This window comes from Apodemus sylvaticus, chromosome 19, assembly GCF_947179515.1.
Source record: "Apodemus sylvaticus chromosome 19, mApoSyl1.1, whole genome shotgun sequence".
Lineage (NCBI taxonomy): Eukaryota > Metazoa > Chordata > Mammalia > Rodentia > Muridae > Apodemus > Apodemus sylvaticus.
Genome location: NC_067490.1, coordinates 25,046,952 through 25,117,952, shown reverse-complemented (window position 1 = coordinate 25,117,952; position 71,001 = coordinate 25,046,952). Strand labels below are relative to the sequence as shown.

At 49.5% G+C, this 71,001-nt stretch overlaps 2 protein-coding genes and 1 long non-coding RNA gene across 5 annotated transcripts in view; 1 reads left to right on the top strand and 2 right to left on the bottom strand.

The window, feature by feature from the left end:
* Positions 1-2,888: 2,888 nt before the first annotated feature.
* LOC127669807 (uncharacterized) lies at positions 2,889-5,312 on the top strand. The gene is made up of 2 exons (XR_007974424.1): positions 2,889-3,283; positions 4,868-5,312. It is a non-coding gene; the product is annotated as an uncharacterized LOC127669807 (long non-coding RNA).
* A 5,770-nt stretch (positions 5,313-11,082) lies between these two features.
* Positions 11,083-52,131, bottom strand: Hkdc1 (hexokinase domain containing 1). Of its 2 annotated transcripts, XM_052164209.1 has the most exons (18): positions 51,757-52,131; positions 46,936-47,098; positions 40,829-40,977; positions 40,630-40,749; positions 38,957-39,052; positions 37,851-37,950; positions 36,364-36,547; positions 34,517-34,672; positions 33,199-33,432; positions 31,637-31,941; positions 29,035-29,174; positions 28,795-28,914; positions 24,286-24,381; positions 24,029-24,128; positions 22,373-22,556; positions 18,700-18,855; positions 12,598-12,831; positions 11,083-11,876 (listed from the first exon to the last, which is right to left on the bottom strand). In XM_052164209.1, the coding sequence occupies exons 1-18, from the start codon at positions 51,817-51,819 to the stop codon at positions 11,729-11,731; spliced, it is 2,748 nt and encodes a 915-aa protein (XP_052020169.1). In that variant the 5' UTR covers positions 51,820-52,131; the 3' UTR covers positions 11,083-11,728. The 2 variants fall into 2 exon arrangements, with proteins under 2 accessions (XP_052020169.1, XP_052020170.1); XM_052164210.1 differs by lacking the exons at positions 46,936-47,098; positions 51,757-52,131 and adding an exon at positions 41,405-41,502.
* Positions 52,132-58,044: 5,913 nt separating this feature from the next.
* Supv3l1 (Suv3 like RNA helicase) overlaps positions 58,045-71,001 on the bottom strand; it is a 21,019-nt gene continuing 8,062 nt past the window's right edge. For both annotated transcript variants that reach the window (XM_052163655.1, XM_052163656.1), the window contains 10 exons: positions 70,003-70,114; positions 67,980-68,057; positions 66,267-66,358; positions 64,383-64,563; positions 64,207-64,300; positions 63,096-63,315; positions 61,697-61,777; positions 61,113-61,289; positions 59,326-59,474; positions 58,045-58,479 (listed from right to left, as the gene is read on the bottom strand). In XM_052163655.1, the coding sequence (XP_052019615.1) occupies positions 58,086-58,479; positions 59,326-59,474; positions 61,113-61,289; positions 61,697-61,777; positions 63,096-63,315; positions 64,207-64,300; positions 64,383-64,563; positions 66,267-66,358; positions 67,980-68,057; positions 70,003-70,114 (1,578 nt within the window). In that variant the 3' untranslated portion in view covers positions 58,045-58,085. The remainder of the gene's footprint in view (positions 58,480-59,325; positions 59,475-61,112; positions 61,290-61,696; positions 61,778-63,095; positions 63,316-64,206; positions 64,301-64,382; positions 64,564-66,266; positions 66,359-67,979; positions 68,058-70,002; positions 70,115-71,001) is intronic.

The following is a 71,001-nucleotide window of genomic DNA, read 5'->3' as shown; positions in this document are numbered from 1 at the left end:
CAGGGATGTGTCAGGGATGTCCCTACACGGAGGCCCAGAGAGACCATTGTGGGATGCTCTGAAGGTGAAGCCCAAGGTTGGCTTGGAATCACCAGAATCAGGAGACCCAGCTAACAAAAGTTGCTAACAGAGTGAAACTAGCCCAAGGCAGAGAAGCGGGACAGTCAACAAAGCTGAAAGTGCTTTGACATCCAATATGGAGATGTAGAATTTGAAGTTTGCCCAGCTGGGTTTTTATTTTTTCCAGTCTTGCTTTGGTCCAGTATTTCCTTCCCACAAACCCTTCCCTCTCTTTTAGAATGGTCATGTATAGTCTGTGTCATTTTATGTTTGATGTGATCTGCTTTTTGATTTTGATTTTACTGGGGATTACAGTTAAGAGATCTCCATGAGTTGCTGCCTGGTACTTTCTGCTGGGGCAGACACTTGGCTGGTCTGCTCCAGTGAAGACACCATATCCTGATCCATCCTAGAGATCTCACTGCACTCAGAACAGTTGACCCAACAGTCTGAAGGCCTCCCAAGAGATCTACTACAGCCAGGGCAACAGATCAGTAGCTTCTCTGCCCCTGTGAAGAGCCCCCCACCCCCAGCAGAAGGCCCCATAGGTGATCTGCTACAGCCAGGGCTGCAGGCCTACCAGGAGACCTGAAGCAATCCAAGGTCAAAAGAGGCAGACTCCAGACAAGAACCAACACCAGACCAACAAACACCAGGGATATCCAGATGGTGAAAGGCAAGCACAAGACCATAAGCAACAGAAGTCAATATACATGGGCATCATCAGAACCCAGTTCTCCCTCCACAGCAAGCCCTGAATACAAAAACACACATGAAAGTCAGGAAGCTGACCTAAAATCCTATCTCATGAAGATAATAGAGTCCTTTAAGGAGGATATCAATAATTCGCTGAAAGAAATAAAGGAAAACACAGGTAAACAGGTGAAGGAATTAAAGTGATCCAAGACCTAAAAGTGGAAGTAGAAACAATAAAGAAAACACAGATGGAAGCAAACCTGGAAATGGAAAACCTAAGAAAGAGGTCAGGAATTACAGATGTAAGTATCACCAACAGAATACAAGAGACAAAAAAAGAGAATCTTACTTAGGTGTAGAAGATACCGTAGAAGAGATGGACACAACAGTCAAAGAAAATGTAAAATGCAAAAAGCTCCTGACCCAAAACATACAGGAAATCCAGGACACAATGAGAAGACCACACCTAAGGATAATAGGTATAGAAGAGAGTGAAGATTCCCAACTTAAAGGGCCAGTAAATATCTCCAACAAAATTATAGAAGAAAACATCCCTAACCTAAAGAAAGAGATGCCCATGAACATGCAAGAAACCTACAGAACTCCAAATAGACTGGACCAGAACAGAAATTCCTCCCATCACATAACAATCAAAACACCAAATGCACTAAACAAAGAAAGAATATTAATAGCAGTAAGGGAAAAAGGTCAAGTAACATATAAAGGCAGACCTATCAGAATTACACCAGACTTCTCACCAGAGACTATGAAAGCTAGAAGATCCTGGGCAGATGTCATACAGACCCTAAAAGAACACAGATGCCAGTCCAGGCTACTATATCCAGCAAAACTCTCAATTAACATAGACGGAGAAAACAAGACATTCCATGACAAAACCAAATTTACACATTATCTTTCCATAAAACCCCAGCTCTACAAAGGATAATAGGTGGAAAATACCAACACAAGGAGGGAAACTACACCCTAGAAAAAGCATGAAGGTAATGTTTCAACAAACCCAAAAGAAGATGGCTGCACAAACATAATTCCACCTCTAACAACAAAAATAACAGGAAGTAACAATCACTTTTCCTTAATATCTCTTAACATCAATGGATTCAATTCCCCAATAAAAAGATATAGACTAACAGACTGGATACGTAAACAGGACCCAACACTTTGCTGCACACAGGAAACCCATGTCAGTGACAAAGCCACTTCCTCAGAGTAAAAGATTGGAAAACAATTTTCCAAGTAAATGGTCCCAAGAAACAAGCCATTATTATATTGGATAAGATCCACTTTCAACCAAAAGTTGTAAAAAAAGATAATGAAGAACACTTCATACTAGTCAAAGGAAAACTCCACCTTTAATACAATTCTTCATGTCATGGTGACCCCCAACGATAAAGCCAAATTTGTGGCTACTTCTTAACTCTCATTTTGCCTCTATTAAGAATCTTAGCCAGGCCGTGGTGGCACACACCTTTAATCCCAGCACTTGGGAGGCAGAGGCAGGCGGATTTCTGAGTTCGAGGCCAGCCTGGTCTACAGAGTGAGTTCCAGGACAGCCAGGGCTACACTGAGAAACCCTGTCTTGAAAAACCAAAAAAAAAAAAAATTGTCATGTAAATACCTGCAGGATATCTGATATGTGACCCCTGCGAAGGGGTCTTCCATCACCCTTAAAAGGCCTCGAGGCCCAGAGGTTGAGAACCACACTGCCTTAAATGTTCCTGATTCAGCCACGGGCCAGAGGCAAACCTCAGAACTTACTGAAATGGTGTGCTCGGACTTCTCAAATCAAGATGGTGTCTGGAGAGTCCAGTAGGAACCCCCTCTTCCAAAACTGCAGTCATGGCTTCTTCCATACCCTTGCTGTTGCCAAACCTGCTCTCAAACCTGCTTCATCAAGCACCAGACAGAGCATCCCCCCCACCCCCACCTCACCCCCTAGGGCCTCAGACCACTCAAGCTATATCTGCTTTGTTTTCAACCATAACAAAGCAAAACCAGAGCCTCCCAACCTACCTCCAGTCATTGGATTCAAGTGCTTCACAGGGGAAGTAAAAGACTTCCTAATCTCATGCTTAAAAAAAATGCCAGCTATGCGCTCCCACAGGCGCCCAACCCCGGAGGCCGAGGGCCTCAGGGCTGTCTCACAGGCTCCCCAGCTGATCTACAATTCAATTCTCTTTTGTGCACAATCCCAGACACTGTCTAACAGTTCAGATCCAAGCTTTCAACCCCAAGGCTTTAGCCTCAGGCACTCCCTGAGCTCAGCTGGACATGCAGAGACCGAGGCAGACCGGAATCTAGGCCAGAGACCAACTGACTATGTTGCTTCATTTGCCTTGGACGGAGAAGGTGGATTTCTGATCTGACTTAGCATCGGTTGCCTTCTGGGTCCCAGCCACTGGATGGAAAGTCTGTGAGGGGTCAGAAGATGGTCCTCACAGAGCCATGAGGCCCTCACAGAACTTCATACAAAGCAGATTAAAGACAAAACACTCAAGGCAGCCATGATGTGAGTGGTGGGTGTTCTGGGTGTCAGGCTGGGTGGGTTGGCTCCAAGAAGATGCTGGGTCTGACTTGGGGTGTGGATGAATGATCTGTTGGTTTCCCCGAGACCTGTCCATGTGTTCACTGCTTTAAGCCCGAACCAGGCTCACCCCAGAGTGTCCACTATTCCTTTCTACAGTTAACTGTAACATAGATGAGTTGATTTTCATCAGTACGGAGGTACCTGGAAAATGGGACTATGTCTCTACTTATATAAGGGGTTCTATAAAATGTAAATATATATATCACATCCTAATGATTAGCCATGCTGTTGTTAAAAAAAAATAGAGATTTTTAAGACTTTAAAAATTCATTTACATCACAGTGTCAGGCCCCTCTTTTTCCCAGTACCCCCTCACACAGACCCTCTTCCCCTCTCCTCTGCGAAGGGGGAGCTCCCTCTGGGTATCCCCCACCCTCACCCCCACACATCAAGTCACTGAAGGACTAGGTGCATCCTCCCTCGCTGAGGCCAGACAAGGCAGCCCAGTTAGGGGAACAGATCCACAGGTAAGCAACAGAGTCAGGGACAGTGCTCATGCCAGTTGTTGGGAGACCCACATGAAAACCAAGCTTCATATCTGCAACATACATGCAGGTGGGGGGTGGGTATTGATAGTAAGGCTTATTGTCAAGACAAGAAGAACAATGTATAAAATGAAGTCCCCTCTCTGTATACCAATTGCACCCCACAAAATGGTCTTTACCGCAGGTAAAAAAAATCATGGTGGTAAATTGCAATTTTGCTTCTGGGCTAGGGGTGTCCTATGCTCAACAGACTGTGATGTCCTAGCATGCCGTTGTCCCCCTGGTGAATTAACATCTCTGTATGAGGGACCGAGACCATTGCTGTCTGCCCCGTTTCTGTTGAGAGAACCTTCGGGCTTCACGGCCAGCACAGGTGTCAATGGGTGGGTTCTGAGTACAGTGAGGCTCTGGTAGGCAAAGAGTTAGTAGGTTCACAGAGGCTAGCTCACGCACTCACAAGCCCCTCAGGGTGGAAAGCCTTGACAGTAATATGCCCTCCCATGGCTACTCATTCCAAACACACCGAAGGACAACTCCTATAAGCCTGCCCAGGAGTCCTGAGGCTTGTCCCAGTTGGCTTTGTATCGCTGTGATAGGCCCATGACCTAAAGTGACTTGGGGTGAGGAGGCAGGGGCTTGTCTGACTTACAAGGACACAGGTCCATCACAGCCCCATGGAGGGAAGTCGGCAGGAAGTTAAGGAAGGAACTGGAGAGAGCTCGGAAGGATACTGCATTCTGGCTCGCTCCTCAATATTCAACCAAAGACCACCAGCCCAGGGGTGGCACTGCCCACAATGAGCTGGGTCCTCACGCCCATCGTTAATCAAGACAAGGCCCTGCAGACCTGCCTGCCAGCCCATCTGATAGAAGCAATTCCTCAGTTGAAGTTCTTCCTCCCGTATGGCTCTAATTTGCGTCAGGTAGACAAGGTTATGAGGGTTGGCAGGAGGGCTTCCCTGAGGACTTGGGGTGCCCAGAACTATGCTTTCAAGGTGACTTCTTCTTTCTCATTCCACCAGGATGACTCAGACTAAAGTGGCCCTGACCCAGAACATTCCAGGATAGAGCAGTGGGTGACCCGTGGGTGAAAAGCTTACAGGACAAAAGTCACCAGACATCTGAGGAAGAAAGCTACCCGAAAAGAATGTCAACAAACTGGGAACCATGTGACCTCCAGCAGAAACCAGCACAGGCCAACTAAGGGTGTCAAAGAGGGACGGGCAGAGACACTTGACAGAGTGAGGAGGAAGGTATATATGCAAAGTAAGAGCGGAAGTCAGAGAAAGAACTAGAAATATCACATGTGAGATGCATAAAACAGATCACTGAGAAATAATAAAAACATGAGAAATCGCTCATTGAAAAAATAATAAGAACATGGACCCGTATTTTGGTGGGGTTTTCTTCTTTGTGGGGGGATAGGATATGAAAACACAGAATAATAAATTAGACTTCAAATTTTCATTTCTATTTAAATTTTTTTTTGAGATGGAGTCTCATGTAGTCCAGGCTGGTGTCAAATTCACTTTCTACCTGAGGCTGGCTTTGGACACCTGAGTCCCCCACCTCCATTTTCCAAGTCCTGACATTACAGATGCGGACCACTATACTTGGCTTTTTTTTTTTCTTTAAAAGATGCTGTTTATAGGACCCCTGTGCTCATTCACTCCCAGTTGAAATGAATAGGATCAAAATATACTGGATGACATTGTTAAAGAATTATTAATATTGTAAAAGATATGTTTAAACTATAGGAGGCCAAACACGTGATAGATAGATTACCACTGATTAGATTCAAGACAGGGAAGAAGCTGCTTAACTGGAAGAGTCCACCGCCCCCAGTGAGTGGACAAGATGGCCACATAAATGCACGAATTTGAAGTTAGACAGTGGGGCAGGCAAAGGCAGAAGAGTCAGCACCAGGATGGTAAGAACGCCAGGGAGCCAAGATGACAGAGGGTGAAGCTATTTGAATAAAACGGCATACTTTCCTCACAGCCTACAAAAATGAAGAGCCTCGGCCACTAGCAAGAAACGCAGGGGAAATATGTCTTACATTATGAGCTATCATAGACGAAGAGGAATTTCTAAATATCTCTAGGGATGAGAACCACAGTAGGGTCAATGTGACCTGAGCCTTTGTCGTCAATAGCAACCACAGATGTTTTTAAATTTTTATCTCTGTGTTTTGGGGTGGGTAGCGCATGTCCCCTCATGCATGTGGAGGTCAGAGGACAACTTTTGGGAGTCAGGTCTCTTCTTTCACCCCGTGGGTTCTAGGGATCAAGTTCAGGTGGCCAAGCTTAGCCACACATGCCTTAACCCACTGAGCCATCACACTGGCCCAGAAACTACAGATATTTTTACTGAGATTATTGTAAATGTCTCAAAATGAGGTTTGAACTCATGAGAGCTTCAAAATTATGATTGCTGTTCGATTCTGTTGGTGCTTGTTATAGAATGAATTAACAAGTATGACTATTACCACTTTCTCATTTGGGCAGATATAGTAGGGGTTTGAGACAGACGCTCACTATGCAGTCTAGGCTAGCCTTTACTATGTAGTCTAAGCTAGACTCTCAACATGGCCCAGGTGAATCTTGAACTTGTGACCTTTGCCTCAGCCTCCCAAGCATGACACTTACGGGCGTGCCTCGCCAGCCTCAGAGCTACTACCTAAAAGCCATTTTATAATACCTTCAGTAAGTCTGTGCATTTTATACACTTAACACTTTTCTCAGAAAAGATACATTTCAAGGCCTTACCCCAATGGCCCAGGGTGCACATGTGCACATGATCACACACTCAGAGGATCTAAAGTCAGCCTCCACCTGGTCCTTCTTTCCTATGTTGCCTTATGGATACAAACTTGCCTTTCTCTTTGCTGTGATACAAAGTTGCCTTTCTCTTCCCTGTGAATTCTAACAGGGCACAATGGCATCATATTTCCTTGGGTCCTCAGTGCCTAGAACACATCTCCGCACCAACTGAGTCATCACCTATAGATGGGCCTATTATGTGTAAAGCTTGGGTCCTACTGGGTGAGACAGATGATTGAAGTGAATCAGACAGAAGCGGTGAATTCGTTCATTAGCTAGGCTCTTTCACTCATCAGTTTCTTCAGAGAACCAGGGCTGCCCACTGTGCACTGCCGCAGCCAGCTCTGCGGACCACCAGGAGCACGGAGAAGGAGGACCTGGACCTCACTCCCAGAGAAGTCCTCTCTTGCCCGTGGACAGAAGCAAATTGTTTCTGAACGGGACAATGAATCAGTCTACTTGTTCTGGCAAAGCAGGTGAGAGAGAAACCTACTCACATTTCTACCCATCAGCTCGTTCTATAAAGGGCACCAAGAGAGAGGATATACAGGGCTCTAAAATGTAGAAAAGAATGTTCTTTTCTTTGATTGTTGTGGCTGAACCTCATTATGTAGCCCAGGCTAGCCTCAAACTCACAGAGAGATCTCCCTCCTTCTCCCTCCAATGCCAAGACTGCTTTCATTTTATGTGGAATGGGATTATATGCACTGAGGCTGGTTCTTAGCTCATTTATAGTCAAGGATGACCTTGAATACTCCTGAGGGCTGGAATTTGAGGACAAGTTTCGCCATTCTGAGTTTGTGCGGTGCTAGGGACCAAACCCTTGACTTTGTCATGCTAGACGGGTTCTCTACTAATGGAGCGACACCCTCAGCTTATCTTCTAAAGAAGACAGACTATGAGGTTCTCCCAAAGACAGTTTACCTTGATGTAGTTACTGGTCTAACCTATCAAGCCTTGAGGAGAGGGGGGCCCTCCATGGTCCCAGGTGTTTCAGGGACTCCTGTGGTCATGGAATGGATGGTTGCCCTCTCTGGAGTTCCTGTTCTGGTTCAAACTCTATGATGTCATCAGCTGGTTACGGTGGCTAAGGGGACCTAGATACTTTGGGACTCCTTTTCTTTATAAGAGATCGGAACTAGGCAAGAAGGCTGGATAACCTCCTCGAGCCTGCTCCCATGTGCTGAGAGACCATGGCGGTACAGCAGGCTACACCTGTGGGCCAGATCACCAATCCCAAAAGGATGCTGCAGACTCAGAGGGCAGTGGGATAGAGAGCTGAGGGTGTGGTACCCAGGAAGATCTGAGGAGAAGTTACAAGGACAGCTAGGTTCCCAGCTAATTAAGAGGAAACCTAGTGAGGTGGGGAGATGGTTCAGCAGTTAGAGCACTGGCTGCTCTTCTAGAGGACACAGATTAATTCCAAGCAACTACATGGTGGCTCACAGCTGTCTGTAACTCCTGTTTCAGGGGAATCCTACTCCATCACATCTGCAGGCAAAGCACCAATGTGCGTAAAATAAGAATAAATATATTAGAAAAAAAAACATTCAACCTAGTGAGATTTCTTCAGGGCCCAGTAAAGTTGGGAGATGAACCATCAGGAGGCAGACACTGGAGAACTGACACAGTTCCAGGGCAACCTTGACTATCTCAAAAAGACTACAGGAAGTGCCCATGAGAGAGCTCAGCCATTAGGAGTGCTTACCACCAATCTGAACCTGAGTTTAGTCCCAGGACCTACATGGTAGAAGAGAGAACCGAGAACTGATTTCAGAAAGATGCCCTCCAACCTGCGCGCACGCACGCACGCATGCACACACACACACACACACACACACACATACGCACGCATGCACGCACACACGCACGCACATGCACATACATACACACATATTTATATATACATGCATACACACAAATAAAAATTTGAAAACCAAAGGAAAGATAGCTCTGGCTAAGAGCAGTGGCTGTCCCTGCATAGAACACAGATTTCATTCCCAGTACCCACATGGCAGCTTGCAAACATCTTTAAGTCCAGATTCAGGGAATCTGATGCTCTCTTCTGGCCCTTTGGGTACCAGGCATGTACACAGTGCACAGACACACGTGTGCAAAACATTCATATACAGAATATAAAAATAACTTTCTTTAAGAAGGAAGGGAAATAGGGGGGAAAGGAAGAGACTTCCCCAAAGAAACATTATATCCAAATATAAAAAATAAATTTAACAGGTTGGGCAGTGGTGGTGCATCCCAGCACTTGGGAGGCTGAGGCAGGTGAATTTCTGAGTTCAAGGCCAGCCTGGTCTACAGAGTGAGTTCCAGGACAGCCAGGGCTATACAGAGAAACCCTGTCTCAAAAAAACCCAAAAGAACAATAAATAAATAAATAGATAGATAGATAGATAGATAGATAGATAGATAGATAGATAAACAAATCCTATAACCTTTCTCTAGAGAGTCATAGATTTGAAACCCAGAAAAGGTTGATAGCGCCATCTAGGGCCTGTCCACAGACCTACATGTTGACTGACCGGCTGTCCCTTCAGCTCCCTCCTCTGGTCTTAGTCCTGGCTATTTGCTTCACTCTCTCCTCTCTCTCTCTCCTCTCTCTCTAGGACCCGCCTCCCTGGTTCTGTCTGCCACCACAGACTGCCTCAGCACCACCCTCAGCACTGGGAGCCATCCTCTCAGGAGGGGGCGCCCAGCAACAACACGGGGTTGACACACTGTGTCAAGATCAACCTGGACTGTGCAATATTCCCCTCGCTTTGTTTCCCATGAGAATGAGCTGCCATTTTCTCACCCCACCCCCACCCCAGGAAAACTCCTTAGAAAGCTTTATTTTAAAAACCATATTCCTTGCCAGGCGGTGGTGGCGCACTCCAGCACTTGGGAGGCAGAGGCAGGCGGATTTCTGAGTTCAAGGCCAGCCTGGTCTACAGAGTGAGTTCTAGGACAGCCAGGGCTACACAGAGAAACACTGTCTTGAAAAAACCAAATCCAATTAAAAAAAAAATGTTCCTCCTCAGTCAGTATTTAAACAAGGTGACACAGTCCTGGGTTCCTTCTGACAAAAAAGGATACATCCAGACTGTTGGTGGTGGCACATGCCTTTAATCTTAGTGCTCCGGAGGCAGAGGCAGGAGGATCTCTGTGAGTATTAGGACAGCTTGGTCTACAGAATGAGTTTCAGGACAGCCAGGACTACACAGAAAACTTGTCTCAAAAAAAAAAAAAAAAAACAAAAAACAAAAAACAAAAAACAAAAAACAAAACAAACAAAAGACAAAATTAAAAAAAAAAAGAAACATCTGGCTTCCAATCTCCCAAACTGGACGAGGAGGCCACAGAGTCAGGGGAGGAGCCAGGCATTTCAGGGATGAGCTGGGAGCAAAGGGAGAGGGATGGCTCCTGGAGAAAGAGTGGGGACACATCGGCTCCAGATAGTTCCGGTAGGTAGGGTTGGGGAACACTGGGGGACGGGAGGGCCTGCTTCAGGGAGAAAGAGAGCGCAGAGGAGAAAGGACTCAGGCTGGCGGATAGGAAAGTGCTGTCTCCTGACATCAGGGCCGAGTCAGCCACAGATGAGGATTCCTGCCCGGTGTGCTTGGTGTGCCTGCAATTCTAACGGTGGGGAGAGGAGCCAGGAGGAGGCCTGGGCCTTGCTGGACAGTCAGCCTAGCCTAACCAGTGGGCCCCAGATCCCACTGAAGGACCCTAAGGACATAGATGGCATTTCTGAGGGCGACAGAGGGGTTGTCCTCTGGCCTCCATGCACATGTACAAAACACACATACAGACACACACACACACACACAAATACACACACACGCACATGAATATACACTTACATGCGTATGTACACAAATATACACATGTACACATGAACACATATCCACATGTGCACACACACACACCTACACTCACACCTATATATGAATATACATCTGCGTGTGCACACACACAAATACACACATGAACACACATATACATGTATGCACATACAAATACACACATGAACACACATCTACATGTACACACACACAAATACACACTTGAACGCACATATACATATGCACATACACAAATACACACATGAACACACATCTACATGTATGTATACATGCACTCACACCTGCACATGGCCACGTGTACATGTACACATACTCACACATACAACTTCCAGCTGACACCAGTTCAAGAGCAAGCACTGTCAGGTCACATGGTCACTGCTCAGTCTTGGGAAGCCCCTCACTTCAATCACGTGAAATTTGGATACTCGTTTCCGTAGATCTTCTGTGAGCAGGAAGTCTGGACTGGACTCTACAGATCCCTTATTCTCAGGACTTGACAGAACACGGAGATGGTAGCAAGCCTCTCGGGAGAAAGCTCAATACCTCACGCCAAGGTTCCTGGACACCCAAGTTTCTTTTATTCATGGACTGTATTCCTATACCTAACAGTCCTTGAAACAAATGCAGACAACAGTGACACCTATCGCGTTACATGAATGAAAAACTACCTTGAATGGTGTCCCACCCCACAGTACACACAAGGGGGATGACACCCCAGGTGCTCAGAGTGCCCTGAAGTGGGTGAGATTCCTCCTGGCTCCAGGGCAGTGCGTTCCGCCACATTTGGAGATGCAGGTGCCAAAGCCCTTGCTCCTCCGACCCCCACCCCGGTGCCTATGAAGCCAACAAGACAAGTGAGGCCGTGTTAACCGAGATTCCCTAGTTCACTAAGCCTGCCTCCCTCTCCAGGGTTCAGGCCCAGTTTCCCACCAGAGGTAGTGTAATGCCTGAAAGGGGCACCCCAGCAACCCTGAGTCCTGATGCTATAAGCTCACGGCCCAAGTGAAAGACTTGCCAAAAGGGATCTTTGGGGCCAGGTCCTTTGATTTTGAAAGTCAGCCCATCTTTGGCTAAAATGTGCCAAACAGAGGTGTTGCTGGTAGTCACTGCCAAGCCAGCACCAGGATGCTTGGAGGACGGAGAGAGGAAGGCCAGCCAGGAGGCCGTCCGGTTGTCCCTGGTCATCACCCGGCTGGGCCACCTAGTTGTCCTTCCGTGGCTGCTGCAACCTCTTGGCTACAGCTGTGATCAGAGCTGCGCCCTTCCCACTGCCGTCTTCTGACAACATGAACGTCACGTCGCACTGAGGGGCCAGCTCTTTCACTGTCTCCTGCAGTATCCGGGAGAAGCTGGGACAAAGAGGAAGATGGGACGTCAGCCCTTGTAGTGAGGTTGGTGGACTCTATCGTGGTGACCAAGTTTTCCTCCCCAGCCTAGGTGAAAACTCCACTCCCGTGAGTCAAGTGTGGTGCCAGCTGTAGGATTCTCTCAGGACCAAACTAAGGGTCCCACTGCTGATAGAAGAGAACTAATACTGTGCATCCACATATGTACATAGATACACATAAGTACAAAATCGATGTAAAGATACTTAAATGGCTATATTTGTAAAAACCAAACCCCAAAATGTGTGTCACCTAAGGGACAAAGAAAAGAAGCTGTAAGTCAGAGATCAGCACCACAGGAATTTTAAAATCTTATTCCTCATCTCTTGTCACCAAAATAAGATGAGAAACATTGAACAAAATAATAGCTTCTACTGGGAGGTGGTGGCACACAGCTTTAATCCCAGCACTGGGGAGGCAGAGGCAAGTGGATCTCTGTGAGTTCGAGTCTAGCCTGGTCTACAAAGTGAGCTCCGGGACAGCCAGGACTATATAGAGAAACTCTCTTAACCTTCCCTTCCAGCTGCCTTCCCCCACTTGCCGCCAAAACAAGTAACAGCTTTTGTTACTGAAGCTAATAAACTTAAGCCCGCTGTGAAGATGAGGAGTCTGTGTGGGTCCAGCCGGGGCCACCCACTTGCCTGCCCTTTTTGTCCTGGTTCCCACGCCCATCTTGGGGACTCACTGTGGGTGCAGCTTGTATAGTGTGCCGTCCACGCCCACGGTGACCTTGAAGTGCTGGAGGCCCTGGTCCTCTCTCCTCTTCTCTACGATGGCAGCCATGCCGGCGCCGCACATCTGGGCAGCCCTCCGGGACACAGCCCCGCACACCTCCTTCACCACGATGCTGTCTTCGCATGTGCTGTCCAGGCCCAGCTGCTGCAGGATCCTCCTGACCTGCAGGAGGGCCAGCCGGTCACTGTGGATGAGCCGGACAGAATATCAGCTGCTGCTTCCAGCCCCTGGACCGGAAGTCCTGTGATCCAGAGTCTTGTCACCTGGCTGTGCCTTAGCCTAATGGACTGTGGCAATGGCTGGGGCTGCAGAAAGTCAGAGACACAGGAAAAGTCCCCCACCCTAGGAAGTCCTATTGCCTTTAAAGAGCACGATGTAAAAGCACACTCTTGCCTGTCTCTCACTAAGAGCTAATATTAGGGTCGTCAATACCAGATGCCCATTTCCCCAGAGTCTGAGGTTCAAGGTACAAGGGATATCTAACCTCTTAAAGTCTCAACGGCAGCTTAGCACTCCCCTGTAGTACTCTTTCCACAGTCTGGAAGCCAATTTAACCTCCTGTTTCTATTTCTATGGTTTTGGGTTTTGTTTCTTGCTATGTAGCCTCTGGCTGGCCCGGCATCCACTCTGCAGTCAGTCTCAAAGTCATGATACTCTACCTGCTTCTACGTCCCCAGTGCTGGCATTAGATGTGTGTACTGTCAACACAGTAGAATATATGCTCTTTGAAGATAAAAGCACGTTCTCAGCAGCAAGCTGCACAGGGATATTCAATGATCAAGTGACTAAAGTAATACATGGTGGGGGGGGCGGACTGGAGAGATGGCTCAGAGGTTAGGAGCACTGACTGCTCTTCCAGAGGTCCTGAGTTCAAATCCCAGCAACCACATGGTGGCTCAGGGCCATCTATATGATGCCCTCTTCTGTCTGAAGACACTGGCAGTGTACTCCCATACATAAAATAAAATAGATCTTTAAACAACACCAAAGAAATATATGGCATATGATGAGACCTTGATCCAGGGACCCTTAATCCAGGGACACACAACTGGTCAAGGCACAGAGAGAATAGAGATCGCTGGGTGGTGATCCCTAATAGGGACATATGGGTCACATCCTCTCCTCCCAGGGTTTAGGTGTCATCTCAGAGAAGGAGGCAGAAAGAACCAGAGGTAGTGGGTGACTACTACACCGAAACTGGACATTGAGCTGGGGAGATGGTTCAGCGGTTAAGAACACTGACTGTTCTTCCAGAGGTCCTGAGTTCAATTCCCAGCAACCACATGGTGGCTCACAAGCTTCTGTAATGGGATCTGATGCCCTCTTCTGGTGTGTCTGAGGAGAGCAATGGTGTACTCAGATAAGTAAAAATAAATAGAACTTAAAAAGAAAACCAGACACGACAAGATAGCTGCACACATAACTCAGAGCGGCGGCGGTGACTGCGCGCATGCGCCACCCGAGAAAGGCTTAGCCCACAGCCTGGAGGGCAGAGGAGGCCACAGAGCTCCCTGGCTGAGGAGCTGCGGGCCGTTGATGGCTGCTGAAGGAGGAGCCCGCTTGAGAGAGCGCTCTTCAGGGATGGGGGCCCTGGGAGGCTGCCCGTGCTCCCGCACATGGCCATGACCATACAGGCAGGGTGAGACCCACCCCGTGGGTTTTCTTTAAAAGAATTCATGAAACTGGGGAGGGAATAGTGTGGGAGGGGGTGAGGTAGGAACTGGTGGGGAGGAATGGGGTGGGTTTGATCAAAATAAATTACATGTATATATGAAAAACTCAAAAAAAAATAGGTTTTTTTTTTAAAAAAGAATGGGAACCAGCCAGGTGGTGGTGGCGCACACCTTTGATCCCAGAACTTGGGAGGCAGAGGCAGGCAGATCTCTGAGTTCGAGACCAGCCTGGTCTAGAGAGTGAGTTCCAGGGCAGCCAGGGCTACACAGAGAGAAAAACAAAAACAAAACGATGAAAAAGAATGGGAACCTGCTAGAATCATGAACGTATACAGAGAAAGGGCACTGTGGGACAAGCTGGCATCAAGTCTACACCCCAGTTAAGGCACAGTGAGCCGGTAACAAGTGAAGACAACCTGCTCTGAGCGCTGAGCCTCAGGCCAAGGCCTGTGAAGTGGCATGCTTGATGAACCCTCAAAAGAACGGCTGACAAGCCACCCTGGAGGCGGGGTCACCGTGGGCCAGCCAGGGACAGAATGACCACGAATCTGCAGCCCCTGGAGGTGAAGCCATTTTATGTCATGGCTGCAGAGACCAGGGGGATAAAGCACTGAGTGCTGTTTGTCTTGGGCTGAATGCATTTGTATGGGTTCTCTCTCTCTCTCTCTCTCTCTCTCTCTCTCTCTCTCTCTCTCTCTCTCTCTCTCTCCTCTCAGATTTATTTATTTATTATATGTAAGTACACTGTAGTTGTCTTCAGACACACCAGAAGAGGGTGTCAGATCCCATTACAGATGGTTGTGAGCCACCATGTGGTTTCTGGGATTTGAACTCAGGACCTCTGGAAGAACAGTCAGTGCTCTTAACCTCTGAGTCATCTCCTCAGTCCGAGGGTTTTATTTTTTGTCTCAGTGAGTGTGTTTTAATGTTGGTCACTGCCTAGGAAGGCGGAAGGACAGACAGCTCCTGAGACACTGGTCAGATCATAGGAAGGACAGACAGCTCCTGAGACACTGGTCAGATCATAGGAAGGACAGACAGCTCCTGAGACACTGGTCAGATCATAGGAAGGACAGACAGCTCCTGAGACACTGGTCAGATCATAGGAAGGACAGACAGCTCCTGAGACACTGACTGGTTGGGTCACAGACACTTCTTATTTTCTTCCTTTCACTTACTTTTAAATTTTTATGTATCCTGTGATGCTAGGAATGGAACTCAGAGTGTCCTTCATGCCAGGCAAGCCCTCCACCAACAGAGAAAGTGAACTCTTGCCCCCCTCCCTTCTCCTCTCCCTCCCTCCAGGATCTTCCTTTGAAGCCTAGACTGGCCTCAAACTCTGAATCTCCTGCCTCAGCTGAGTGCTGAGATACAAGCAACCACCATGCTAGGCTTCTAGAAACGACTTGCTTGAGCTGAGGGGACACAGAACACAGACACAGGTGAGTCAGGCCGACTGAGGGAGAAGCTGTTCTCAGAGGATCCCACTGTTATACCTGCCCCTTAGCAGGCCAGACCACCGGTGACTCCTCCTCCTCCCCCCTCCTCTTCTTTTTAAAGGTTTATTATTTTCGTTTTATGTGTCTGAGTGTTTTGCTTGCACTGTGTGAGTGGCTATCACCCACAGAAGCCAGAAGAGGGCTGGCTGGGATTGGAGTTCCAGGCAGTTGTGAGCGGCCACAAGGATGCTGGGAACCGAACCCAGTTCCTCTGTAAGGTCAGCCACTGCTCTTAACCCCTGAGCCCTGTCTTTCTAGACCCCAATTTTACAGTGATATTACCGTCTACGGCCAGCTCTCCAGACAGGAAGAACCTACGGGAGCTCCTTTGTGAGTGCCCTGATTTCACTGGTAATGCGAGCACATTGATGTATTGGTTTTCTTGTGTTGTTTGTTTAATTGTAGCTTTGGAATAAAGTCTTGTTATACAGTCCTGGCCTGCCTAGCTCTCCCTGTGTAGCCCAAAGGAATCCCCCTGTTTCTGCCTCTCCAGGGCTTAGATGAGAGGTGTGTACCACTATACCTGGCTTGCTCTCTCTTTATGTCCATTACTGACACCAGGAGGGCTTTTTCACTCAAAACCATCTAATCAGAAAGACTAATAAAGTTCAGTGATTGAGCACAGATCGAGAAGAACCAGCATATCTTCGTAGCTGGTGGCAGCAGAAATACAAAGCACTAGTTTGTTTGTTTGCTTGTTTTTGTTTGTTTGTTTGTTCTTTTGGACAGGGTCTCAGATAGCCCAGGCTGCCCTAGAACTCATTATATGACCAAACATGACCTTAAACTTCTCTTTCTTTGTCTCCTTGTACTAAGGTTACATGTGTGCACCACCAGACCTGGCTTATGCTGTTCTGGGGATGTGAGCCATGGGCTTTGTGCGTACCAGGGGATCCTACCAACTGAGCCACACCCCAGCCTCAGAAGCTGCTTTCCATAAAAACAGTGTACCCTCAGGGAAGCACTCCATTTGTCAAATGCTTCTACTCCTAAGTAAATAATTCATAAAATGCAAATGACTGTGTGCAAAAAGAGTAACTATTATTGTGTTTCCTCAGAATAACAAAAATTCATAAATTATAACCTTGGCATCGCATACTAAGGGGAGGTTTAGTAAATTATAGTATAGTAAGAGGAAAGTTCTATGCAGTATTTCAAAATGATCATTACACTAGCAAGCTGATAAAGGAAAGTTTGCTTCCAAGAAATAGTCTAACCAACTAATGCTGGCAACGCAAGATTGCCGCCATGCGCTTTGATGAACAGTGACAACATAGAAGAAGGACAGACAGACGGAAATTCGACACTGAAACTGATCAGGGGTCCAGGGTGAATGTAAGATTTCCAGAAGATTTAAGAGACAAGGGAGAGAACGGAGTGTTGTCATAGCATCCAAGTCTGGAATACAGGAAAGTCGAAGGGCAAAACAGGGTTTCCTCAGCAGCTGTGCAGTTAGGGAAAGCAAGGAAGAGGGCGTCTGCAGAGTGAAACGTACTTTAGACACGCCAATCAAACAGAAGGGCCCTGCGTGCCTACTAACGCATCCCAACAACTGCACTGCTGTGCTTGTGTTTCTCTGGCAGTTCAAGAAACAACTCAGAGAAGGCGTTTCTGACATTTTAGGGTTAACATTAGCTATTTGGGGTGTGATAATGGTAGTTGGTCATGATTTCTTTTAAATATTCTATTTATTTCTTTAAAGGTTTATTTATTTAATGTGTATGAGTACACTGTAGCTCTCTTCAGACACACCAGAAGAGGGAATCGGATCCCATTACAGATGGTTGTGAGCCACCATGTGATTGCTGGGATTTGAACTCAGGACCTCTGGAAGAGCAGTCAGTGCTCTTAACTGCTGAGCCATCTCTCCAGCCCCTGGTTATGATTTTTTTTTTTAAAAAGAGCTCCTACTTTAGAGCTGCATCTTGAAATATTCATAAATGAGCTGCCGTAGGGTGTGGGCTCTGTCTCAGATGAAGCTGGCCAGCGGCAGGGGCCCCGGGACTGCGGGACAGTCACAGTCTGGTGAGGAGCTGCCCTCTGTGAGAGCAGCCATGGGACACTGGGTCTGTCTCTCCGCTCGCTGCTCTACTTACGAAGCGGTTTAAAGTCCTCCATATTGAATATAGTAAAGCAAGAAGCAGACGCAGGGCAAAGTGCAGACACTGGGACTTGGGAGGCAGAGGCAGGCCTCAGCTGCACTGCGACTTTAGCCACCTGGGCTATGTCAGACCCTTTCTAAAAACAAACAAACAGCCTAGCATTGTAAGTGAAAATCTCTATGACTAAACACTGGATACATAATATGTAAATTGCATGTAATATGGTATGTATCAAATAAGCTTACATACATTAAAGAACTCAAGAGGGGACAAAACACGCAGAATTCAAAGTAGCTGTATGTGGTAACAAGCATATGAGTGATTCCCCTTTCCAGATATGTCTTTGCCACGGGTACACCATCTTTTCAATATAGAGGCGGGATAACATTTAGCCTAAGTTCATTCCTGTGCTGCCCTTCTGGAACCTTGGTAGAGAATCCAGTCCTTTCAGTTAAGTGGCCCGGGGCTAATCTATCCCCAGGCAGGGTGCTGTCCTCTGGGCTGGGATTGGATGCAGGTGGAGAGACAGTGGCGTGGCCGTGAGTGACCGCCATGCTACCGGCATCTTCCTACCCACCCTCTCTGTTTCTCCATGAAGATACCAGGGATCGAACCCAGGGCTTCACGCCTGCTAAGCGAGCACCCTACCCACTGAGCCACATTGCCAGTCTTGCTTTCATCACCCAATCTCCAATCTCCCCGCCCCCCTGTAGGGAAGAGCAGCCATCCCCTGCCCCCAGCATCCCAAATGGAGCAAGTAAGTTTGGTCATACGTCACCTTTCAATCTGGGACAGGAATTTGGTTTCAAAGATACCCCTGGTCCGGAGTCGCTCTGAAATCTGCCCTCGGAAGAGGAGGCCCTGCCGGGTGAGGTCGATCAGGATCCGCCTCACAATCTCCCCCAGGTACATCCCACTGGTCATTTTCTCATATCTGTGCGGGGAAGAGGGGATGAGACCCGTGAGGCGAGCAAGTGCTCTTTGAGGATGCCGGTCTGGGTGTGGGAAGCAAGCCCCTGCACCTGAAGCTCACGGTTCACAGGAGGCTCTCTCTGCAGCTGTCAAATAAACCTACTACAGAGAAGAGGGTGAAGTGAGAGAGGTGGGCCTCAGAGCGACCTGGGAGCCAAGCCCAGCTTCCCACATCCCATTACATGGCATGAGCCCCTACTGTAAGCTCCCTCTGTACACTGAGAGCAGAACAGGATTCTAAGGAGGCAGGGTCACCCCGTGCCTGGCCACAGCGCCAACTCTCTCTCAGCCTGGTGCTACCTGCCTGAGCTGCTCAGTGTCTCGTCCACTTGGGTTTTGGTTTTGCTTTTAGACACCAGGACATCAATTTTGCCTTGGAAGACATCTGCCCACCAGTGATCACAACAAGCTACTCAAGAGATGCTAAAATAATTGAATCCTTTTCCCTTTCCACCGTGCTCCATAAGGATTTGCAGTGAGAGAGGAAGGGGCTTCGGAGGCGGCCTGCGCTGGGAAGGCTCAGCACGCGGGAACGTGCAATCCCGCTGTCACTGTGCTGTGCTGTGCTGTGTGTGCTGTGTGTTGTGCTGTGTGTGCTGTGCTGTGTTGTGCTGTGCTGTGCTGTGCTGTCACTATGCTATGCTGTGCTGTGCTATGCTGTGCTGTGCTGTGCTGTGCTGTGCTGGGCTGTGCTGTGCTGGGTTGTGCTGGGCTGTGCTGTGCTGTGCTGTCACTGTGCTGTGCTGTGCTGCCACTGTGCTGTGCTGTCACTGTGCTGTGCTGTGCTGTCACTGTGCTGTGCTGTGCTGTCACTGTGCTGTGCTGTGCTGCCACTGTGCTGTGCTGTCACTGTGCTGTGCTGTGCTGTCACTGTGCTGTGCTGTGCTGCCACTGTGCTGTGCTGTCACTGTGCTGTGCTGTGCTCTGCTGTGCTGTGCTGTGCTGCCACTGTGCTGTGCTGTCACTGTGCTGTGCTGTGCTGTCACTGTGCTGTGCTGTGCTGCCACTGTGCTGTGCTGTCACTGTGCTGTGCTGTGCTGTCACTGTGCTGTGCTGTGCTGCCACTGTGCTGTGCTGTCACTGTGCTGTGCTGTGCTGCCACTGTGCTGTGCTGTCACTGTGCTGTGCTGTGCTGTCACTGTGCTGTGCTGTGCTGTCACTGTGCTGTGCTGTGCTGCCACTGTGCTGTGCTGTCACTGTGCTGTGCTGTGCTGTCACTGTGCTGTGCTGTGCTGCCACTGTGCTGTGCTGTCACTGTGCTGTGCTGTGCTGTGCTCTGCTGTGCTGTGCTGTGCTGCCACTGTGCTGTGCTGTCACTGTGCTGTGCTGTGCTGTCACTGTGCTGTGCTGTGCTGCCACTGTGCTGTGCTGTCACTGTGCTGTGCTGTGCTGTCACTGTGCTGTGCTGTGCTGTCACTGTGCTGTGCTGTGCTGTGCTGCCACTGTGCTGTGCTGTCACTGTGCTGTGCTGTGCTGTCACTGTGCTGTGCTGTGCTGTGCTGTCACTGTGCTGTGCTGCCACTGTGCTGTGCTGTCACTGTGCTGTGCTGTGCTGTGCTGTCACTGTGCTGTGCTGTGGAGCCGAACTCCCGCCAGCCTGAGGTGAATGGAAACGCAAGTTCTGTCATCTGAACACCGGTCTCACACCCACAGCTGTGCAAGGAACGAACAGGAAAACACTGCCACACAGCATTATGGAAGGTGGCTTCGTCAGGTCCAAAGGGATCTTGGGACCAATGGCTAACCGTGGCGCCCACTCGTGCACCAAAGCGTGTGCTGGCCTCCTGGCCCATCTCAGCCTGTAGCCCACGGACTTGCCTTTCCCCAGCTTTTGATCCCCATATAACCCGGCCATCTGGCCACGCACTCTCTCCTCTCAGGCCCAGTTCACCCTGCTGGCCGTGGTTAGTCTATTATTTTCTCTCCCTGCTCTGGACTCTTCCAGATGTTTCTGGTTGTTCTCCCTTCATGTCTACGATAACCCCCTCCTCACCCCCACCAACCTCCCCCCACCCCACCAACCTCCCCCCACCCCACCAACCTCCCCCCACCCAGCCCGCATGTCCACATTTCATTCAAAATTCCAGTCCCGCTCCATTACACTCTCAGTCCAGAAACACGAGCCACAGGGCCAGAGTCACTCCTGAGGCCTCATCTGCCAGCTTCACACCAAGCCAGCCCTCTCTTCCAGTGAGAGTCAGAATGCAGGTGGGAATCTGCCGTAAGGTGTCTAGAAGCCGCTCATTATCTTCGGCCTTTTGAGAAGTTAGTAACTGCAGTGTATCTTACAAAGGCTTGTGGCTGTGTTAGGATGTGACACCGTGTCCAGGTCAGCCTTCCCATCCGTCCCGGGGACTACTTTCCCGCCCCTTAGAATTCACTGGCCTTAAAAGGCCAAGGGCCTAGTCAAAACCCATGTTACGGCCGGCTAGGTCACCACACCTCTGCTCTGTGGTACCTGGGCACTCTGCAAGCAGACATTCTGACAGCTTCTGCCTGGCTTCCAGAGCCCATGAGCCTTCAAAGTACCTTGTGGTAATTAGAAAAGGGACCCCTCCCTCTCCTGTCAGAAATCAAGGTGGCTTCTTTTATTCCCCGTCCTGGCATCTGGTACAGAGATGTAAGAAGCACAGAGAAAGCTGCCAGGCTGGTGCCACCAGAGCAGACCTGCTCCGTGGGTTTGGAGAGAAGGCATCTGCTGAGGCACAGAGCTGTGCACTGTGTACTCAGATGCTGGTTGCTGTGCCCGGGGATCTGGTGGCAGTCCTGATGTTGGCACTGGCCTGTTATTTATAGCATCTCCCGTCTCAGTGATGTGTAAAAATTCTTTTCCATCACCTCTGGTGGGTTAATAAAGAGCTTATCAGCCCATAGCTGGGCAGGAGAGCACAGAGCGGGACATCTGACCCCAGTCAGGGGATTCCAAGTGAAAGAGAAGAGAAGAGGAGGAAGAGGAGAAGGTCATCACGTGAGTCGTCGTGAGGACACACGTGGAACAGAGCGAGCCAGGGGAGACTCCGAGTAAAAGACCACGGGGCTGGGAAGTAAGCAGCCAATGATGTGAGACCAGATGAGCATCTGCCCAGCATGCGGCTTGGTAATCAATAGATCAGGTCTCGCTCCGGGCCATTTATTTGGGAGCTAAAGGGGGATAGAGCAGGCATAGAAATGCCCTGGAGTTACTTGGAAGGAAGGGGGTTGAACAAAAGCCCACAGGATCACATCTACATGCAATCCCTTCACACATGAAACACGCACCTCCCATGGGATCACATCTACATGTAATCCCTTCACATACAACATACAGACTCACGGGATCATGTCCACACATGACACACCCCACAGGATCATGTCTACATACAACCCCTTCACACATGACAGACACACACACACACACACACACACACACACACACGCGCGCGCGGGATCACGTCCACACATTCCCTTCACACACGACACACCCCGTCTGGCCTTCTCACCTCTGCTTGCCGGCGTTCAGGGAGCCCTCATCCACCTCCTTGTCGTACTGGGTGCGAATGTCATCGATGCAGCCGTTGTCGCCAAACCCACCCCACTCCGTGTTGATGCACATCCGGCCTTCGTCCCCGTCCACCAGCTCGATGTTCCTCATTTCCTCCATGTAGCACACGTTGCTTCCTGTCCCTGGAAGGAATCATGAAGGGACTTCAGTCCTCACAGGTGACACTAGGTCTAACACAGGCTGATGAGTGCCAGGAGCAAGTTGGTGTCTGAGGTCCGAGACAGAGCTTGGACGGGGTTCCAGCTTTCCATTCAGCTGGCCGGTCTTGAACAAGTGCCCTATGGAGTTGTTAAAAGGGAAAAACATGGTGACATCTGTGTATTCTACCTGTCAAGTAGGCAATGAATGATTCTCGCCACCACCACCACCACCACCACCACCACCACCACCACCATCATCACCATCATTATCATCATCATCTTCCCCGCTACCCTCATCATACCCATCGTCATCAGAGTCATCATTGACATCACTGTAAGCAGCAGCAGCAGCAGCAGCATCTCCATCCTTCCTATCATCATCGTCAATCATCAGCATCCCCAGCCTCAGCATCCCCAGCCTCAGCATCCTCGCAGCAGTAGCATCATCACCCTCATTACCATTACCATCGTGTCCCTCTTGCCTATCGCCATGATTACTGCACAGCCCTGAACTCGGTGCACAGTGACGGACTCCTTTTGTCCTTGGGGCTTCCTCCTCTCTGGGGGATCCCGGAGGCCTGGATTGCCTCCCGGCGCTAACAAGGCACGTCAGGATTAGCCTTCAGCCAGTGACCTTTGTCCACACTGGAGAGTCTCACCTCTTTCTCCCAAACTCTGCAACCCTTGGGTCACCCCACGTAAGGTGTATGTATATGCACGAGCTGTTTATGTGAATGCTGTCTAAGAGCACTGACCACTGAGCGCGTGTGATACTGCCATCTCAGGAGGAACCCTCCTCCCTGCCCAGCCGTCCCCGCCAGGCCCAGGTCCTGCTGACCCATGCGTTTCGGATTTGGCTTCATCCTGTCCTGTCCTGTGTGTACTGGAGCCCAGGCACATCAAGGGAAAATGTGGACCCCAGAACCTTTTTTGTGTTTTGTTTGTTTTGTGTTTTTTCGAGACAGGGTTTCTCTGTGTAGCCCTGGCTGTCCTGGAACTCACTCTGTAGACCAGGCTGGCCTCAAATTCAGAAATCCACCTGCCTCTGCCTCCCAAGTGCTGGGATTACAGGTGTGCACTACCACCGCCTGGCAGACCTCAGAACTTGATTCTTCTCCATCCCTCCCTGTTTGGCGTTTAGACACCACAAGGGAAGAAGCAGAAAACTGGAACCACACTATACATCTGCGGAAATCTCCAAAACATGAAGGGGAAAAAGTGAAGAAAAGAAAAACTCCTTCTTTGTGTATCTTCTTCCTCAAAGAAAAGAAGGACCTTGGCACACAGCCTTGGAGAGAAAGTCTGGGAATGACCCGACCTGGGTCCCCGGGCTGAATCGACCTGGGTCCCCAGGGTTGAATCGAACCCTGACAACAGAGCGGCAACCCCAGCAGTGCGCAGGAGAGTCCGAGGGGACCAGTCCACCATCTGAGGCACCACGCCTGACCACGTACCTGCAATCAAGCCAATCTCGCACCTGGGATCTTCGTAGCCACAGGTCATCATGGTCCCCACCGTGTCATTCACGATAGCAACGATGTCCAGGTCAAACTCCTGCAAGGGAAGCAAGCAGCTGCCCTGAAGCAGGCTGTGCGAGGGGTTCCTTGGCCCTAGGCAGACCGAGGCCTGTGCCCCGTGGCCTGGGTGTATGTATCATGGCGGGGGAGGGGGAGAGGACAGGTCCAGCATGAGCCTCCCCACCATAGCCTACGTTTCTCCTCTTGATGGCTTCTCGGAGCATGTCCACTACGTCCTCCCCTTCGCAGTCAGTGGCCTTGAAGCCTTTGGTCCACCCTACAAGAGTCCCCTGAAACAGAGAGGGGGGACACTTTACTTGGGCAGCCGATCTCGGAATGACAGAGCACCTTAGACCCAATAGGCACGAGGTTCGGAGTCTGGTCACTGGTAGACCATGTGTATTCTTGGCCTGATTCTGCCTCCACTGTCCCAGCACGGATCCTGCCAAATGGGCTCTCCATGGCTCTGCGTGGTCTTCAAGACTCAGGTGTGTTCCTGTCACTGCTACACAGAATCAAAGTCTGGGGTCAGAGCCTCCCACTGCTAATGCAGCCCACGACAGACAGAGGTGTTCTCAAGAGGCTGAATTAGAGAATGTCAGACTCAGCACCATTACACAGTGATACAAGCTACTCTGCCCCCTCCACAGCAATATTGAGAAGATATGCTATCTTATCCATCATCATCAATGCTATTATAAATCAAACCAGAACCACCACACTGCCAAGAAACATGGAGCACTGAAAAACTGTGCTCTTCACACATTTTTAAACAAAAGCCATTAACACACAGGTAAAGAAGAAGCCCTCCCCGCCTCTTTTTGTTTGTTTGTTTGTTTGTTTTTTGTTGTTGTTGTTTTTGTTTTTCAAGACAGGGTTTCTCTGTATAGCCTTGGACATCCTGGGACTTACCCTGTAAACCACCCTGGCCTCGAACTCAGAGATATTCAACTGCCTCTGCCTCCCAAACACTGGGATTAAAAGTGTGTGCCACCACCGTCCATTGCAAGTCTACTTTTGCTTTTAAAATGACATAGATATGGGGCTAGGGAGGCGGATTAGTGGTTAAGAGCACTGACTCTTTTTCCAGAGGTCCTGAGTTCAATGCGCAGCAACCAATGGGATCTGAGCTCTCTTCTGGTTTTCCTGAAGACAGCTACAATGTGTTCATACAAATAAATCTCTTCTTAAAAAATGGCATAGATATTCCACCTAGCAAAGGGCCTAGAATGATGTCTCCCAAGGGGTGACTGGCTGCCTTTGGATCCAAGACTGAGTGCGTTTTCATTTCTCTGTATCAATACACTTAACGGTCATGGTATTTTAATGTTTAGGAGCTGTTCCCGGGTCACGGGTTGATTCTAGCCAGTGCTCCAGCCTAGAAAGCTGACAGTAGGAGCAACTGGCGGAGTTAGGATGCTGAGCCCGGAAGGATGCACGCAGAACCTCTGGCTACACATTGCCTTGCCTGAGGCTCTCGACCACCAGACCTCCACAGTCCTCCAGACACACTCCCAGCTAGGACAGACATAAACATAGACACACATGCATGTGTATGTATATATGTGTATATATATATATATATATATATATATATATATATATACATATGTGTGTATATATATATGTACATACAGACACAGACACATATACAATGCAGTTACACAGACATAATGTTTTCCTTTCTTTTCCCCTGTGACTGATCATTAGTAACTTTGCTCCCAGTTGCGTGCCCTCTTCTCCAGCCTTCTCCTCCTGGAATCAGGACAGTCCTGAAATGTCACTGGCTTAGGACAGAGGTATTACTGTACTTGTGTCCAGCCATCATTCAGAGGTACTGGCAGCCGTGTGGGGCAATCCTGGAGCTCTCTGTGTAGACCAGGCTGCCCTCAGACTCACAGAGTTCTGCCTGCTTCTGTCAAGTGCTGGGACTAAGGGCGTGTGCCACCACGTCCACTAGCCTATTTAATCTTTTGTTTTGTTTCTTTTTTACTTTTTTTTTTTTTTTTTTTTTTTTTTTTTTGGATTTGGTTTTTTCGAGACAGGGTTTCTCTGTATAGCCCTGGCTGTCCTGGAACTCACTCTGTAGACCAGGCTGGCCTCGAACTCAGAAATCCACCTGCCTCTGCCTCCCAGAGTGCTGGGATTACAGGCGTGCGCCACCACTGCCCGGCCTTGTTTTGGTTCTTAAGACAGGGTTTCTCTGTATAGCTTTGGCTGTCCTGGAATTCACTCTGTAGACCAGGCTAGCTTCAAACTCAAAGATCCTCCTGCCTCCACCTTCTGAGGGATTAAAGGCGTGTCCGCCATCGCCAGGCTTGGTCTGTTTACTCTTAATGGCAGCAATAGTGTGAGTGCATTTGTTTAAAAAACAAAGAAACAAACTAAAATGTTACTGATGAAACTAAACCCTCCTGAGGCTTTCTGTCATCTGAAGAGGAATGGCTACGGCGAGTCCAGGAAAAATCTAAACCCCTTTTCTCGGCCTGCTTGCACTTTGAAATGAGCACATTTACATTTTGTGTGAGTTTCCACCCTTTGCTTTCCTTGCTTAGTCACACACTGTGGAGAGCCTCCTAGATCGGTAATGTGGAGCTGCTACATCCTATCACTGAGTACAATAGTCACGTACAGCTGCACAGAGATCTGGAAACCCACAGACACACCTACAAAGTAAGCAGATAGTCTACCCGCACTTTATAAAGAGTTACTTATTTTTTAAGCCTATGTAAGTGTGTGTTTGTGTGCGCTCATACATGTGCACACATGCACACATGCACATGCACACATGCCTGGGCACACCTGCATGTGCCTGTGTGAGCTTATGCAAACCATGTGTGTGCAGGCATCAATTTCAGTTTACACTCATTGGCATTGGCATGCATGTGTATCTGTGTGTCTGTGTGAGGGTGTTGGATCCTCTGGAGCTGAGGTTGCATACTGTAACCGTCATGTGGGTGCTGGGAATCGAACCCAGGTCCTCTGGAAGAGCAGCCAGTGCTCTTATCCTCTAAACTAACTGTCCAGTAAGTGTGAATTTCAGAAGAGGGTGTCACATGCCCTGGGCCTGGAATTCCAGATGATCGTGAGCCACCATGCTGGGAACTGAACCTGAGTCCTTTACAAGAACAGTAAGTGCTGTGAACTGTGGACTTGTCTCACCAGCCTCGTTTAAAGAATGAAGAAACCAAACCACAGAAAGGTTAAAGACCACACCCAAGGTCACACAACCAATAAAGGGGAAGAAGTCTGACAATTCCCGTCAGGGTCTGCGGTTGTCCAGTTCTTCCCCCAACCCTAAGCAAAGCTCATGGAGAGCCCAAAGCAGTGTCTGGCACAGAAGTATCACCATGGATGCTGTGGGTTTCCTCCTCCTCTTCATCATCATCACCATCATTATCACCATCATCACCATCATCATCACCATCATCATCATCATCATCACCATCATCATCACTGGTGAAGGGCAGGGTATCATGTAACCCAGGCTGAAGCTGAACTCCCTACACAGCCAAAGGTGGCCTTCAACTCTTGATCCTGCTGCCTCTGTGTCTAAATGCTGGTGTGTCACAAGCACATGCCACCAGGACAGCTTGAGAGCTCTCTGTCATCAATAAAACCCTCCGGCTTCAGCATCTCCCTGAACTCAGGTGCTGTTCATAGCACGTGAAAAGCACCGCCCAGTTCTAGTCTCTGACCGTCTAGTCACTGGTCCTTCGCTGGCCACCACCTTCTCAAGCCCCTCCATAAAATGAGTGCACCCCTCCTTTCGAATAATGTCACTTGTGTCCCTTCGTGGGTGCTAGGCCACATCTGAGAGGGCCGCTCGCTACATCCAACCAACTGTGGATGGACTGGAGATGGCTCAGCGGTTGGGAGCACTCTGCTCTTACAGAGGACCCGGGTTCGGTTCTCAGAACCAACATGGTGGCTCACGACTACCTTGCAACTCTGGTTCTGGGGCATCTGATATCTTTCTGTGGCCTCCACAGGCACTGCACACATGTGTGGCAGACGTACATGCAGGCAGAGACTCAAAAACGAGCAAACAACACTAGTTAAAAAGTATTCAGGAAAAGAACTGGCAGCTGTCCTGATGTGCCCAGGCCCCTCTCATCCTCTCCTGGCACCTGGCTTGGCATTCACACCGTGGGAAGTGATCTAGAGAAGGCTTCCTGTATTCGGGAGGATGCTCATGTGACACACTATGCCATTCTGTAAGATGAACTTGAGTAACATGGATGGTGGTACCCGTGGGGAGCCCTGCACCCAGTCCCCTGAAGACACCAAGGAATTAACTCATTTTGCGAATTTCAAAATAAGGAGGAATAAAATTAGGTAAACAGAAAACCCTTTAAATGGTTAAGTCCCTCTATACCATGTGTTCCCAGATGCGTGACCAGTGACCTGGTGATGTGGCTCAGTCAGCAACGTCCTGGCCTAGTGTATGTCCTATGCCGGGTCCCATCCTCAGCACTACACGTGCTGAGCATGGTGGTGCAGGCCTGCTACCCCAGGACACAGCAGGTGGAAGCAGGAAGATCAGAAATTCATGGTGAGCCTTGGCAACATCAGGAATTTGAGGCCTGCCTGGGATACAGGAGACCCTGTCTCCCAAACAAAACCCAATGTGAGCACGGATGCAGAGGCCCCGGGGGAGGGCGGCCTCTGGGGCAGCCGTGTGCCTGGCAGGGCTGCCTTACCTTGTCGATGCACGTTTGTCTGCAGGGGAAGGAGAAGGTGAAACCCAAAGGCAGCTGGGCACCCTTCAGGCCCATGTAGTCCAGGAAGTCAGCGATGCACTGCACGATGTGGTCAAAGAGCTGCAGGGAACAGGAGGTGCTCGTGCAAGATGTGCACTGAGGGGGCGGCGGCTGCCCTCCCCCCACTGCCCATCTCCCACCCCACCCCACCCCACCACACCCCACCCAGCCAACACTCACCTCCTCGCCAGTGCCCTGCATGATCTCCAGAGGGATGGCGAAGATCTTGTTGTACATTCGCACCGACCTGCGTCTGATCTTCACCAGGAGGACTCGGAAGTTAGTTCCCCCCAAATCCAGGGCAAGGAACTTTCCTTTCTCTGTGGGAGAGAGAGTGGAGGCTGCATCACACACACACACACACACACACACACACACACACACACACACACGGAAGAAGAACAGAGGCCCGGAACATTTTTCTTAGCCCTCATTTCCCAAAGACCCATCCTGGGCCTCTTTCCACGTCTATAGAGAGAGGAAGCTGAGCTTTCGAGGCTCTTCCAGCTCTAAACCTTACTGCCCAGTGGGTCGTAAGTTTCTGATATAGCGCATAATGCACAGAACCGGGCACTGGGGGCCTTAAATGGGGACTCCTGGACAGCTAACCCGAGTGCCAGGGACTCTGGAAAGCATTTCCATCCTGTTGAACCAGTCCAGGGGACCCTTCACCAAAACCATGAGCCTGCTCCTCTTCTATCATGTGCACGAATGTGTGTGATATGGGTAGGGGGCACATATTTGGAGGTCAGAGGACAGTCTGTGGTGTTGCTTCTCTCCTTCCACCTCCACACGGGATCCTGGGGTGGGACCCAGCTTTCTGGGCTTACACAGGAAGCATCTCACTGTCCCGGTATAAACTGGTTCCCGTTCCCTCTTCCCTGATCTCTACGTCCTCTGGTTGGGAAAGCAGCTCCACCCCTGAATCATGGAACCGTGCAGGTCTCTGACTGCAGGCCTCCTCCGTCCCCAGTCCTGCCCCTCGGCATCAGAGCCTGGTCTACACAGCGTCTCTCACTGTCCTCCCTTCCCCTGCTCGCTTCTGACCATTCTGCTCTTTCTGTTTTCCAAACTCGCCAAAGACATCATTCCAGCCACCTCTGTTTTTCTTCCTAGCATCTGTCCTTTCCTGGCATCGTGTGTCATTAAACATTACCGTTTGCCCGCCTGTCTAAGTTCCATTCATAAGCACGGGGACTCTGCTCCATTGCTGGGCCTAGAACAGAGCCTAGCATGCAGCTGATGCTTCAGGGAGATCTGAGGGACATGGGAAGGAGGAAAAGTGGGTAGGTAGGTGGGGGGTCGGAGGAAGAGATGAAAAGAGAAAGAAAGAAAGAAAAAAGAAACACATACTATACTGTTCTCAATTTTTCTGTAAACCCAAAGGACTTTGGCTCCAGAAAAGTCATTGTTGTTAAGAGATTCAAAGTGTGTGACCCTCAGAAACTTATAAGCTGGTGACACCCATGCAATGGGAATACTCCATCTTCAGGTACCAGGCAGTAGTTTGTGGGATAAGATGACAGAACCCAGGCAAACTGCAAGGCCTGAGCACAGGCTAGCAGCCTGCGTTTGAGCCTCTCGGGTCCGCAAAGTGGAAGGAGAGAGCCAGTTCCCACGAGCTGCCCTCCAGCCTCCCAAGCATGGGGTGGCATGCAGAAGTGCCTGAGGGCCACAGAGGTGAGGCGGACTCCGCTGCTCAGTGGATCCCCTCAGCTGAGCAGAGAGAACAGCAGGACTGAGAGTTGGAAAAGTCAGGGCTGAAACAGTGAGGAACAAGGCCGGAACCCAAACCCCAGAAGAGTGCCAGCCACAGGGAGCCCTGAAGGCCCACGGAAGGCCACGTGTCCAGAGGGAGGCTCGGGGCAGCACAGGGACTTCCGCTAGCTCACAGCAGGAGGTCTATTCCTGCTGTCATCCACATCAAGAAAACACACACACAGACACACAGACACACAGACACACAGACACACAGACACAGACATGGACATGCATACACATAGACACACATACAAACATACACACAGAGACATACAAGCACACACAGGCTCATACATACACACATACACACATACATACATACACACACATACACACATAGACACACACACAGACACAGACATACACATACACCCAGACACACAGAGACATACAAACACACACAGGCTCATACATACACACATATGCACACATACATACATACATACATACACACATATACACATAGACACAAAGAGACACACACATACAAGCATACATACACATATACAGACAGACACACACAAACACACATACACACATAGACATGCACAAACACACAGACACACTCACTGACATACACAGACATATACACTCATATATACACATATATGCAAACATATACACACACCAACACACAAACACATACATACACATACATACATGTATACACTCATATATACATACACAGACATATATACTCATGCACAGAGTCACACTAAGAGGTCACACAGAGAGACATATACACATATACACAGACACACACAGATAGACACATATACACACATACAGAGACACATACATTTATACACACACACACATTCAACAACATGCACATAGAGACACATGGAGAGACTCACACACACACACACACGCACAGATACAGACACTCGTGCATTGTTTAACCAAGTCGTGCAGACTCTTCCAACTGCCCCCTCTCCTCATCCAAGGCTCTAACAGTCTCTGCATCTGCAGAGTGCAGACAGGAGCCCTGCACACCCCTACAGAGCCCGCACCAACCCACCTGTGCCGTCAGGCATCCCGTAGACATAGGTGGGAAGCATCTTCACGGTAGCCAGAGCGTGGGTCTTTTTCTTCAGCCCGTACTCTAGTTCAGTCCGCATCTTGTCCCGCACGCCCAGGAGCTGCTCTCGGGTCAGCTGGAACAAAGCCAGCACCTTGTCGATCTGCTTGCGCTGGGCCTGCACCCGAGAGGCCACTGCGGTCACCATGGCGGCCCCCTTGGTGCTTCCGCTCTCTGACAGGAGGAAGCGGACATCACAGTTTGGGACCAGTCTCCTCACCACCTTGTGTAGGCGTTTGGGGTACCTGGAGGTAGAGGAGGCAGTCAAACATTGAGCAGTCTTGTCAGCTGCGTCTGGCCGGTGGGAAGGGACACAGGGCTAGTGGGCGGTGGGTTCCCTCCTTGTTGGGTGGTGTGCAGTGGACTGTGACAAACTAGGACAGAAAGGACACTTCGGAAGCTAAGGGAAGTGCTGATGTCTCAGCCCAGAGGACATGAACAAACAATGTGATGGAGATGTCGCCTCTGTCCGTGGGGAAGGATTTACTCTCTCAGCCCCTTCTGGGGCGCACACTCCTGGCTTCCGGTGCAGCCTCCGTTAGCTAACGAGTCTTTCACTCTGAATCCCTTAAGGAATTGCATTGCCCTGTGTCTTCCTAGTGGGATCTGGTGAGCTCTGCCATCACTGATTTTGTTCCCCATCAATGATGGGATATCTCTGACTTTTCAGTATTGCTATGCCATGGGTATTCCCTAGATAGTGAAGGGAGAGATGGCTAGAAAGGTGACATATAGAAAGGTAGAAAGACACAGAAATAGATACACAGACAGGCAGGCAGACGGGCATATGGATGCATGAGAGATGAATGGGTGAACCAATCCATGCGTGGATGGGTGGGTGGATGGATGGACGGATGGATAGACGGATGGATGGATGGATGGATGGACAGATGGATGGATGGACAGACAGATGGACAGATGGATGGACGGACGGGCGGATGGATAGGTGGGTGGACAGATGGATGGATGGATGGACGGATGGATGGATGGATAAGTGGGTGGGTGGATGAATGGATGGGTGGGTGGATAGGTGTGTGGGTGGGCAGATGGACAGACGGACAAATGGACAGACAGACAAATACGAGGTCTTTCTAATTAGGCAATAGCTTTAACAGATTTTTTTTTTTTGAGCCAGGTCTTGCTGCATAGCCCAGACTGGCTTCATGCTTGCTTTCTTCCTGCCTCCTTACAGTGGAAATCTCCATTGCTCCACCTTCCATACACAACAGAGAGCGTGCTGCTGGCCAGCCCCTCTGAGTTCTGCAATTCCTGGTCTGCACCCCCACATCCAGCTACCGGCCCATCTCTCGATGAGTGATTCCCCAAAGCCCCTGGCCAGCTGAGTAAAGGCAGACTTTGCTCAGGCGTCCCTTGAAATCTCAGAACTAGTGAGAGGGAGCTGATTCCAAGTGCACAGATAGCAACACAGACCCGAGGGAGCACCAGGGCTCAGCTCCAGGGGCGACACAGCGCCAGGATACAGATTGGCGGGTGGCACTTACTGAGGGTGTGTTTTGTAGAGGGTTCCGTCCATGCCCACTGTGGTGCGGAGCCGGGCCAGCTTCTTGTTCTCTCGGAGGCGAGTCAGGATGGCTGCCAGGGCAGCCGCGCAGAGATTGGCGGACCGGAAAGAGACGATGGTGCACACGTGCTGGACAGCGATGCAGTCTGACTCGGAGGGGTCCAGGCCCAAATCCACCAGGATCTCTCGCGTGTTGGCCAGGCCTTCTTTACTCCTAGCCAGGGGACAAGAGTGAGGGACCCACACTTCCCCCCAGGCTGTGGGTATCCTCCTGGGATGTGTGCTCTCGGGGGTTGTGTGCACTCTCATGAGAACACAGTCTAGACAAAGACAGCATCAGCACTGAATAGAGCCGCTACCATGTGCCACGGCACACCAGGTATCTGCTAAGGCCCTGGAACACAAGTCATCCGATCCTTACAAGAACCCTGAGGGAAGGACATCTTAGAAGATGGTGGAGGCGAGAGAGCTGAGGCAGAGGGTGAGTGGCTTGTCTCCACTCACAAAGCTCCTAAGTCCTGGAGCCGTGGTTTGGACTCTGGCAGGTAAACTTCAGAGCACTGTTTTAAGCACCCCACGGTCTTTTGCCACTCAGGGTTCATCCCTGCCAAGCTCAGGCAGATGTGGACTCTGCACGTCAGACGTGACTGCAAAGCCCAGGGCAGGGCTAGGGGGTTCCACGCCAGGGGAGCAGATTCCTGGCTTGACCAAGCTAAGCTCCTTCATCACGCCATTGGGGGGCTTTGGGTGTAAAGACTCAAGTCAGCAGATCTAAAGGCAGCCATGTCAGGAGCCCATGAAGAAGGCTCAGGTTTTACGGCAGGGCTCCAGAACGCTGCACCATATGGGGTGCAAGAGCGCCACCCACGTCATAAGCAAAACTATACGCAAATGTGTAATTTGGGCTATGTACCCAGGACTTGACTCTAATTCTCCAAGGGATCTGTGACCCCCAAATTATTACTAGTCACCATTCAAGGGAGGAAGAAGGCGGGAAGCCATGGCAAGTAGGTGGCTTTCTAACAGTGCAGTCCCTGATCAGTGACCCACAGGGTGTGACACCGAGCCACAGCAGAGACTTCTAGCTTGTCTGAAGCCACGCCCAGGACTGAAGCTCCCTGTGAGGGAGGAAGGTCTGGTCCCTACCTTTGCTCATCACCTGAGCACACAGCACTGTGGCCGCCAACCCCAGCCCTCCACAGTCAGGGCAGCAGGGGATGCCCAGGCCTCCACAGAGGCAAGGCAAGACGCCCCAGCCCTCCACAGAGGCAAGAAGGAGGGACACCCCGGCAGCTTACATCTCCATGGCTGCCACGTGCTGGGTCTCGATCTTGCCCTTCGTATGGAGAGCAGAGGATCTTGCACCCCCAAACAGGAGACAAACTTTGGCCATCTTCAGCAGGATGAGCCTGACCAGCTCCCCCATGTACAGCCCGCTGATCATCTTCTCGAACCTGCAACCGGATGAACGGGTCAGTGAGAGCGACACCTCAGACCAAGCAGCACGAGCTCCCAAACGCCATTGCTACTTCGGCCAGGAGGGGCCACAGTGTTTAGGATTTCTATTTTCCTAAGCTCACTCGACCATCATGTGACACCAGAGCAAAGACCCGGGTGCTTCTAACCCCCATGCTGGGCCTCTGCCTTAGAGAACCTGGTGCTAAGATTTCAGTCTGGAGTGTCCACTGAAGGCCGACTTGTCAAAGGCCTGCTCCGTAGTCTATATTCCGGAGGTGCTAGCATCTTTATGAGGTGGGCCCTTAAAAGCTGCCACCATTAGAGACATACTCTTGAACAGGAAAGTGGGACTGTGACCCTCTCTGTGTGTCACACCCAGCCATGAGGTAAATGGTTTCCTCGGCCACACACATCCACTGTAACATGCTCCCTGGCCTCAGGCCCAAAAGCAATGAAGCCAGTTGGGTCATAAGGCTGTGAACCGAATATCACGCTTCTGCTCTTAGAGTATGTGGGGGAGGAACTTCCCAACCTGTGAGCCGGGGGAGCCTTCACAAGCTGACTAGCTTAGGCATCTGTTATAATAACAGAAGGCTGATAGGAAGCTTGGAGACCTCAGTGACGGCCCACTGTGACGTGGACGGAAGACCCCAGGAGGTGGCCCTCCCCTCTGAGCTTCTACACTCAGACTAATTATTTCCTAGGCTGAACAATAATGCAATTTTTAGTCTTCAGATACAGGAAGATGCAATTTCCAGAACTATCTGCTCTAACCAGACTTACACATTGCAATAAAACAAAAACAAAAACAAAACATAACAAAACAAGACAAAACCTCTTAGACCACCGGGGCTGGAGAGATGGCTCGGCGGTTAAGAGCATTTGTTGCTCTTACAAAGGACCTGAATTTAGTTCCCAGCACCCACATCACATAGCTCACAAGCACCTGTAACTCCAGCTCTGGGGAGAGGGCGAGTCCAGTGCCATCTTCTGGCCTCTGTGGGCACCCGCATTTACACCTGCCTGTGTGCATGTGACATGTGCACATACACACCCAGTCACACAAATAAAAACTAATCTTTTCAAAACTAATCATCTTAAACCTTGAAGACACGGAAGGCAAGCAAATGAACTTCAGACTCCAGTTGAGTGGAAATTCTTTTGAGTGAAATAGAGATAAATGGAAACGAAAGTCCAAGGAGCATCGTTGCCTTGGCTTGTAGCGCGGCGCGGTGCGGAAGGCAGGCAGCGCATGAAGGAAGGATAGCAAATCCAGCTGTGTGAGCCTGGAATTAGCTCCGCACATAGCGAGGGTGAAGCTCAAAAGGGGCGTGGCCGAAGAGCGGACACAGGGGCTGCGCCCTCGGGTGAAGCTCAAAAGGGGCGTGGGCGTGGCCGAACAGCGGACACAGGGGCTGCTGTGAGCTGAGGCCCCTGGGAGCCCTAAGGAAGCTCACACAGGAAGCCCGGCTTTCGTCAGTGCCCACTCACCCACATACTCCAGACAGCAGAAGCCTGGCATTTGGTTCACTTGGATGCGCACGCATACCCCAGAACCATGGACTGCATGAGAGCTGTGGTTAGGACCTAGGGGGACAGACTCGCTGCGGGGACTGACCTTCCGGGGAACAGAGCGAGCAGGGACTGCCAGGGGCTGATACCCAGATGCTAAGAAAGGAGCACTCACAGCTGCTTCCCCGGGTTGAGCGAGCCCAGGTCCAGCTCTCTGTCAAACTCGGTGCGGATGTCCTCCAAAGCGCCGTCGTCCCCGAAGGCCCCCCACTCCGTGTTGATACACATCCTTCCCTCGTCCCCTTCCACGAGGTCGATGTTACTCATGTCCTCCATGTAAGCCGCGTTGGTGCCTGTCCCTGGAGAGGGGACCAGAGAGAACATTCAAAGAGGAAAGGGGAGGGGCTGGCTGGGGAAGCCGGGAGAACTTAGCTACCCCAGGTACTGAGAAAGGCACGCAGGGTGGCAGGATGTTTTCCCTCAGCCGCAGCTGGCTCTGGCAAGCCTGAGCTCATGGGGGATGAGGCTCACAGGGGGAGGCCCACGTGTGGAGCCCACACACCTCAGCGCATGATGCTGTGCCGCTATGCGTGTTGTCACTTGTGAAGTTTTCCCCTCCTGAGTATGCATCAATGCTACAAAAGCATACTGGGGAAGAGGGGGTAAGCTAACTGTAAACATTTAAAAGTATAACTCACCCAATCGATCAAGAAATAATAAATAATAACCGTCTTATGATAACGGTTTTATGCTTTCTCTGCGCTCCCCCATTCGCTCTAAGTGACACGAAAACTGTTCTTTTAAGTTTCTCTTTAAGTTATGGGAGTGGGTATGGGCCGATGTGAGGACAGCTGGCTGTGGAATCCAGAGCAGGGCATGGCATGCCCTGAAACGGGAGATACAGGTAGTGTGAGCCACTCAGGGTGCATGCTGGGAATGGAACTCCGCCCTGTCTCCAGCCCCGCCCCCGCCCCCCCCCCATTCATTCCTGTGCTCACGCTGCTGTCCATGGTCCTCAGCAACAGTAGAGTAAGTCTCCACTGAGAAAGCCAATACCAAAGCATCCCAGGGAAGCACCCCACACATGCAAGCGCTAAGGCATGGCGCACTGTGTTGGGCCCTTTGGGTATCAGGAAAACACTGGAAAATTAGAATGAGCTGAGTGTTTGCTAAGCTCTGAAAATTTAAAAAAAAAAAAAATTAAACTCCGTACCTGAAGCAAGAGAAATTGAATGCCTCAGTAACGCGGCTTTGAACCCCCATCATTTAATGTCTTTTTCCCTGGCTGATACCCTGGTCTGAGTATTTTAAATGGCGATAAGGAAAAAAAATGAGATACTTAAAAATGTAGACTTTAACCTAATATTTGGAAAAAACTTCGCAGACAAGTGTGGGACGATGTTCAGGCTTAAAAACCCAATCTGTGGTCTTAGACACGGTAACCAAGGCAGACAGAGGGGACAATAGCGGGGGACACCATGACCGGCACATGCCTGTCCCAGGGTGCAGTGGGGGTCCTGGAAATGTTAGGCACTTTAAGCTGCTCAGGCGATCAGACCCCTTAGGAAAACCAAGCCAAGGAAATCAGAAACCCTCCATTTAAGCACTCAGAGACTGCCCCAGCCTAGCACCCACCCCCCACCCCCAAGTCCACTGCGTTACCAATGATAACACCGACTTCACAGTTGGGGTCATCGTAAGCACAAGTCATCATGGTCCCCACGGTGTCGTTAACCAAGGCCAGGATGTCCACGTCCAGGTCCTGGGGAACAGAAGGGCCCAAGGGTGTCAGTGGTGGGAAACCATACTCCCTCTACCACCCCCAAACAGGGAACACACTAGACACTGCCTACAAGGAGCAGATTTTGTGAAGGTTTGGCATCTAGGGGGCAGAGAGGAGCTTGTGCTCCTGCACTGAGGGAAGGACTTCTGGGAAGGGGCAGCCCCCGGCCTCTAGCCCTGGGGAGATAGCAGAAAACATATGTGTCCTGGGAATAATGGTTATTTCTAAGAGGAAACACATCAGTCCTGGTCCACGGGGCCCTGGCAGGCAGCAAACACGGCCTCGACCATCTCTCCTACATGAGTTATTCTGTCCTGTCCGGTCATCACATCACGGTTCCCTCAGACCTGAGGGAGGGCGCTGTTTGAAAGTGAGAAGAAGGCATTGGAAGGCGACACATCAAAGTCTTCCTTTGGGGTTAGCGGATCATAGTTGCAAGTGGTACAGCAGCCCCCATTCTAGAGGCGCATTCACCCCTCAGCCGAGAACGACAAGAACAGCTCCTCTTACCCAGGCAGCAAGCTGTTCGGCTCTTAAGTGTTTGGGATTCTTGTCTTTTCCTCTCTTACTTTGGCTGCCACATAAATGATTGTGAAATACTGTCAGAAAGCAAGTGTAATAAGCTAAATAGAGAGCTATGAACGACGTTCTTCAGGTTCGTCGGTATCCGTGTGTTGGTGGGTTCACTAGGAATTGCCCCCAAAGCGCGTGCGTGTGATTTCACCACCACACCGCAGCCTAAAGAGGAGGCAAGGCGGACGCAGACGCCTCAGACACAGACGCAGCTCAGGTCAGCCTCCCAAAGAAGGCAGGTTGTGATGTCTGGGGACCCAGGCAGTCAAAGGTTGTCTGCCTCCAGAAGGCCTGCACTCCCCTTCACTGCAAAGGGGACCCCAGCGAGTTCTCCTCCCGGGGGTGCACTACAAGGGCCCCCAAGTCCAAGGGTGGAGGGCTAGGAGGCTTCACCCCAAGGCAGACCCCTTACCTTGTGCCTTTTCATGGCTGTGTCCAGGCGGCTCACCACGTCGGTGTCTTGAACTCCCCGGGCCTTGAACTTCTTAGTCCACGAAAGCAGAAAGCCCTGTGAGGATGCTTCCGGTCAGTGCTCCGGCTGTGCCGCTGCAGGCGCACAGCGCGGCGGGCAGCCCTGGCTCTGAGACCCTCTCTCTGCTCAATCACTCTGACTCTTCCGGGGTTGATTTTGTTTCTAATTGATACGTGATAATTGTACGGATCTAAGGCAGGTTCAGTGCACGATCCAGTCGGGGCAACCTGTACAAACACTACGAACAGCTATGTTTTTGTTTTTGTTTTTGTTTTTTTGTAATGAGACTTATCTAGGTTTCCAAAACAAAACCCGGGAGGCAGAGGCAGGTGGATGTCTGTGAGCCAGCCTGGTCTACAGAGTGAGTTCCAGCACAGCCAGGGCTACAACACAGAGAAACCCTGTCTTGACAAAGCAAGACAAAAACAACCAGAACAAAACGAGAGATGTGTGATTTGTCCTCTGTGTCTGACTTATTTCACTGAATTTAATATTCCCGAACATTCCCAGAGGACAGAAAGGCTTCCTTTTGATGGCTGAATAGTATTCCACTGGACAGAGAAACCCTTCCTTAATCTGCTCATCAGCTGGGAGACACTTGTGTTGATTCCATCTTTTGCAAAGAGTTTTTTTTTTTAAATGTTGCCGTGGGGAAATATTTTAGAAACAGAAACACCTCTCTTTACTCCTTCCGTCTCAGTTACCAGAAGCACAATTGCCAAAGAGGCAGAACTCTGACTCACAACACACACTGGAGCCAAGAGTTTTTCATTTGTGTAATAAAACCCACGAGCACACTTACACACTTCCCCTCCCCCACCTCCAGCTGCACAGGGAACTGATTAGAGAACGACCCTTATGACCCCTCCTCTCACAACCTGGGGTAGAGAACTACAGTGCGTATAGAATGCACACGTTATAGGCCCCCCTGAGCTAGCTCAGTGCTACCTTATAGGGAACTTCCTGGAGAACTTAATTCCAATGTGGAACAATGGTTCTCAAGTTGAATGATCATTACTTACAAATGGCATTTCTCATCTGAATTCACAAGGAATCACAGGCTTTTTTTTCCCCAGATGAGAGATTGGAGATTGACAGATTTGCCCAAGTGCATCCACCTAGTCGGGAGCAGGTAAACCCAAACCCACAAACTCCCCAGACACCCTCTTCTAGTCCCTAAGTAGTGACAAACAGGATCATACTCCAGGAGCTCCAGTCGACCCACAGTTGGTTCTTGTGCCACACTGCCACCTTGAGGCCACTGCAGGCCACTTCTGCCTTCATAGGCTCAGGCAACATCAGACAGAGATTTCGAAATGGCCTTTAGGTGCCAGGAGGCAGAGGCAGGGGGATATCCATGACTCTGAGGCCAGCACTGCATCTCCAGATGTGCGCGTAGGGCCCAGCAAGTCTTCCTGAGAACCACCTAAAGCGTTCCACCCCTTCGAGCTGTGCATGTTAAGCACAGAAACCAACGGCCCACGTCACCCGGTTCTATCTCCCATTAGCAGAAAGACCAACGGACCAGGATTTCACGCTGCTTCCTGCCCGTGTCCACGTGCTTCCATGCCCCTCCCCCTCCCCCTCCCCTCCTCTCCCCCACTCCGTCTTACCTCCTCCAACTTATTCTGTCTGCAGGGAAAAGAAAAGGTGAAACCCAGAGGCAGCTTCTTGTGCGTGAGATTTTTGGTCTTCATGAAGTCGGCCAGGCAGTCAGCTACATAGTCAAAGAGCTGTCAGAGAGAACACGGGCACAGGCCTTAGATGTCGCTTCTCGTGGCTGGTACCCTGGCCTGTCCCTCCGGCCAGTACCTCCGTGCCGTTCCCGCGGGCGATTTCATTGGGCATCGGGTAGAACTGGCTCTCCATCTGGACATTTTGCTTGCCCTCATGGGAGACTTGCACCTTCAAGACCCGAAACTTGGATCCTCCGAGATCCAGGGAAAGGAATTCCCCGTTTTCTACGAGAAATGAAAACAGTCACTATTCTGTGGAGATTTTCCTGTGGTGAAAGCCGGACATACAGCAAGCACTGTCCGACGTGACAACCCGCTGTGGATTAGTGTCACCGTGCCACTGGCCTTGAGGGTTGATCCTCAGTCTGCTCCACGTAGGAGCGGGCAGAGCTGGACTGGGATTCTGTTCTGCTCGGCCATGCTGAAGAGAACGAGCAAGCTCACTGGGAAAAGACACACGTGACCCCATGTTGTGAGCAGGATTCGGGGTGGGGTAGTCTGAGAGTAGGTCTCAAGAGCCTAGCCTACACCCGGATGCTGTATCTAGGAAGAAAGCTGTTGCACCAACCTCTGATAAAGGCATGGACCAGACAGAGGTGCAGTAGAAAGAAGCCAGCCTCCCACAAGCCCCAGTCCTCAGAGGGAAACAGACCAGGAGGAGAGGGCAGCAGGGACCGCATGGTTGACTTCAGGATGCCAAGGATACTTAATGTAAGGGTAAGGGCGCACAATCTCTCCAACAGGAGCAGATGGTCTTGTACCCAGAAGCCTGAGAAGAATGCTACAAAAGAAGACACAGAAGGATTCGTAGGAGGGGGAAGGCCCTGACCGCCGTGACTCCTACACAGGACCCACACCAGTGCCTTTGGTGTCAGTCACATGTAGGGAAGTTCATCTAACCATAGACGTGTGGATCAAGAACCATCTACACCTGCAGGGTGGTTTCCTAGGCCAGGCATGCACACAGAAAAGAAGTCCCATGCTTGCAAACCCAAATAACAGGGTCTGATGTTACACTACGGCAACCTCGGCCTCCTGTACACCATGGGCCAGCGGGATGGTCTATTGCTGCTATGAGCTGATGTTCAAGAGCATCTCTGGCAGACAGCAAAAGCGGAAGACGCGGGGAGGAAGCTCCCAGGCCCAGTTCCCCCAAAGCTGAGAGCACAGAGGTCCCTGCTTTAGGATTTCCATGAGATCTGGGTGCTTCCGTCAAAGTCTTTACACAACAAACATGCCTGGGCCGTGCTCCAGAGGTTTCTCTGTTCTGGCAATCCAAGAGTTAAAAGCTGATGCTTAGCTGGCTAGAACAGTGCTATGCAAACTGTCACATGCATCTCAGAGCCAATGGAAGGGCCTGGAACTCTGCATTCCTGAACATGCCACCGCTGCTCCCCCCCCCACCCCCCAGCTAAGATGTCAATCATTTATAGACCCAGCCAGCTGAAATTTTGTTTCAGTGGAAGCAAGTAGAGATTATCTCCCTAGATTAGCACTGCACGGAGTCTGAGGAGTGGCTTAAGGTTTATTACTGGGCCAAGGAATCCAGGCATAAAATCCTATGCACTTGGCACGTCCATCCACAGCCGCAGGGGCTCACTCTGGTTATTGGGGGGGGCGGGGTCATGCAAACATTCACGGAGCACCTACTCCATAATCAGTGCCAAGTGCCAGGGGAGGCCAAGGTGACAGGGTGTGAGCCCCTGAGGAGGTGTGAGCCCCTCAGGGAGTGTCTCAGAAGCACAGTGCTAAATCAGACAAATGTTCTGCTTAGGAATCTTGGGGAGTGGGGAGTGGGGGTGGAAGTAGGGTCGCACATGAGAGGTGAGAGCAGCCCAGTTCTCCACAGAGGGAGTCAGTAGCCAGCCGGGCAGAGGAGAGCGTGAGTCACAGAAGGTGAGACTGAGCCAGAGAGTTTAAGGAAGGCCAAGGCAAATCTGATGGAGAGTTTGTGAAAAGGGCCTCCTGCCAGCAGGAGTTGCCCAATGTAGGGATTCTAGTTGGCAAACTGAGCCCCGGTTAGTGACAGTTCCTCCCTCTGTCCTGCATCACAACCTTATCACTGTGTAAACACCTCACTCGCAGGCGTGACTCAAGACGGTCTTTTCATGGAAACCATGTGGTATGATCCTTTCCACGTGGTGTGACTCTAACCTCGGAGAAATGACTTCCTGGACCCTGTGGGAGGGAGGCCCTGCCCAGGCAGGACCAGAGAACATGGTAAGGAGAGCCTTTCACAGCAATTATTAAGAAAACGGCCTTCCTCTGCAGGGGCTACCGAGAGGGCTGTTGGTAAAGCGAGGGATTGCTGAGCAAGCCTGGGGACCTGAGTTCAATCCCCGGCACCTACGTAAAAAGCCAGCCGCTGTGGTGCAGGTCCATCACTGGGGAGGCAGAGGCGAGGGCCCCTGAGGTTTGGCAGCCATCTGTTCCAGCCAATCAGTGAACACTGGGTTCAGTAAGAGACAAATACAGGGGAGAAGCTATTGAGGAAACCCCTGATAGTAAGTGACCTCTGACCTGCACACTCACATACACACACGCCCACACTCACGCACGTGTGCACCAACACACACACAAACATGTACAAAAAAAACCACCAAAACTCTCAAGGTGGGTAGCAAGGGTTCCCTTCCTTGAATCAAAACATAAAAAGGGAAAGGAAAGGCCACGGCTGCTCTGAGGGATGGCAAACGAAGGCTTTTTTTTTTTTTCTCTTTTCTTTTCTTTTCTTCTTTTTCTTTTTCCTTTCTTTTTTCTTTTGTTCTTCCTTCCTTCCTCCCTTCCTTGCTCCTTTCCTTGCTCCCTTCCTTCCTTCCTTCCTTCCTTCCTTCCTTTTTTTCTTTTTTTTTTTTCTTTTTGGTTTTTCGAGACAGGGTTTCTCTGTATAGCCCTGGCTGTCCTGGAACTCACTCTGTAGACCAGGCTGGCCTCGAACTCAGAAATCTGCCTGCCTCTGCCTCTCGGTGCTGGGATTAAAGGCGTGCGCCACCACTGCCTGGCAAGAAGGTTTATTGTAGCTAATGGGAGAGCCCAGAGTGGAGGTCAGCCTGAGCTGGGCCGTGTGGGAGAGGGACAGGGAGAGAGGGAGGGGAAAAGGGGAGAACCCGGTGCAGAAGCCTGGAGATCCGGAGGCACAAAGAGGGTGGCTAACCAAAATGGTTGGATTATATAGGAAAGAGCAGCCCAGTTCCCTGGGCTGGGGAGTTCAGGATAGGGGCTGAGGGCCCTGAAACAGGTGGGGACCAAGGAATAACCGGAGAACCTGGTGGCTAGCCCATTTAATATGTCGCCTCAGCCATTTGTTCCAGAATGAAACCTGGCATCCCCTAAGCTACTGCTCAGGCCTGTATCTCAGCTCCTTTCCTGCTTCCTAGTGCAGTATCTCCTGCGGGGACCCGGAAGCCAAACACTGAGATGTCTGGAGACCCGCACTCCCCAGAGGAAGACATGGGAACCTCATCTAGGAATTGGCCTGGTGCATTTACATCTTCCGCCAAGGCAAGTATGAAACCCAGGTCCTGTAGCCCTAGGGCGGGCCAACCTCGTCTTTGTGAGCACTGCGGCCTTTAGACTCACCCCGACCCCCACCAAAGGGTGGGGACGGAGGTCAAGGAGAGAGCCTGCTTTGTAGGAACCAAGAATCATATACAATCTGACATGGGTGTCGCCCTTGTACTGCCTGGAGGCTGGGAAGGAGGCAGGCGATAGCTACAAAGCCCTCCCTACAAAGAAAGGTCCGTGTTAGCTTCCTGACTAAGGGGCCCAGAGTTCCGTGGTGCGCATGCGCACATTGAGGAGCCTGCGAGCTTTCTCCTGTGGCTCTGTCTGTTGTTTGATTCAGCAGACTTGAAGACCCAGTCTTCGTGGGGAAGCAGCATCCTTGGCTCTTCCACTGACAACCTACAAACCGGTGCCTATTCTCCACTAATGTGGACCACAGAACAGTGGTCCTAGGAGTTGCCAAGGAGATGCCAAGGATGTGACTATTAGAGACCCTGGGCCCCGGAACCTAGCGTGGCACTGTATCGTGTAATGAGAGGTTATCAGAGGACAGTGATGCCGGGTGTGTGTCCTGAATCGAAGAGAACGAAGCTGTAGAATTTGGGAGGGAGTCTCATCTCGAAACTTTCTGAAGCAGTCCCACAGCCACCAGACTACCCAAGGTCACTTTCCCTTGCTTCAGGGCCACACCCAGCACAGGTTAGGAGGACTTAGACCTGGTACTCCTCACCACCCCACACACGCCCCATGACTCAGGTGTCAGATGGCCCCGGATGACCTGCCAAGGACTACAGTCCCCCAAGTATTCTCTTCTGGTGTCAGAGGCAGCACCCAGATTTCAGAGTAGGGTTACACCTCTTCAGATCACATGTTCCTCTGGGTAGTACATTACCCTTACAAGCTTACCTTGCAAGCACCCACCTACAAGGAAGGGTGCAATTCCTCCCCCAGCTACTTTGACCCAAGCATTGGTTCCCAGAATCCTGTTAATCCAACTGGAGGTCCCCTAAGTACACCCCAAGTTTCAGTCTTTGTTCCTTCAATAGCTCTAGGGCTTTGAGCATCGCCACCCCGAAACTGGGGAAGCTTCTTGCTTCCCAGTCAGACCCAGCAACAGCTGTCACCCATGGTGTTTTGGGAGGATTACATGCCAGAGAGACCTTAGCATTCCACAGCTTCTACAGTAGCACTGTTTGCTCAAGGGAAAAAAAAAACAGTACTTTTTTTTTTTTTTTTATCTCATGGCTTTGTCAGAACTGAAGTTGGTGCGCTGGGGTGGGAGTTCCAGGCCCTCCCCCCTCCCAGAGGCTCACATCCTGATCTCTGGGTCATATGGGTCATATTGGGACACATGGCAAAGGAATCAAGGTTGTAGGTTGTAGGTTGTAGGCAGACTCAGTCAGAATCAGCTGACCTTTACGTTAGAAGATTAGCCTGGGTTATCTTCGTGGACCTGATGTAATCACAGGGCCTTCAGATGTGGAAGAGAGAGGCAGAAGGCCAGAGTCAGAGGAAGAGCTGAAGACACACTGTTGCCTTCACACTGGGCATGAAAAGAGCACGGGGCAGGGAACGTGGGTGCTTTTAGATTCTGGAAAGGCAAGAAATCAGTCTTCCCGTAACTGCCTCGAAGTCTCCAGAAGGAATACAGCCCTGCTGACAACTTAAGTTTAGCCGCACGAGACCCATTTCAAACTTCTGACTTTGTGAACCATGCAGGCAGAATGTGCACTGTGTCAACATCTATGGGAGAGAGAGAGTCTCCAGGGACCGTGCTTAGGGGCCACCCACCACAGGTGGGCAGATCGCATGCTCAGGCAAACATGGAGCCCAGGTCCTAGCGGGGACTTGTTGGGGCCATCATCTGGGCCTGAGTGGACTTCTTCAGAGTTTCTGGGCTCATCCCCAAGAGCAGAACAACAACAACCTAATACCTAGGGAGCTGAGAATGTGCCTCAGCCACGAGAGAGCATGGCCAAGGCCCTGGGTTTGATACCCAGCCCAGCATATGGATAACCACCTTCTCCCACCTGACAGATGAAGAGGGAGCCTAAGGGCCGCCTGGAGTCTCTAAGGTGTGACGGAGTCCTTGGATGGCCGCTTAGTATTCCTTCCCCACACAGGTCCTTTCAGTGCTTACTGTTCTAGCCGGGGATCTAAAGGCCCAGGAGAAAAGGCCACATAGCATTCATTCAGCGGTGTCAGATACCATTCATTCAACCGTAAGTGCTCAGAACAGTGTGGTAACTAAGCCCTGACTTCTGGGGACTGTCACCCACAGCTGTGACAAGGGTTCTAACAAGCCTCTATCCTAGTATGGGGACACTTCCTAGAGAGAGGTAGTGGGTGATCTCTGGGGACACTTCCTAGATGATCTCTGAGCTGCACCTGGAAAATTGAGGTTCAAGAACAGGACTGGGGGGGGGCTCTATAGCAGGGGGAGCCAGGGAATGAGTGAGGATACTGTGAGCAGAGGGAAACCCGAGGGCCTCTGATGTGCACCCCAAAAGTGTTCAGTTAGTGGGACTGGGGCAGAGGGAGGTGAGAGGTTGGAAAAGAACAGAGGCAAGCAATGGGAACTCATCAGCTAAGGAGCTGGCATGGGAAGGGAGGGAAGGCGGATCTCAGTCAGCCTGAGCCTGGTTTGCCTGAGCCACAGTCAGCCTGAGCCCCGCTTACCTGAGCCATCTGGAATGGCCCTGACGAACGTGGGCAGCATCTTCACCGAGGCCGTGGGGTTGGTGTCCTTCCCCAAGCCTTTCTCCATCTCGGCCTGGAACCGGCTCATGATGTCTATGAGGGTGTCATCCGAGAGCCGCATGTCATACAGGAACCTGTCCACCTGGAACAGATGTTGGGTTGGCTAGGCTTGGCTGCTGCAGGCTGAGGCTGCGGACTCCCAGCTCTACGGAGAAGCTGCGCTCCTGACTCTGGGGACAGCTTAGTTATGTGCTCCTGAGGTTCCTAACCGGCACATCACCAGCAGGGAGGCGGGAGAACAGGACAGGAGATAGAGATAGGGCAGGTTGATTTCTCTGAAGGGCAAACTGAGGAAGAAGTAGTCCCCCTGCCTCCTGTTTCAGTCAGTGTGTGGGAGTGTGCTTGAGTGTCTAATCTCCAATTTCCAGTCCTCACCAGGTACCACTCTCTCTCCACTGTGAAGATTAACCATACCTCAAATCTCAGGTGCCTACACCTTTCTCTTTGTCTGGTTTTGTTTTGTTTTGTTTTTGTTTCTGTTTGAGACAGGTTTGCACTACACAGCCATGTAAACCAAGGTAGCCTACGACTTGCTAAGTTGCCCTGGTGGACCTCAAACTGGTGATGCTCCTGCGTCTGTCTCCTGGGTGGGATTGCAGGTTTGTGTTGCCACGCCTGGCTTACTGTGGAAGCTCTTTTCCATCCAGTCAATATATCCAAACACATTACCCTTTATTTATTGGCTGCTAGCAAGCTTAGAAGAAAATTCAATTTCCAATTGCAATCTTTCTCTAAATCTCTATTACAGTTTAAGTGAAGTAGTGCTATTATCCTAATTCAGATGTTTTGTTTTGCTTTTTGAGACAGAGGCTCACTAACTAAGGCTAATTTTTAAAGCCACATCAAAGCCTGGCCTGGTGACCCATTTCTGTGATTCTAGCACATCAGGGGTGGAGATAGGCGGATCAGGAGCGCAAGATCATCCTTTGGCTATAGAGGGAGGCCTCAAAACAGAAAAACCAATCTTGTCAAATTGTTATTGAAAATGAGGTGTCATTTAAGTAACCAGGGGCGAGGCAGAGGTCCACTGCTCCAAAATATGGAGACTTATAAAAATCGCTGTGAAGAATTCGGCCCCTTGATGGTAACATGCAGATTAGGGATGGCAGTGAAGAGGCTCAGTCAGTTGCTGATGGCAGTCTGGATTCTCAAACCCATGAGAATGGATTATAGATAGGCCGGAGGAGACAAGCAGCCTGTGACATTTATTTGACATCATCTCCTACCATGCAGGTCCCAAGGAGGCCCAAGCCCAGGCACACTCCTGGAGGGAGAACAGTATCCAAGTCAGAGAACATGTAGTGCATTCTTCAAAGTGTCTTTGGGGATATCATCCAGTCAACTCCCATGACCCTTTAAGGTGGCCAGATAAGGCCAGATCTCAGTCTGCGGCTGAAGATGAGGCAGGCAAGGCTCAGAGCCTCAATAGCTTAACAGGACTGGACGACCACACTCCACAGGCATACCCACAAGCTACTGTACCAAAAGCACAGGCCTTAAGCACCTATGTTTGGGGCACAAGCGCCAGTCTTCTTCAGCTAGGACAGAAGGACTCAATGAAGTATTCCGAGATGGCGAAATGGCCCCCTGACTCTGGGACCTGGGGAGGGAGGCAGAGAGAGGCCCACCAACAAAAAAGAGGACAGTTGAGCTTTCAACCATTTGAGAAGATAGGATGTAATCAGGTCATGCTTCATTAGACCTTCCTGCTCGGCGGTTGATGACTAATTGGTTGGCACAAACTTGCACATACAGAGGAAACTGGGTAGAAAGGACATGACCCAAGTAACTGGGGCAGAGGAAGGATGGGATACCACACGTGGGAACTCAGCTTGATCCTTTACTATTCTGCCAAAGACCCACAGACCGAGCCTGAACCCACTGCTCAGCCTGAGCATGAAGAACTTCTCCCGACACCCACAGACTGCCATCTGCGTATGTCAGGGCGGGCAGGGGCGGGGGCCACAGGGAAGCTGCCAACTATCAATCAGTTAACCTCTTGAGTTGCTCTTCTGGTGAGCACTAGTCAGGGCAGAATGTTAACTTGATGGGGGGGGGGGGAGTTGTTTTATTCTTTGTGTCTTCCTAAAGATACAAAGTAGTTAGGAGGGGCCCGAGACACTTTGGGACAAAACCAAAACCAAAAAAAAGCACCATTTTCAATCCAGACAGGTAATTCGGGGCATGTGTGAGCAGAACATATGTACCAGGCACAAGGACATGAGTGGCAGGAGCCCAAGTCCTCGTCCTTAGAGTCTTCCAACCAAAAGAGAATAGAAGACCTGGTGAGCTTCAGAGGGACAGATGACAAAACTTGAAACTCAAGGCTGCTCAGTTACAGAAGTAAGGAGCCTGAAGGGGCCCAAAGGATCGCTCAGTCCAAAGGTCTCACACTGTGAACTGAGTCATAAACCAGGTTCCACACTTTGACCTACTGATTTCACTTCTGAAATTTTCTTCTCAGAAAATTCTCCCAAGTAGGGAGAATCATAAATATATGGCACTGCTTGTTGTAGCAAATTTTTCCCTATTGAGGGAATTTGGTTTCTATGCTGGGTTAAACCAGGAACCGATTTCCAGGGAGAACCTGAATATTCCTGTTTTAATATCCTGATACTTTAGTTGTTGGAAAGTGCTTCGAGCGTTTCCTACTAGCCAACAAGAGGGAAAAGTGAGGTGCCACAGGGCACACGTACTCGATGTGTTCCGAGGAAGACATTGAAAGTTAACCACGGAGATAATGGAGACTTATGTACAGAGGCCATCAGAGCTGGCACAGAACGCATGCCAACCTGACCATGAAAGCACCGAATGGACAGAGCGCAAGGCTGCCTGGCGCACACGAGGGGAACTAAAGGGAAGTTCAAGTTAACATCTCCATATTTTTACAATGCTGAAATACTAAACTGTGAATACACACACACACACACACACATACACACACACACACACACTGAAAGCCCAATCTGACCTGTTCTTATGAATAAGCAAGCCATCTGTGAGAGTCAATGACCCAGCATTACCAATAGATCAAATCCATCAATATATTGAACTGGAAATGAATGTCAGACAGTGAACTTCTTTTTGTCTTCATGTCATCCTGAGATTTCCAAACACAGTGCAAGCAAGGGTCTAATGAGTAATCTTTGACGGCAAGCACGTCCCAGGACCTTGACAACTCCAGGGGCAGGAAGTGTGCAAACTGCTGGACAGGGACCACTCAGACAGTGCACTTTTGACAAGCAGTTTTCGACCTGTGGAGGAATGTCCTCCAAGCTGTGACTTAGACTGGCTACAAACCGGTCTACTCACAAGCCCAAGGGACCTTGATCAGGCTGGCTTCTGAGGATTCCTGACTTTCTTGCTTTTCATGGGGGGGGGGGGGGGAGCTCAACCCAGGTATTGACTAAGGCTGGCCCTTCTTCCAGAGGCTCTGGAATGCATCATTTGAGCCTGCTCCTGGGGTGGTGCTCCTGGCAAACATGCTCCAGCTTTATCCCAGGCTAGAACAAAAGGCTAACCACTATACGGAGCCAGGGAAATGAAGTGACTGCAAACTAAAGGTTTTTGTCTCAAACATTCCCCTTAGGGTGGCCTCTCTGCCCAGCAGGTAGAAATAGCACTGAGTTCTAAAGCAGGGCTGCAGAGGACTTTACACCCCTCAAGCAGTCAGCAGAGGGGGTTCTGGGAATCTAGTCGCACAAATGACAGAATGAAAGTTAAAGTAGATGGGTTTCTACTCTCCGGCTCGCCCTGACTCTCATGGACTGCGGTAGGGGGAGTCCACTCACTAGCACAGGAGACTACCAGGGCACACTTCCTCTTTTCACATTTTGAAGCCTAGAGGAAGCATCTGCTTACTCCAGTTTACTTTTAGTGCCCGGGTAACCCTGGCAGAGTCTGGTTGCCCGGAGGACTCCTATTGTCAATGGAGATGCTACATGCCTTCTCTTTGCATCCGTCAGCAGCGAGTGAGCACCACCAGGGACACAGGCTGGGCTCATTCTAGCTGCCAGGAGAGAATCCTGGTCTCATCAGTCAACTATAGCCCATCTTGATTTTGTAGTTGGGGAAAAGTAGCCAAAAAACCCCTGACCATTAATAGGACAGTAGGACATGCTAAAAATTACAACTGTGTTAAAATTTACATGTCACCATGCCTAATGGGTTGTAATTCCAGGCACTTGAGAGTCCAAGGCTGTAGTCTCAGACCAGTGTGGGCCATAGAAGACCTTGTCTCCAAATAATAAACTCCAGGTTTCTCTTAGTGCCTTCATTTTGTGTGATTTCAAACATGTGACTAACCGGATGCAGTTTTAAACAATCTGATTCTTTATAAACGTGTTATCTTCATTGTGGCCTCGCCCCTAAATGGCCCTGAATTGGGCACAAAGCTCCTGGAACTTCCTGAAGACTTCCAATATCTAATATTTGCCAAGAGCCTCTGACCAGGATGGGGGACAGTAAGCAATGGGGGACGCTCGCTACCTCTTCCTCACTGAGACGTTCACTGGTATCGGCTCCTAGTATCTTTTCCAATAAAGTCTCTTAAATACTTTTTCCTTTCCTGCTGGGGCTTGAACACAGGACCTCACAGAAGCCAGGCAAGCACTCTACCCCTAGAGCTACCCACCCCCCCAGCTCCCGCCCAGTGCCTTAATCCCATCTGCTGTTTGAGAGGGAATCTGTCGGCTCTGTCAGGGTAGACTGGGCCAGACACCTCAGCTTCAGAGTCCTTACCTTCTTGATCTGGTCCTCCTTCAACTTGGAGAAGTGAAACGCCACCAAGTGTACTGCAAACATGGTCCCGAGTTTGGCTGTTCCCGAGCCGGGCCGAGCCTTCCCTACACTCTCCGTCTGCAGAGTACCACACGCCTCTGGTTCGAGCAGGGAGGTGGGTGCTTGGACTAAATACTCCCAGCTGCTCCGTTCAATGATTAAACTTCGCCCGTCCCTGGTCCCTCCCTCTGCTGCACACTCATTGTCTAACAGGAGGCTCTGGTGGAAGCTGAAGGCAAGCAGAGGGGGAGGCTGGGGACTGACGGTTAGTTGGCTATGTGAGAACCAGGCACCACAAAAGTCTTGTTGCTAAGTGACATGCTCTAGCCTGTGCTCTAAGCTCACTCAGCCAAGGAAAATCTTGTGAAAAGTTGGGGGGTGGGGTGGGCAAAGCAAAGCCACCTTAAGAACTAAATCCCAGTTCCAGTTCCCCTCTTCTCAGTGAGGCAACACAACTGTAGACTCCTGGTACCCCTAGGCACCATCTTTTTGTTTTGTTTCTAGAGATGGGGTTTTTCTGTATGGCCCTGGCTGTTCTGGAACTGTTCTGTAGACCAGGCTGGCCTTGAACTTAGAGATCTGCCTGCCTCTGCCTCTCGAGTACTGGGATTAAAGGTATATGCCACCACTGACCAGCTTCTGAGGCACCATCTTAACTAAGGCTAAGTGGTGACCTGATCCTGTGGATTTGAAAGGGGGGAAAAGGGGGCTGGGACAATCCCTCTACTGAGGCAGATAAGCTATGACAAGCTAATGAAAAGCAATCAGTACTCTACAGTGGTAGGCAGACAGCCTTCATTTCAGAGTAGCTTGGGGATGCTAGGTGTGTATGTGTGTGTGTGTGGGGGGGGGGGGAATATTAATGGAAGCCGCCAGGCCCTGCTGAAGCGCTGGGCTGGAAGGGTGTGCTGTTGTTGAGACACCTGTTTTCTTGTCTACCACCCTCGCCATGCAGGATATGAGAAGGATCTGTCAGAGGGAACAGAACCCTGTGTGGTCCTCCCAGCCGCTGGCTGGTTAGTGAACTCGGTGAGGCTAGCATTAGCAGCCACTGCCATGGATGGGGACTCTCTTCCTCCCATCTTATAGATCAGAAAGCTGGCCCGGAAAGGCTTAGTGACTTCTTTGAAGTCATGGTTGTGAATGCTTCAGCCAGGAAGCAGCGCCAGAAATGTGATTCCAGAGCCCAGCTCACGACCAGTATTCAAGGCCAACTCTCAAACGTGTCTTCTTCCACCCAGTGCTCATCTGGTAACTACTAAGACTCTGCTAGATTGAAGTTAGCTAGGGAAAGCTAAGCACGGGCAGCGCTTCTTGAAAAACAAAGTCCTCTTGCCCTCTTGGGCTCTTCCCTTCCCCACTCCCTTCCCCCTTCTCTGCATGGTCATGGCTGGACTCTACTTCTCTACTCACACACACACTCTCTCTCTGCCTTTCTCTGCCTCTACTACCCTCTTAGCTCCCCTCCCCATCTACCCTTCCAAACACTAAGAAAGAACACTAAAATTCACAGCCGACTGGATGGCTGTGGGCACCCCAGTGTCTCTTGTCTTCCACTGACCAGGTGGCCTCTGAGTAAGCTCATTCTGGTCAGCTTATAGCCTCAGCTCTGTCTGTTCTTCTGCTACACAATCTTTTTTTTTTTTTTTAAAGATTTATTTATTATTATATGTAAGTACACTGCAGCTGCCTTCAGGCACACCAGAAGAGGGCATCAGATCCCATTACAAATGGTTGTGATCCACCATGTGGTTGCTGGGATTCAAACTCAGGACCTTTAGAAGAGCAGTCAGTGCTCTTAACCACTGAGCCATCTCTCCAGCCCCCTGCTGTACAATCTTAACAATGAAAGCATGACTGACAGCTGCCTGGCCAGGGACCTTCAGAAGGCAGCGGAAGTCTGCCTTAGGCCCGTCTTAATGAAATGATTGCAGACTGACATAACAGCCTCCCTGATGGAGACCTCTCGACCCCTTCCATCTGTTTACCCCCAGACTGACTTTTATCTCCTTTGCTTATCGCGCAAGCAAACAAAAGGTTAACCTTCAGTTTCAGCTCAGTCCCAGAAATGCAGAACTGCTGGGATTCAGGAATGGTCTCGGATGGACAACATCCTGTCCAAGAACCATGCTGTTACTGCAATTCCCTCTCACGCAACTGTGCGCCAGCAAGGTCATCCACTCCAGGCTGGGATGAGATTATGACAAGGTGTGGGCAGAAGGAAAGCAAGCATAATCAAAGATCTCTACCATATCCAGTAGCCGGGCAGCCAGGCAGCCAGGCGCCAGCCTATGGGACTTCACTGAGGCAAAGGACAGCAAAGGCTGTGGTGTTACAGGTGTGCTGTGTGTTGTCTAAGCACTGAGCACTCACCCTTCAGGTGAGTTAGCTAAGGGAGCCGGGGCTTAATGGCTGTTAAAGGTCGTGTGCATCCAGAGTTGTCTGGACAGACCATTTTATAGTAGCAAGATAAAACTGGCTTGTCATTTTCTCTCCGACTATCCTTGGTATGTTTCACCCTTATTAAAGCTGTGTAGCTAGTCCAGAATGTCCGGATGTGAGATCATGGACTTTGCTTAAGGACACGTGAGTATTGTTACTGTTGTAATAGCTAATACGTATTGCCCACATGACCTAGGACCTCAACACAGGAGGAGCAGCTCTCTCTCTAGTCCATAGAGCTCTGCTTTAATCCATTAGGGCCTCATCTAAATCCAAAGCAACATCTCCTCTCCTTTAGGTACTGAGCCTGGCAGGGAGGCTGGCAGAAGTCCAGACAGCCCAATAAAACCTTCCTATTTTACTTAGAAAGCACGTGGAGCTTACAAGGTGCTTTGCAGCCTTAAGTCCCCCAGCAACAACCACACTCTCCACTTTACAGGTGGAGGGGCAGAGCCCCAGAGCCCCACTGGTATTTGGTGGATCAGAAATTCCAACACAGGCAGTCTGGCACCAGAGCACAGGGAAATCTGGGGATTTGTCTGGAAACGCAGTCTCAGCCCCAGAGAGCAGTGGGAAGCTCGCTGGTCCCAGGTTCTCCCTTTGCCCCTCCCTTCCCTCAAGGTGAAAGGCCAAGATCACATATTCACCACCACCACCCAGTCAGGTGCCCTGACAATGAGCACACACACAAAAGGGCAGTGGACTTCACTGGGCACACTAAAATCATCACCTATGGAACTCTACCCAAGGTAGGGACCCCTCCTAAAATTCCTACTTAATCTCCTCCCATTTGGTCCCCAAGGAAAATAAGGTAAGTGTAGCCTTTCTCATCCATTCAGAAAAACATAACCAGACACCATGAGAAGGTATCAGTTCTAGTTCCAGGATTACAGGCACAGTAAGGAATATTGTCAAAATGGTCTTACTTGGCTGGGTAGTACCAGCACTCAAAAGGCAGAGGCAGGTGGATATCTATGAGTTGAGGCCAGACTGGTCTACACAGCCAGTTCCAGCCAGCCAGGGCTACACAGAGACCATCCAGGGGGTAGGGGGGGGGGAAATTCCTGTTTCTGTGTTTGCACAAGCATGTAAGAGAACAAATGTTCACACAAGAGAAACCAATGAGGAACTTCCAAACTGCAACCAGGGCAGTGACTGCACTGCTGTGGCCTCAGGCACAAGCGAAGCCAATGTCCAGCAGCGTTCTACAGAATGCCACCCGCCACGGCCTACAGACTGGCTGCTCGCCTAAGAGACAAGGAATGCTAAGTCAATACCCGGCTCTTTCCAAAGCGCAGCTGCAAACAGATGACAGAGACAAGCCACAGGGGGAAATGGGATTCGTACAGCAGGGGACGAGCAATTCTAAAAGCAAATGAGACTTCTGCTTAGGCATGGCAGAGACCCAAGGGCACAGGGCTGGAGAAGTGACTCAAGGGTGACGAGCACTGTGCTCTTCTGGAGGACCCGGGTTCGATTCCTAGCATCCACATGGCAGCTCGCAAACTAGTTCCAGGAAGTCCCAGGAATTCTGATGCCCTCTTCTGGACTCTAAGGGCAGCAGGCATATACATACATGATACAAAAGCACATGTGTGCAAGCAGATACACATAAAATAAACAAGTAGACATTTTTTGGTTTTGTTTTCTGTTTTGTTTTCCCCGAGACAGGATTTCTCTGTGTAGCCCTGGCTGTCCTGGAACTCACTCTGTATACTAGGCTGGCCTCAAACTCAGAAATCCGTCTGCCACCGCCTCTCAAGTGCTGGGATTAAAGGCATGTGCCACTGCTGCCCAGCTAAACAAGTAGAATTTTAAAAACCAAAATAAAAATTAAAAACCCAGGAGGACAGAAATGAAACCATGATGGAAAAATGACCTTAATGTAAGTTTGGAGCACCGTGGTGCTCTGATCCCCACTCAGGAGCAGAACTCCGACTGAGGCCACACTGGCCTCCGTAAGTTGTTCCAGGACAGTCAGGGCTATATGGACAGACTCTGTAGATAGGTAGACTGATAAACAGTCGGTCAGACAGGCAGACAGATGGTTTAGGGTCACAGTTGGAAAGGACCTCCACACACCATGTTCTCCAATGAAGCTGGCAAGAAGGCCCTGAGACAGCTCAGGAAGCAGGTGGAGGAGAGCAGGTTTTCCAACAGGACCGAGAGGAGGAGCAGAAGCCAAGGCTTTAATCCTAATACCCAGGAGCCAGAGGCGTCAGATCTCCGAGTTAGAGGCCAGCCTGGTCTACACAGTCAAAATTAAAACCTGCCTCAAAACCAAACCAAACAAACAAACAAAACAAAACAACCCTCCCCAAAACAAACAAGTAAGAAACAAAACAAAAAAACCCAACTAAGCAAAAGGAGCAGAAGAAAATCCAGGACTGCATTCCAAGGCCACAGGGAAGGGTCCCTGGCCATAGAATTGAAATCTGGCAAAGTACACAGTCACAATGAAAATGAAGTGCCCACATGGGAATTACCACAGGCCCACAAAAAAGGTGACATTTCACATGTTAACAAGACTAAGCTGCTCTCATGGTGACAATTTAAGCTCAGATGGACCAGGGCCACTCCAATCATTTTCCATTTGTGTGCCTTGGTATGCAATACCTCCAGTGTCTTCTGCTGACTCACGGGGCCCTCCTGTCCCCCAGAAGGAAAGGTAAAGGGGCAAACGATCGCTGTTCAAGAACTTCCCTCAGTAAGCACTGAAGCAGCCCTTCCCGACAGCCCCTGACCTCCACTGCCCATCAGAGCTGCGAGAAATCGAACTTGCTTGCAAAACCCTGTCTGCCCTCAGTTCAGGGAATTTTGTCAGACCACATGGACAAGAATGACTGCACATGGTAAATCACAGAGACACATTTCCTGGGTATTTCATTCCTTTCCCCACAGGCAGGGAGGAACAGTCTCACCTTTTAGCTTCTGTGCCCAGGAAGGCCAAGTCTGGGATGAGCACTACGATCTAAAGTAAATGAAATGCCACCGACAGAGTCCCCTAAGGAAAGCGGAGGTGCAACTACTACAGCTGGCTGTCCCCAAACCTCTACTCTGGTATCAGATTCAACCCGGCACACCTGAGAGTTCCAGTCTCAGCCAGAATGGTCCAACCCTTCAGGCCCCTTTAGGAAAGACTTGGGGTGGGCAGGCTGGCACTCAACAGCCTGCCGTTGCTTCTGCTTTTGGGTGAGACTGGCCACTGCTTCAAAGCAGAGCTGACCAAGTATGCTGTCCGACTCCTAGGCTGACGCTGGGTTTCTTTTAACCAGAGCAAATGGAGCCGGCTGTACAACAGACTGGCCTTCAGACACAGGTAACTTAACAGCGCCCCTTCCTGTGGTCTCACCGCCCCTTGGCACCCCTTCCTGGAGCTGACTCTGCCATCACCCACTCCTACACGGAAGCTTCCGCTCTAGCCCACTGTGGCTGCAGCAGGGCACTAGACACAAGCGTCCTCGCACCGTTCAGCTGTACTCCATCTTGTTGAGTGTGTATTTCCAGCTTCTAGAACAATCTGTGGTAGTGGGTATAACAGACAAAGAATTCCATCCGTGACATCCTCAACAGGCCTAACAATCCCCTAACTGATGGCAGGCCATGCGGAATCTCAAATAGCAGTCAGTGTCTTGGGCTACTCTACAAAAGGCCATCAAATCCAGTAAAACCTTGAAGACACTCTATTCTAAAGGCTGTAATGTAGTTTAGGTAGCTTTAGGAATTTACTTTTTTGGCAATAAAAAAAAAAAAAAAAAGCTAGTGCAAGCTGGCCATGACCTCCACTGGCAGCCAGTGCCATGAGCATAAGGATTTAAAATTCATTTTTATTTGCAAAATTAAAAAGCCTAATCGGAGTTGGAGTCCTTCTTCTTCCTCCGTGCCCCCGCTTTCTCCCTGCCCTGCTCCGGTCGCTGTGTCAGCCACTCCTTCTGGAGCTGTTTCAGCATGTCTGCAGTGAGGAGTCCTTGCTGCACCAGCCTGGAGGCAAGGGGCAGCTCCTTGTCACTGGGGCTGGGTGGCTCTGCGGCCTTACTCCCTGCACTCTTGGTGCCGCGTGTCCTTCTCGCTGGGCTCTTGGAGGCCCCTGATGGTAAGCTCCCCAGATTCAGAAGCTTGTGTGACTCAGAGATCTTAATCAGCTTGGTGATGTTGTGTACACCTTCTTGGATAATGACATCCAGTTCTTTCTGGAGACTTCGAACGAGACTGGAGTCTGGAAACATATCAATAAATCGGTAGCTGGGAAAAGAAAAAAAGGAGCCCTGGCATGAGAGCTGCGGCACTAACAACCTACCCACCTCCTGACGGCGCCTTCTTTACGGTCCTTCCTAGTAATACAGTGCCTTTGTGCGGCTGTTATCTCTGCCCATGGGTCTGAGGCGGTGTCCAAACCCCACTTGAGGGGATTCTAATACACTCCACCGCAGGGACTGCTTCTCAAACATTACCGCACAGGGTAACAGGCTGGAAACCCTGTGAAAATGCAGGATCTGAGCTGGCAGAGATGGCTCAGAAGGTAAAGGTGACTGCTTCACAGACCTGCTGTCCTGACCGAGAGCCACAGGGCCCACAGAAAACATGGAAGTAAAGAACCAACTCCACAAAGTCACAAAGTTGGCCTCCATTCAAACAAAATGTACCTTGGCATGTGCAATCCATCCACCCACATCATACAAACATGTATACAAACACACACACACACACACACACAGAGAGAGAGAGAGAGAGAGAGAGAGAGAGAGAGAGAGAGAGAGAGAGAGAGAGAGGTAATTTTGTTTAATGCAGGATTTAAGTCTAGATGGAGCTGAAGTTCTTTTCTTCTAGATAGCTGGCTCTCAAGGGATACCAAAGCCTTTGGACTGAAGACCACTCTGACTAGCAAGGATTAAGCCTCATTAGGCTATCTTACAGACTCTGCAAGTCTTTTCAGGAATGAGTATAAACAAACCTCAAGCCCCTTTACGGACTATACACTACAGACTATTCTCTAAGGATCTCTCTACTTTGGAAGAGCAGCTGCCACTCACACAACCTTTACTTTGCCGAGTCAGGAAACCACAAGCATAGAAAGGAAAAGGGTTGTACCTCAGCCACAGGTAAAGATCAAAGACATCGTGGACAGCTTCAAGGTCCATGAGGTCTTTAATATTCTTAGGCGGAAGCAGAGGCCACTTGATGTACCGGCGTAGCCATGCAAAGGTCAGGGGCTCGTTCCTGCTGTACTGCCTGGCAAACTGAGAGGAAAGAACAAAGTTTGGTAAAATAACCAGAAGGTCTGTAATTAGAAAGAAAAAGGAAGTGTAACTTGTAGACTGTGGTTGCTTTAAAAGACAGGCTGGTTTCATTGCTGCTTAATACTTTCCTACTACATTTAAAAGACATTTAATAGGAGGCTGGAGAGATGGCTCAGCAGTTAAGAGCACTGACTGCTCTTCCAGAGGTCCTGAGTTCAAATCCCAGCAACCACATGGTGGCTCACAACCATCTGTAATGGGATCCAATGCCCTGTTATGGTGTGTCTAAAGACAGCCACAGTGTACTCATATACATAAAATAAATAAATAATTTCTTTAAAAAACTTAATACTTTATAATACCTTATTTAGTTGAGACAAGGTCTTATAGGCCAAGCTAGCCTCAAAATTGCTGTATAACCATGAGAGGCCTTGAGCCCCCGACTCTCCTGCTTCTGCCTTTCGAGCCCTGGGGTTATGGGAGTGTGTCACCATGTTGAGCTTAAATTGTTTGTTTAAAATTAAACTGGGCTGACTCTTCCGGTAAAGGCATTTGCTGATAAGTCTGATGACCCAAGTTTGGTCCCCAGAATCTAACTGACCTCTCAAAACCACTGTCCCAGGTAGTACGAGAGGCCATCAGCAGATGCCAAAGTAAAAAACTCTCTAGTTTTCACGCCACGCCCAAGGCTTTCGATGGAAGACCTCAGCAGCTGCTGACTTGCACCCTTCCCAGGTCCTCCCTCCTGGCAGAGGCTCCTGCTTCATGTCTGCCTGAGGAAGCAGCTGCAGTCATGTGAGCATGCAGTAGCTGAAGACTGCCCACAACCCCCACCCTTATCCTAGCTCTCCCACTAATAACATACGTGCAGGAAAATACCTAAACACAGACCTCTAAGATACACTGTTAAGGGAAAAGGAAGAGAGTTGCAGAATAATTCGTTTAACATTTATAGAAAAACATCCACAAAACAAAACTGGAATTCCTACCGGTTCATGATACAGGCAGATGCCACGTGAACCAAACTCTAACAGCTGGGGACGGCAGGCCACAATCAACTTATCTACAATGCGTTACAAGGCATCCCAAGTATTTGCCTGTTATTTATATAATTTTGCAATAACTTAAAAGGTAAATTCAGTAATGAATTCCATTCAAATAGAGATGATACACAGAACGCTGAGGCCTCTGGAGAGATGGCAAGAAGTCCAGAGAAGCAGCCTGAGTTTAGTGGCCTGAGGCAGGCAGCCCAGCATGGAGCTCCAGCATGGAAGGCCTGTGCAGTTCAGCTCGGCTGCCCCTCTCCTAGAACCCTGTGCTTTCCACAAGTCACACCACAGCCCAGCGCAAACGGCTGAGAGGGCACAGAGGCGCCGCCCTTACCTTACCGAAGCTGAGTACCACTGCTTCCTCCAAGTCCCTCCCTCTAAGAGCTTTTTCAGCTGCCTATCTCGGCTTACAATGGCGACACCACCCAGGCCCAAATACACGCAAAGGTTAGCCTTCAAACATCACCAAGCCAGCTTATGTTCATGTTTCCACAAAGCCCCTCCTATAGGGTACTCTCCCAAGCATACTGTTTGGAGGAAAGTAAATCAATCTGGAACAACTCAAAACAGCACGGAGCTAAAGACATACCTGTAGCAAGGACGAGCAGACAAAAGGCTGTTTCTTGTTGATGGGGGCTGTGCAGAACACATACCTCACCCGGAGACTTAGGGGAATGTGCTGGATCAGCTCTGCAGAAAACTTAAAATCATCCATATTGCAGACAAAGTACTGCCCGTCAACTTGTGCAAAGTCTACAAAAATATCCTGGGGGAGGGGGAAGAGATACACAAAATCATTGGCGGCGTGCGTGGAGTAGATACCCGCGTGGACAGGAATGAAGAACTCAAGTCCCCGCGACCTCAGGAGACCCGTGCTTCCTTTACCTCTCTCTAAAGCTAAGGCATTTCTCCCGCCTTCTTCCTAATCTGAATTTCTTTTTGAAACGGAGGCTACCATGCCCCCAGGCTAACCTCCAACTCCAGGGTCTCCAGCCTCATCACCCTGAGAGCTGGGCTTACAGGTGTGCACTGACACACCCAGCACACCCAGATGCTGGTTTTCACCAGCGATCCACATTTCATGAGCGGCAAATGCACCAAGGCAGAGGCCTGTCGGCATGAGCCAGCACTGGCATGCACATCAACAAGGAGAGACGCAAGAGCTTCGCTTACAATGAGGTTGGACAGCGTTGTCTCGGGGAGATGGTAGGCAAACATCTCAATCTGCTCGGCAGTCGGATGAAGACCGGCGGCCTGTGGAAGGAAAGGACGACAGAATCAGGAGCTCATTTTCCTCCTCATTGTTTTTCAAAAAGATTTTCTTCTTTGCAAACATGTCCTACATTAGGCTAAGTTTTTTTGGTTTTTTGTTTGTTTGTTTGTTTTGCTTTGTTTTGTTTTTTTGAGACAGGGTTTCTCTGTGTAGCCCTGGCTGTCCTGGAACTCACTCTGTAGACCAGGCTGGCCTTGAACCCAGAAATCCGCCTGCCTCTGCCTCCCAAATACTGGGTAGGCTAAGTTCTTACCAAACAAGTCCCATGCCAAGTATTTCAGTAATATAGAAAAAAGACATGGCCATCTTCATCACTTATTGCGATTAGAAAAGCTGACAGGATTATTTAATGAAAGGAGATCATATAGCTCTTTGATATTTTTTAGTCCGATTTCTAGAGTATTACTTCTACGTGGGTGACAGAACACCAGAAGGCATCTTCTCTGGAGATCAGCTGGCTTTCTACACTGAGATACCCACAGCTAAGTACGAGAAGGGGAGAGAAAGGTGGAGGAAGAGGAGTCAAGATGTAATCCCTAGAGGTCGTGCAAAGGCTAGAGCAGAGGTACAGAGGAGAGCGGGGCTGAGAATAAACACCCAGGAGCTAGCAAGGGGCCCGTCCCACCCGGGAGCTAACGTCCTGTCAGCAGCCTCCACCCGTCACTGCATATACGCTTGCCTTTATATCTGACAAATGAAATACGCCACTACAGTATACTTCTAGAAACTTAAAATTCTGAAGTTAGTTTGCTTTAAAATGATTCAGTACCATCTACTTAAGTCAGTCCTGGCTCGCTAAGCCTCTTCTCCAGTTAAGCTTCTGTTAAGTTTCCCCCTTTACTGTCATGACTCTATGCACCCACAGCAAAGAAAATCAGACCAACTGAACCTGTTGAATCTGGATCTTTCATTTGTACACAGTTTTCTAAGAGGTATTGATGTCTCTCTAAACCAATAGACAAAAGCCTATTAATTTGATTTTAAATTATGTAGGTGGGTGGAGGGCTGGGCAGGGGGCAGCGGGTCCCTGACGCTGGAGTTACAGGTGGTTCTCAGCTGCTGGTATGGGTGCTGGGAAGCAATCACAGGCGCTCTGCAAAAGCAGTATGCACTCTCCCCTCCTGAGGCATCCATCTCTCTGGCCCTAAGCCAGAGCTTTCTTGTCATGGTTTCCCCAGCTCAAGCAGGCTTTCTGTTTCCATGCATTTGAGGCAAGTGACTAGGGAGGGAACGACTATCCTGCACACAGAGGCAACAGCAGCAGCAGCAGCAGCAGCCGTGGTGACGGCTAAGCCTTACCCGTATAGGATCCACGGGTCTATTCAAAATCTCCTTCAATAAAGACAAGTCGTCTCGGTGCATTGTGGTAACCTCCCCCTCTTTAAAGTGTGAGCTGAATCTGCCGGCCCTGCCAGCGATCTGCAGGGCTTGGGAGGTGGTGATGGGCTCCAGCTCCTTCTCTCCCTTTTCATTGATGCTGGGCTTTATAAGGGAGTAAAAAATAATTCTCCTTATGCTCCTGAAACAGAAATAAAAGTGACCCCACAGACTGTACACAGCCCTGTTGTAAGTCATCACACCTTATTAGGCTGTCGTGTAATCTTGCAATTATTCAAAAAGAGAAGTAAATGGGTCTGGAGAGGTGGCTTAGCAGTTGGAAGCACCAGCTGCTCCTCCAGAAGACCCGAGTTCGATTCCCAGCATCCACATGGTGGCTCATGACCACTACTTTCAACTCAAGTCCTGGGGGATACACCTCTCCAAAGGCACCAAGCACACAAGTATTCTGTAGAAATACATCCGGCAAATACCCATACACACACATACACACAAAAGCCCGATTGCCCACATGTGGTACATAAACATAACATATAGGCAAAATACTCAGAATTTAAATACACAGAATTTAAAAAAAAAAATGAATCATTTAAAAAAATCAAAACAAACTAAAAAGACAAACAGAGTGATGGCCCAGAGCTCGACCTCTGTGTGTGCCCTCTACTGAGCTTAAGGCAGGGCGAGCCCGGGTGGCCGTGGCAGCCTGGCCGGCACCCACCCCACGCACAGTGTTTGCGTCTTAACAGTCTGGCCGCATTGCGTTCACTCCCTGGAGATGGTGAGTGCTGCAGCAGGAGGCACTTGCACACACACTAAGAAACCCAAAACAAAGCAAAGGCAACTGCCCTGCAGAGGAGGCAACTGCTCTGCAGAGGAGGCAACTGCAGAGGAGGCAACTGTCCTGCAGAGGGGCATGCCAAACCCCAGGGCTGGGATATTCTCTTTTGTTTCCCAAGAAGTATAAGATAAAGCTTAAGCCTACACCAATATTTCCATCCTAACCAACTAGAACACTGAAAACAACAACAACCCTGCCATCTGACCCACTGCTCATCACAAACAAATTACTTACAAATTAAGTCCCATGCCAATCGCATCTGTAGCTACCAGGATTTTGCATGGATCATTGGGGTCATTAAACTTTCTTGCTTGGGCAAGTTTGGTCCCTGGAAGGAATAGTTCACATTAATTCCATTTTTTAGACATCTCATCCTAAAAGGCACAGGTGAGATGGCAGTTAGTGATTACCGGGTGGCAGGCTGCCGTAGATCACCGCAGATTCCAGTCCCCGAATTTCAATCTGTCGGCTCACAGAATAAATGTCATTCTTGCTAAAGCAGACGATGCAGTCCCCAGGTTGAAGGTTGTCTAAAGACTCCAGTGCACGGTCCAGCACAGAAATGGGGGTGAGCCTCTCATACTTCTGAACCTGCAATAAAGACACACGTGGAAAGTAGCACCCTCGAGTCGGTACCAGGGGACTGACCACTCGGAGCAAAGCTTGCAAGGCAGGCAGCCCACTGGACCACAGGCTGGCTGAGCAGCCATTCAGGAGCTGCACCCAGAAACCTTCATTTGGATGCTGTGCTACCGTCAATTCTTGGCATTCCTGAATATTTCTGTGTTGCCATCCTTAAAGAACTTTAACATACACTAATGTTCAGGATAAAGTGGCAGCTTCAAAAAGATTATCAACTAATATTTTCATTTTATGACAGAGTAAAATAGTCTTCTGTGGTTTGCAGACAGGGCCCAAAGCAGCAAAGTCTAAGATTTCAATCTGGAATTTCTCCCACTGCATTCTATTCAATCTCCTTCAAAGCAGAGCCTGAGACTGTAGTAGGTCAACTTAAGACATTTCTTCATTTCCGTAAAGCTAATCTTTAGTGTCAGGCAGACTTGATTTAGAATCACCATGGAAACACATCCCTGGCTGTGCCTTACAAATCTTTCCTAACGGGTGTAAGAGCAGGAAACCCACCTTAGCTGTGGCCGGCACCGTCCCACGGCTGCGGTTCAGAGAGAACCTAAAGTGAGCGAGCCAAGCACCTGGGCTAGCTGCTCTGCTCTGCCCTGGAACTGTGCCTCCTTCCCGCCTTCCCACCTTCCTTCCCTCACAACTACCTCATCCACCTTGTCATTTAGCAACGGGAAAAGCGACGTACAATTTTACTATCTTTTTTTTTTTTTTTCCAAGACAGGGTTTCTCTGTATAGCCGAACTTAGAAATCCACCTGCCTCTGCCTCCCAGAGTGCTGGGATTACAGGCGTGTGCCACCACTGCCCGGCTACAATTTTACTATCTTATTAAGGAATTCTGAGAGGGCGAAATAAGGATGGTTTTTAGAAGAAACCAGTTTCTGAACTGTAACTTCATCTATGCCAAAGGGATGCAAACTAGACTTGACAATTAGATAAATACCAAAAACTCCAACACGAGATCTTCAAGACTGAGAGACTCCAGACATAGGCGGAGCTTGACTCAGCAGTCTGACGTACTCAGTTCCAATGACACTGGCTCATGAGCTACGGATGCAGATCAGTGGCAGACAGAGCACGCGTAAGGCCCTTAGTTCATTCCCAACACCACGAATAAGAAGACAAAAGGGTTTTTTGAAATGAAAGCCTGAGAGCTGAGTCCAACAGTGCATGCCCATAATCCCAGCACTCAGGAGGCTACGGCAGGAGACTGCCATGAATTTGAGGACAGCCTGGGGTACACAGTAAGACCACATCTCAAAAACAAAAAACAATCAAACAGCCTCACCCCCCAAAACAAACAAAGAATCTTGTGAAAATGAACTATCTCCCACCTGAAGCTCGTGTGTATGTGTGTGTGTGTGTGTGTGTATGTATGAGCCAGTAGGCTCTATTAAAGACTTCCTTTATGCTAAGCTCTGTTTTCAATCTGTCTTAAAAAAACAAGCCAAAAAAAAAAAAAAAAAGCAACAACAAAAAAACCATACTCTTTTAGACAGCACGCAAACAGCTCCACACACATGCAACACTTTGCTCATCGTGGGCGCCCTCCACAGCTATGATCTGACTGTGCCAGGCTCAAGCTAACAAGCCGGTTCATGGGTGCGATCGGCTCTGTGGCACAGCCCCAGAGAATGAAGGGACATGTCTTACCTCTACCTCCTCCCCAGTGGTGTATAGGAGCTCAGTGACCAGGTCAATAGCAGCAGACTCTCCACACAAATGGACTTCCTCAGCACAGAGTCCTGTAGATGCACACAGAGGTTTACATCGCTCTGTTCTCTTCCTCAGCACTGTAACTCTGTCCAATGTTTTCAGGCTCTCTGACTCAAGGCCTCTTTGAGCAAAAACAGAGCCCAGTTTTACAGATTCACAGGCCTGTAATTTGCTCTGGATACAACTGATGCCACTGTAGGATGAGGGACGCCGCAACTATGATGCTTAGTGGCGGGTGTCAGTCACAGGCCTGAGTTCTTCAAATCAGAACTACAGAAGCTGAGGCTACAAGCAGTAGCACGGGGCTAGTAGGCAAGGAGCTCTGAGCTCCTCACCGGAGCAGATCCACTTTCACATGCTGTATGACAGGCAAACTCTGGGCTCAGCCATTTGTTCTTGATCTGAAAACGCCTGCCCAACTACAGTGTGCTAAATCAAAGTTCATTCTGAGCCGGGTGTGGTGGGACTAGCCTATAACCCTAACACTCTAGAGGCTGGAGCAAGGGGACCCAGAGGTCAAAGTCAGCCTGGGCTACATAGTGAATTCCTTTTTGGGGACTTGGAGTGTGGGGAAGAAGGAAGAAAGGAGTCGGGGGAGGAGGGAGAAAAAGGATCATTTAAAAAATCAGGTAACAGACATTCATTCATGCCTGTGAGCTTCAAGAATTCCTATTCTTGGGCCCCATCCTACAAAGCAATTAAAAATAAACCAAAAGTGAAAAGCTACATCCACCAATAATTCTGCTACAGCACTGTTGGTAACGGATGTTTCAGCCCATGAAACAAACTGCTGCAGTGCTGTCCAGAGGACAGTACCCGCAAGGATTCACCTACAGAATGGAACGGTACCTATGAAACAACACCACTGCAAAGAAGCAAAGCACAAAGTTTTAAGTCCTCCAAATGCCACAAACATAAAAAAGCAGATGTGAACCACATCAGACATCAGCAGTGACTGCAACTATGGCTGACACACCTTCTTTCCGTTTTCCTTTTGAGGCAAAATCTTAAGGTAGCCTGGCTTGCTCTGAACTAGCTGTGGAGTCCACGATAATCCTCCCAGTTCCTGATGGTCCTGCTTCCTCCTCCCTACTGCTGGGACAACACTTGGAATATTCATTCCATCATACTCTGCTTATAGGATTCTGGGAATCAGGCCCAGAGCTTCATGCATGGACTATTGGAAAGTGCTCTACTAACAAGCTATATACCCAGCCCCAAACTTTTAATTTTTATTTATTTATTTTTTGGTGCTAAGGATTAAGCCCAGGGCCCTCCCATGCTAGGAGTGTTCTACCACTGGTTACATCTTCAGAGATTCAAACATTTCTTTTTTTTGTTTTTTGTTTTTTGTTTTTTTTTTGAGACAGGGTTTCTCTGTATAGCTCTGGCTGTCCTGGAACTCACTCTGTAGACCAGGCTGGCCTCAAACTCAGAAATCAGCCTGCCTCTGCCTCCCAGAGGGCTGGGATTACAGGCTTGCGCCACGACTGCGCAGCCAAACATTTCTAGTCATTTGGTTACGTTAACTTTATAACACATAAAAGCAGCCCTTTTTGTTACAACATAAGCTTATACTTGTGAGTTTTAAGTGGACTTGTCTGGAGAAGAGAGGCAGCCGTCGACTGAAGGAAGCAGCAGACCACTCACCTAGCAGTGCTCTGGTCCAAGCCCATCCTCTGGCTGGGTCTCGAATCATCTGGATTTCATCTATCACAGCCACCTCATCTTAGAACAAAAGGGTGTCCGTGAGCAAAAGCCTCTTAAGCTCCACCACCAACTCCCCGACACAGGTCATTACCAGGGCTTACTCAGTGTGTCTTTTCTAACACACGTGCTCTAAGTGGTGTGTTCTAAGTAGTAACCTTAGTGTAACATGGTTAGAAGTACTGGGGCTGAGGTTATTGACAGGAAAGTAAACTGAAGCCCAGACAAGTAGGGATGAGACTCAAATCCTGGCTCCCTCGCTCTCAGCACCACACTTCACACTCTGAGCACTCTCCTCCAGGGCATCTCTGCAACTCACACACTCTGCTGACTCCGCCTACCAGGAACAACCTAATTACTCTCCAGCCTGATGGGTAACAGAAGGTATAGGTTTGAAGGACCTACATCTGATGCCCTCTTCTGAACTCTAAGGACACATGCATGTGCACAAACACACTCTCTCTCTCTCTCTCTCTCTCTCTCTCTCTCTCTCTCTCTCTCTAAAATAAATCTGAGTCCAGTGTGGTAGTGTACTTCTTTGATCCCAACAGTAGCCTGGCAGAGGCAGGCAGGTCTCTAGGAGGCTGACACCAGGCTGGTCCATATAGCAAGTTCTGGGCCAGCCAAGGCTACATAGTCTCAAAAAGCGCTCCCCCAGCCTGTGCTCAAGAGCAGCAAGCACAGTGCATGCAGACCTCAGGCTGTTCTGCTCATGCTCAGCCCACCACACGGGAAGCAAAGCAGCCCCTCGGCTTGTTTTCTGAGGCCCCAACACTTGTAACCATGCTACACTATTTCTGGAAGTCATGTTTTCATTTCCATCTTCAAATACCAAGGAACTGAGAATATCGAAGAAAGCTAATTGATACTGAAAACCAGATTAAAAATACTCATCACATCAAGACAAATAGGATAAAAAGCAGGAAGCAGAGAACATTTTGACTTGAGTGCCATTTGCATTGTAATACTGTATGATTTTTAAAACACACTAAAGAGTTTAAAACTATTTGAAAAGTTGATTTTAAAAACAAAAGCAAGCTGTTAGTAAAAACCCTATGATCTTTACTATATTTACTATATTTACCTAAGTGCATACCCTATGTATAAATAACAAAATCTGAATACTAGCACAGAAAGTTAAGAAAATACACACCACGGGATTAATTAAAAGTCATTGTTTGAGGACAGGTGGTATGGGAAAATTACATATATTTGTTTTGTTTACTTACACTTCAGTATTTCCAGAAATGAAGCCAGAAGTTGACTAATGCACTATATATATTACAGACCTTTGTTTCTGGCATTGAGGACTGAACCAAGGGCTTTGCACTTACAAGGCAAGTGCTCTACCACATTCCCAACCCAGGACAGAATGTAAACAACCTAAACATTCCTTAGTAGGGGAATGAAGAGTTTTTGTCATAAGAAAGAATATTATGGCCAGGTGGTGGTGGCGCATGCCTTTAATCCTAGCACTTCGAAGGCACAGGCAGGCGGATTTCTGAGTTTGAAGCCAGCCTAGTTTACGGAGTGAATTCCAGGACAGCCAGGGCTACACAGAGAAACTCTGTCTTGAAAGAACCAAAAAAAAAAAAAAGAAAAAAAGAAAAAAAGAAAAAAAGAAAAAAAATAATATTATGTAACAGTTTATATTGATAAACCTATAGTCATAAATATATGATATATAAGTACACTATGTCTGATCGTCATTTTTGAATACAAGGTCTCAGTAGCCCTAGCTGTCCTGGAATTCAAGGAGTCCCGCCTGCCTCTGCCCAGCGCTGAGATTCACTTCCATTGACAACAAAGGACAACCAGCATGGCGAGGCTTGCTGTGCCGCGGTCAGTATTTAGTGTCCTGTTTTCTCCTAGCGTTCTTACTTTTCACCATAAAGCCCGATACCTTAGGTTAACCACCCTGAAGCCCCCACCCCAGACCCTCGTTCTCTGGACAGCATATACGTACAGGGAGTTGCAACGCTGCACATCTCCACAGTGCATGAGACATGGGTGGCTTGTTTGCCCTCGGGCTCAACTGTCAGCCGCTCTTCCCCAGTCACCAAGTCACACGGTACACCCTGGAATGACATAAAGAAACCCAGACTTATCTCTGACTTGAAAATGGTAACAAAAAAACCATAAGGACTGAAAAGGATTCATTCCATTACTATCATCTTATTCAAATAACCGAATCAAACATTACCAATCTTTCACTTATACACTTACAGCACGCACACACAGCTACTTAGTTTACAAGTCAGATAAGTCGAGAAACGTTCAACCAGAACCTTCAGCAGAGGAACTGTAGTGGGACCTCTGTTTCTTGAGCAGAGTCTCATGTAGCCCAGGCTGGCCTCAAACTAACTATACAGCCAATGATGATTTGAACTCCTGAAGTCCTGGGATTACAGACACACAGCATGTCGCCCAGCCAATGGTTCCGGTTCTGGACTTGGTCCGTTTCCTTTGCAGTGGTCAGGAGTGAACCCAGGGCTCTGCTTACACCACAGGTGCTCTACCACTGAGTTTCTCTCCACTCTACCATCTCTCAGTTTCTCTCTGTACACGTCAGCACTAATGGAGTTAATTCAGCGAATGTGAACTGTTTCCATACTCAAGAACAACACTATGAGTGGAGCTTGAGACTAAAAAGACCTGTTTACCTCCCCCCAGAAGAAGCAGCATCAGTGGCATGGTACACTGGGGTACTGAGCCAGGCATGCAAGGCTTTCTAGAATGAGGGATGTTTTGTGCTTAATCTGAGAAAGTCTAGTCCACAAGTAACCTACAGTATTTAAAAAAATAAAGAGGTTACAGGAACCAAAGACAGACTGAGGAATTCTGACATCAGTGTAAACTAGAAAAATGGCCACAGCATGTGGGAACTGAGATGGGCTCCTAGGAGGGAGCAGGGAAGCTGTTACTTGACAAGCGACACACACACAAACACTTTAAAGCATTTCAT

Coding starts and splice junctions, on each gene's coding strand:
- Hkdc1 (XM_052164209.1), bottom strand. CDS start 51,819: ATGTTTGCAGTACACTTGGTGGCGTTTCACTTCTCCAAGTTGAAGGAG. Junction 36,548..37,850: donor TGAAGTCGGTGTTATCATTG/GTAACGCAGTGG, acceptor TCCCCTCTCCAG/GGACAGGCACCAACGCGGCT. Junction 24,129..24,285: donor AAGCCATCAAGAGGAGAAAC/GTAGGCTATGGT, acceptor CTTCCCTTGCAG/GAGTTTGACCTGGACATCGT.